The 71,260-nt window shown below is 35.1% G+C and overlaps 6 protein-coding genes across 7 annotated transcripts in view; 4 read left to right on the top strand and 2 right to left on the bottom strand.

Annotated features, from left to right (window-relative positions):
* Positions 1-7,666, top strand: part of LOC126712279 (cytochrome P450 85A1) — a 9,963-nt gene extending 2,297 nt beyond the window's left edge. The window contains exons 3-10 of the mRNA XM_050411547.1: positions 4,198-4,347; positions 5,650-5,830; positions 6,048-6,127; positions 6,319-6,405; positions 6,511-6,589; positions 6,754-6,860; positions 7,003-7,121; positions 7,436-7,666. Of these exons, the coding sequence (XP_050267504.1) occupies positions 4,198-4,347; positions 5,650-5,830; positions 6,048-6,127; positions 6,319-6,405; positions 6,511-6,589; positions 6,754-6,860; positions 7,003-7,121; positions 7,436-7,550 (918 nt within the window). The 3' untranslated portion in view covers positions 7,551-7,666. The remainder of the gene's footprint in view (positions 1-4,197; positions 4,348-5,649; positions 5,831-6,047; positions 6,128-6,318; positions 6,406-6,510; positions 6,590-6,753; positions 6,861-7,002; positions 7,122-7,435) is intronic.
* A 2,509-nt stretch (positions 7,667-10,175) lies between these two features.
* LOC126712286 (gamma carbonic anhydrase 1, mitochondrial) lies at positions 10,176-14,939 on the top strand. The gene is made up of 5 exons (XM_050411553.1): positions 10,176-10,439; positions 11,821-11,964; positions 13,371-13,496; positions 13,598-13,749; positions 14,306-14,939. The coding sequence occupies exons 1-5, from the start codon at positions 10,325-10,327 to the stop codon at positions 14,588-14,590; spliced, it is 822 nt and encodes a 273-aa protein (XP_050267510.1). The 5' UTR covers positions 10,176-10,324; the 3' UTR covers positions 14,591-14,939.
* Positions 14,940-22,071: 7,132 nt separating this feature from the next.
* On the top strand, positions 22,072-25,916 carry LOC126712281 (uncharacterized). Its single transcript, XM_050411549.1, has 8 exons — positions 22,072-22,317; positions 22,588-22,905; positions 23,012-23,083; positions 23,520-23,558; positions 24,239-24,346; positions 24,703-24,800; positions 24,956-25,067; positions 25,478-25,916. Exons 1-8 carry the CDS (start codon positions 22,162-22,164, stop codon positions 25,724-25,726), a joined length of 1,152 nt encoding a protein of 383 aa, XP_050267506.1. The 5' UTR covers positions 22,072-22,161; the 3' UTR covers positions 25,727-25,916.
* Positions 25,917-28,823: 2,907 nt separating this feature from the next.
* Positions 28,824-36,046, bottom strand: LOC126712285 (proteasome subunit alpha type-1-B-like). The gene is made up of 2 exons (XM_050411552.1): positions 35,537-36,046; positions 28,824-29,583 (listed from the first exon to the last, which is right to left on the bottom strand). The coding sequence occupies exons 1-2, from the start codon at positions 35,885-35,887 to the stop codon at positions 29,089-29,091; spliced, it is 846 nt and encodes a 281-aa protein (XP_050267509.1). The 5' UTR covers positions 35,888-36,046; the 3' UTR covers positions 28,824-29,088.
* A 14,074-nt stretch (positions 36,047-50,120) lies between these two features.
* Positions 50,121-59,012, top strand: LOC126712278 (auxilin-like protein 1). Of its 2 annotated transcripts, none has more exons than XM_050411546.1 (8): positions 50,121-50,638; positions 51,877-56,746; positions 56,833-56,911; positions 57,029-57,138; positions 57,227-57,292; positions 57,386-57,475; positions 58,092-58,268; positions 58,816-59,012. In XM_050411546.1, the coding sequence occupies exons 1-8, from the start codon at positions 50,256-50,258 to the stop codon at positions 58,849-58,851; spliced, it is 5,811 nt and encodes a 1,936-aa protein (XP_050267503.1). In that variant the 5' UTR covers positions 50,121-50,255; the 3' UTR covers positions 58,852-59,012. The 2 variants fall into 2 exon arrangements, with proteins under 2 accessions (XP_050267503.1, XP_050267502.1); XM_050411545.1 differs by having other exon boundaries at positions 51,874-56,746.
* A 162-nt stretch (positions 59,013-59,174) lies between these two features.
* Positions 59,175-63,367, bottom strand: LOC126712280 (ornithine carbamoyltransferase, chloroplastic). The gene is made up of 5 exons (XM_050411548.1): positions 63,027-63,367; positions 61,812-62,146; positions 61,355-61,486; positions 60,954-61,229; positions 59,175-59,662 (listed from the first exon to the last, which is right to left on the bottom strand). Exons 1-5 carry the CDS (start codon positions 63,259-63,261, stop codon positions 59,480-59,482), a joined length of 1,161 nt encoding a protein of 386 aa, XP_050267505.1. The 5' UTR covers positions 63,262-63,367; the 3' UTR covers positions 59,175-59,479.
* Between the last annotated feature and the right edge of the window lie 7,893 nt (positions 63,368-71,260).

The following is a 71,260-nucleotide window of genomic DNA, read 5'->3' as shown; positions in this document are numbered from 1 at the left end:
CTTATAGACAAGGCTTGAGCTGAGTCTGATAGGCCGAGCTTCCGGATATCCCATTAATAACTCATGTCAAATGACTCAAACCGCGTTTATTGTTTACACTTCTGATAAAAATTAAAAAAAAAAAGATCTTTGCTTACACTTTTGGAGTTCATTGAAAAAAAAATGAAATGTAATGGATGAATCATGAAAGTATAAAATGGAATGGATCTCTAGTGTGTTTGGAAGTTTATAATTTACTAATTATATAATAAGTGCCTATTTGGGATTGGATTATAAGCCAATTTATTGCTTATTTTTTAATCTTATTTGTAAGTTTCATGTGAGTTACCTATTTATTTTATTTTATTTTTGTTTATTTTTTCTAATATTTGCGAGTCTCACATGAGTCTTTTACTTATTTTATTTAACTTTTACTTTTTAACTACAATACTGTCATTAAATAGTTGTAAGGACACAATTATTCAGCGACTCAAGAATGACATTGGACTCGTATATAAAAGGCCCGAACAATATAATTCATAGAGAGTGGGCTAGAAAGGCTGGACCTTGGTCGTTGGACGGCGGTTTAGTCGTGATTTTCATGGAAGCTCATACGAAGGTAGGTTTGGCTAGAATAGCTAGGCTTCACATCGGTGTAGTTCGGAGGGTTTGAGTCCTCGGACTTAGTCTGAGGAGCATCACATTCTTCCCATTATTCTTTTTATAGGATCCCCCCCCCCTCCTCCCCTGGCTCTCTTCCCCTTTTATACCAGTGTTTTCTTCCCCTTTCTCGTCTACGTGTCAGTTTTGCATTTTTGGGGTATTGACTCGTCCTATCAATCCATACGTCAGAGTGGTTGGGGGTGGTTGGGAAAAGTTAAATAGTATGGTCTGGAGTATGGGCTTGTCAGACGCAGGGCTCCACATTACGGTGTTAGCAGCTTTCTCCCTTGTACTATTCTTATACTGAGTTTGTCCTTTTCTTCAGGCGTTTTGTGAGGTGTTGAGCGTGAGATCGTCCTCGGCCACATCCTTGGGCCTTTTGTGGGGCTTTCATTATACGTCCTCGGCAGTAAGGCTCCTCGGCCTGGGCTTTGGGTCCTGAATACAAAGTGGGCTGGGACCTCAGATTTCGGGCCCCACAATAGCCCCTCAAAATCCTACTGCCCGGCCTTGTTGTTGGGGAGGAGGGTTTTGGTAATGTTAGGCCCAAACCATGACTTGCCCAGCTCAACATTTCTTTAATGCCGGGGATTCTTCGTTTGCATAGGGGGTGCGCCAAATTGTGAGACATCCCTCTGGATTTTCTCACGCGGCGCCTTTGACGTTTCAGTGTTCGAAGCGTGCCATTAATATGTCTCCTTCACGAGGCTATCCAAACTTTATGGTTGCAGGCGGCGTAGGGAGCTAAGCAAAGACTGTCTCGTCCGTAGCATTTCTTGGGAACATGCGTAGATTAAATGCTACCGGTTTGCCCTCTGTATAAGTAGGATAGGGGGTTTCTCCTCCTACATACAAACCCTTCGGCCCCATCCCAATTCATAATCCTACCGCCATACTCACAATCTCCATCTCCAGTGCCATCCACCATTAGGGCAATATGTTTGAGGCATGGGTGGGGATGAAGGATCTATACCCTCTTCAGAGGCACCGAATCCTTCCAAGACTCAAGGTGTTGCGGTCTGAACAGGGAAGACATAGACTCAAGATGATCTTTCGCTCTGATAAGGTGGGGATGGTATCTCTACCTCTTTTAGTCAAAATTCGAAGCAGGCACTGGTCGCATCAAATTCTTGGTGCGTTAGAAGTAAGGTTTTCCATCATCAGCGCCGTCTGCTTTATCGCAGGCGTGGCTAACATGGAGGCTCATCAACTTCTGGCTCCCTGCACCTTTTCTTCAACAGTGCTAGCCCCAAGTTGGGTTCTTTTGCTGCCTGAGTTATAGGCATGTAAAAGTATTGAAGAATGGTCTCCTTAGACAACATTTTGGAACGGCAGCATCCCTCTTCTCTGCACCTCTTCTTCGGCTTTTTCTTCACTTTCTTGTATCTTTTCTTTCTGCTTATGTAAGCTTTTAGTACAAGCTTATTCAAGCTTTTTCATTGTACGTTGTACTATTTCTTTGTGCTAATAAAAGATGAATTTGTTTCCCTCAAAATACTTTTCTTTTCTGCGGCAATTACTTTGTGAATGGATATGCTACATGTGTATTTTCCTTTAATAATACTTAGGACAGGAAGCCTTGTAACAAAAAGCCATTAATTTGAACCTATTGAAACTATCAAATATAATAATATCAATCAATAGCAGATTAAACTTATGAGACTAACCGAGGTAACAGCTGAGTGTACCGTGACGCGTGTGAGGCAGTTGCCCGAGAATGAGAAACCCAAAATAAACCATTCGAAACGGTTGCCGAGTAGTGTGGAATTTTGGCCGTGTTTTCGATAACATCTGGCCTCTGATCCGAGGACCGAGGTATGATTGTACCGGATTGTGTTCAAAACTTGTATTTTTTCTTTTAAGTAGTTGGTTTCCCCATAGGCTTGAGTCCGAGGACCATACAAGGCCTTGGTTCTGTCCAAAACTTGTATTTTTTCATTTAAGTAGTTGGTTTCCCCATAGGCTTGAGTCCGAGGACCATATAAGGCCTTGATTCTGTCCAAAACTTGTATTTTTCCTTTTAAGTAGTTGGTTTCCCCATAGGCTTGAGTCCAAGGACCATAGAAGGCCTTAGTTCTGTCCAAAACTTGTATTTTTCCTTTTAAATAGTTGGTTTCCCCATAGGCTTGAGTCCAAGGACCATAGAAGGCCTTGGTTCTGTCCAAAACTTGTATTTTTCCTTTTAAGTAGTTGGTTTCCCCATAGACTTGAGTCCGAGGACCATACAAGGCCTTGGTTCTGTCCAAAACTTGTATTTTTCTTTTTAAGTAGTTGGTTTCCCCATAGGCTTGAGTCCGAGGACCATACAAGGCCTTGATTCTGTCGAAAACTTGTATTTATTTACTTATTTATTTACTTTTCGAAGGCTAACCCCTCGACCAAGGTGGGGAGAGTTAGCTTGATGTTGGAAGCCCCTAGAGCTGCCCGTGCCATCGGCACTCCGAGACGTAGCCCCTAGCGGAAATTTATGTCGGAGCAACAACTACATGTCGCTGGAAATGGAGGGACCTTTGCAGACCTCTACTTGATAGAGGTTTGACTCCACCGCCACCTGCGCCAACGCGCAAGCCTTCCCACAAACGGCGTCAATTGTAAGGACACAATTATTCAACGACCCAAGAATGACATTGGGCTCGTATGTAAAAGGCCCGAACAATATAATTCATAAAGAGTGGGCTAAAAAGGCTGGACCTTGGTCGTTGGATGGCGGTTTAGTCGTGATTTTCATGGAAGCTCATACGAAAGTAGGTTTGGCCAGAATAGCTAGGCTTCACATCGGTGTAGCTCGGAGGGTTTGAGTCCTCGGACTTAGTCCGAGGAGCATCACATTCTTCCCATTATTCTTTTTGTAGGATCCCCCCCCTCCTCCCCTGGCTCTCTTCCCCTTTTATACCAGTGTTTTCTTCCCGTTTCTCGTCTACGTGTCAGTTTTGCCTTTTTGGGGTATTGACTCGTCTTATCAATCCATACGTCAGAGTGGTTGGAGGTGGTTGGGAAAAGTTAAATAGCATGGTCTGGAGTATGGGCTTATCAGACGCAGGGCTCCACATTACGGTGTTGGCAGCTTTCTCCCTTGTACTGTTCTTGTACTGAGTTTGTCATTTTCTTCAGGCGTTTTGTGAGGTGTTGAGTGTGAGATCGTCCTCGGCCACATCCTTGGGCCTTTGTGGGGCTTTCATCATACGTCCTCGGCAGTAGGGCTCCTCAGCCTGGGTTTTGGGCCCTGAATACAAAGTGGGCTGGGACCTCAGATTTCGGGCCCCACAATAGTCTTTAGCAAAAAACAAGATAAACTATTTTTAAATGGAATTGATGAAATATTTCTTAAAAAAAAAAATTTTCCATTCTATTCCATTCCAATATGATGAATTTAATTTTACATAATTGGACACTCTCCACCAATCCCAAAAACCTCGTTGCTCAAGTAGGTGAACCACGATTTCCATATTTTCAAAGTAGATTTCCATATTGGCAATGGAAGCCAGAATTTGTTAGATTTTTACCTAGTGATTCAATGTTTAATGCATACTGATTTTGGAATTATATTTGGTCCAGATAACTTGCAAAGCAATGTGCAAAATGCTGATGAGTTTAGAGAGCGGGCATGAACTAGAGACGTTGCAGAATGAGGTCGCTCAAGTTTGTGAAGCAATGCTTGCATTTCCTTTGCGGTTACCTTGGACAAGATTCTATAAAGGCCTTCAGGTAAAAGTTCCTCCAAAGCCCATCAATCAGAAAAAAATGGGTCTCCTAGTTATTTGACAAATATTGCCTTGTTGACCATTTTATCAACGAAAAATGGTCACAATAAATTATACAACTTTTGCTATAATTTATGCACATGATGAGTTGTAAATCGTGGCCAAAATTGTGTATTTTTTTATGGTATTAAGAAATTTTTTTTTTATCAACCCGAATAGAGATTTGACGGTGGGCCACAAGTCCACAATAGACTTTTCCTTTTCTTTTCTTTTTTTCTCCAAAAAAGAAAGGAAAATTAAATAATTTCAACCATTGTCAAAACGAAGCTAAATACGTTATAAATTTCAGGTCACTGAGTTGTTGGTTCATCCCAATTACTAGTTGAACTGTAAATTAAATTAAAAATTAAGAATACGATATTAAAAAAGGTTGATAAAAATTTTACATATGAATTTTGAAAATGAAAAATAATTATATAAAATATTTTCAATGAAAGATATAAGCGTACAATGACAATATTAATTATTGAGCCCATTGTGCTAGATAAACACAAATAGAGCATTTTTTATTTTTTGATCTACAAAAGTGTTAATCATCAAATCCTTAACATTATAGAAATGTATGTAGTGAATGTTCAAACAAATGCATTCATTATAACCCATAAAGAATATTAAGGTTAGCTTATTACAAAAATAAATCAAAAGATACAATTAATAGAAAATTCGGTTTCAAAAAAAAAAAAAAAATTCAAGTGTATATATATAAAGAAAGCCAATAGAAATAGAAACTAAAAGAATTCATTCAGAGAAATTTTGATTAAAAATGAAATGAAAATAATTTAGAAAATTTGTAGTTTTTTCTCTTTCACAATTTCATATATAGATTAAGAATTAAGAGATACAGTCATAGAAATAGCAGCAAATACATCATGTAAGACATTCTATTTTTTTTGTTTCTATCTTAATATATATTTTTTCTTTTCAGAAGACTACAATTACAAACTATTTATAAAATAATCATCTTAAAAATTAGGTACATAAATAGTTTAAATTACATGAAAAAAAAAAAAAAAAAAAAAAAAACCTTGATTCTACAAAAACAGTCAGATTGAACAAGTTAACAAGAATCCAGTAAGTTTGACTAGATTTAGAAAGATTACATGCTAAAATGATCTACTAAAAGGCTTAAACAAGTCCAAGCACTGGTTCATGATTCACCAGTTCGACTGTCCTAGTCGGTTCAATTCAATTACTATGATTTCAACAACTTGTTTTATGAAATTGTTTTGCTTTATTGACAATTCAGGCCAGAAAAAGAATAATTAGCATTCTGGAGAAGGAAATTAGTGAAAGAAGAGGCATACAAACTTTTCACGAAGATTTTCTACGACATATGTTGAGCGAGAATGATAAAGCATCTAGTGATGAATCTCCTAGGCTAACAGATGCAGAGATTATAGATAACATATTAACCATGATAATTGCAGGTTAGAAAAAGTTGCTATACATATATTGTACTTCAAAATGTGGATAAGAATTTCCCATTTTATTTCTCAATCCTAAATGCCATTAGCATTCTTTCAATTTCTTTAGAAATGTCACTGCCTTATAAGTTCATGGTAAAAATTCTTGAAAATTTTGCCATGAACATAATTTTCCTGAATGCAACAACAAGTGCAGTCACATTTGGAAGAAAATGTGCAGGTCAGGATACAACAGCAAGTGCAATCACATGGATGATCAAATTCCTGGATGAAAACCAAGATGTCCTTGAAAAACTCAGAGTAAGTGAAAACAATTGTAGGTGAAGGGTGAGCTTTTGAGTTCAATTAAACCCCATGCAATGTAACTTACCAAAAAAAAATTGTGGGTGAATACACTTGTACTAGTAACACAAAGAGGGCTATTCATATCCATCTATGATTTTTTTTTCCCTTTTTGACTCTGCTGATTGCTAACTTGTTGGTTGGTACAGAATGAACAACAGCATTTAGCAAAGAAAGCTTCACCAAAGTCATGTCTTACATTAGAGGATCTTAGTGAGATGCCCTATGCTTCTAAGGTAATTATTTCAGTTTCAGTTTATGTTGTTTAGTTAAACAATTGTTTTCATGATCCACCACTAAAGTTGAAATGAAAGTAATTAATCAACAAAAATCATTGACAGGTAGTAAAAGAATCCTTAAGAATGGCTTCCGTAGTACCATGGTTCCCAAGACAAGCACTCCAAGATTGTGAGATTGAAGGTTTGTTTTTTAAAACCTAATAGATCGTATATTTCCTGCAGAACACTATTATTAATGTTAAATATTTTTATCTTCTTATGTTTATTTTACAACTCTTAGTACAAATTTGGTGCAATACACTTTGCTGCAACTGTTTATTTCATGCAATGTATTGATCATCGTAGGATTTAAGATCAAGAGAGGGTGGAACATAAACATTGATGCTAGATCAATACACCTTGATCCTATGGTGTACAATGACCCCAATAAATTTAGTCCACAAAGGTTTGATGTAAGTTTCTGTGTGGTAAAATCAATCTTTTTCTCAATCTTTTCCATTCGAGTAAAAAGAGGATTAAGAATTTTTCAAAATGCAATGTTATAAAGAAGACACAATTTTATGAAGTGTTTTTTTCTCTTTTGCCATTCAACAGGACGAGTCAAAACCATACAGGTTCTTAGCTTTTGGAATGGGAGGGAGGACTTGTCTGGGGATGAACATGGCCAAAGCGATGATGCTAGTCTTCCTCCACCGTTTAATCACCACATACAGGTGATTTTCCTTTTATTATCAAACCAGTTTGTACCTCTTGATTGAAAGCTAAAATTATTATAATTTTATCATAAGTGATTTACAAACTGATATGACAATTTTATAATAAAAAGTTTATATACTGATAATTAGTGTTGGTTTCACAATATAATAAACAAATATAAAATTATTTTGTATGATTAGTAATACATCTATTTACGAGATTTTATATAATAAAATTTATAATCCCTAATATCACTCTTAATTGTATGGTTGCTCTAGAAACAAAACTATGATAATTACAACTGTCAGGTGGTGAATTTGAACATTTTCAGGTGGAAGGTGACTGATTCTGACTCAAGCACCGAGAAGTGGGCTCTCTTTTCAAAATTAAGAAGTGGTTGCCCAGTGCATGTGACTCGCATCCCAAATGATGCATATTGTCATTGATCATTATGTAAAGGGTATAATTCACACCCATTTCTTATTGTATATTGTCCATACATATTACCTATTTCACATTTTAAATATATATATATCAGTAAAAAATAAAAATTAATAGATGTCACATGTGAAATTATGGACGTTGTGTATACGGAGTGTACATGAAAAAGTGTGAAAATACAATTACCTATTTCTCCACGAGTACTAAGAGAATTACCTAAATCTCTATAAGACTACAAAAATGGCTTTTTTTATATAGATATTAGATTAGTGGTTAATTAAGACTGTTTTCATAGATTGGTGGTTAGTTTGGTAATTAAGTATCTTTTCTTTTTACTAAGTGGAAATTGAACGACATGGTTGTATGTCAAAGTGTTGTATTATGTATGTATAAGACGTCACATATATTTTTATAATGTAAATAATTAAAATAAAAATGTTTGATATTTAAGGGTAAGGTTATCTATCAGTCATCTTTTTCAGATCCTATAAAATGTGAGAACTTTGTGTATTAATAAGACCCTTTTTAAAAAACAAAAAATTTTATTTGCGGAATAATGTACAATGGTCTTCATTAGAGAAGGACCTTCAAAATATTATGGACTGCAAAGAAATTTCAAACATTATCATGTAGTGTCTACAAGTTCTTCGCTTTTATTTTTTTATTTTTTAATTTGGCACATATAAGCATAAAAGCAATTCCCAATTCACAGATTGGTGGTTGTCCAATTGCCACAGTTTTTCTTTTCTTTTTTTTTAACCAACAAAAAATATTCCCACTAATTCTCAAAAAAAAAAAAAAATCTTCCCACTTGCCCACAGTGAGCAGTCCTCCCTATTAGATGGTCGCTACAAGCATATGTAGCATGGTTACTTATATGCTATAGTGGACCTCTCCTTTATTTCCAAAAAAAAAATGCAGGTCTTAATATGCATGAATATATCCTTTCAAAAATATATATATATATATATATATATATATATATATATATATATATATATATTTATATGCATGTATATATATGTTTTCAATGTACAAATCTAAATAGTAAATACAATCGCTCACAACACCTAACGCAAGTTAGCAATCAACTTGTGTTATCTTGCAGGTTTTAGTTAACTTAACTGGTAAAGTCTATTGTTATTGAATGAGAGATTTGAGGTTCGATCAGCACTTACATCAAAACCAATTAGTGTCTTGATCTAATGATAAAAAACAATTCAAGAGCGGACGTTATAAGTTTAAACTCTATTTCAAATTTATATATATATATCAAGAGAGAGAAAGAGAGATGATTGGGTTCAAGTTACACCTGATGTAACTTTAAGTAATATTACACCACTCAATAACTTATTATTAAATTCATATTTTGAAAATTCAATAGTTGAATTACATATTCTATATATTCTTAACATGCATGCCAATTTTCATGCCAATCAGATGTAATTTACTATTCAATTCATAAACTCATCTTTTATGCATTATTTAAAACTACAAAAACTTGAATTTAAACAATTGATTAATGACATAGCTATTGACATTTGATCACCTTGAAATTATGTAAGAATGGAGAATATATAAAAATAATATAATCTAACGGTAAATTTGTCAAAATTCGCATCCAATTAAAAAATATTGGGTGGTATAACATTACTTAAAGTTACACCTAGATGTAACTTTAACCCAACTCATGTATATATATATATATATATAGACACACACTTGCTATCCCCAGGCATTTAAGAAATCCCATATCTGAATACTCTAGACTACATGATCATGAAAGAAATCATACACATACTCATTTCCAAGATATATACAAAATCTCTATTGAGCTGGAGGAAAATAAATTGGTGTATTCATCTTCTCACTCTAAAAGTACCAACGTTTCATGAATGCCAAAGAATACTACATCTCATATCTACTTGATATCCAAAAGCTAGAAGTGATCGCTTATGGTTTCTCAAAAAAAAAAGTGATCGTTTATGTGAGTGAGTAAACCTAAGCTTGACAACGTACCTTTACACTATGGCTCCTAGCCACATGGTGTGTGTACTATCGAATTGTTCACTAACATTGAACAATTGGGTTTAAATTTTCACTTTAATACAAGCTTAAGCAGGTAGAAATGTACTAGCAAATAAAAAGTTTATCGAACTAAATTATAATACCCTTAAATCACAAAGGGATAAATAATTTATCCAAAAAATGTAAAATTTATTAATTTGAATGAGTTCCTAATAATTTCATTTTAATCCAAAAATTAAGAATCGAATGTAGCAATTAAAAATTAAGTTATTCTAGGATTATAAACTTAGCCACACTATTTTTTATAACTATCTTACAGGGTAAATTATAACTAATTGTCAATAATTTTCACATAAACTTATTAATTTTTATCCATCACTCACACTCAGCTACGTAAAATAATTGTGGCAAAGTTGTGGCTAATTTTTGTTAAAAGTTTTTGACTAAAAAATTGTGATTGGGGGATAAATTTAAACTGTGTTGCTCGTAAAAAGATATCTAAAATACTGGAACGACAACGTTTTTCTTGTTGCGAATTACCTGGGGGACCATTTAAAAAATAAATAAAAAACCAAAATTGCCCTGCCTCCCAAGTCCTCTGGATATTCTACCCTACGAGTGTGCTGTGTGCTACAGTATCATTTCCTCTCTCCCCAATCACACACACACACACACAGAGCTGAAACCTTAACCTTATAAAGGCCCCAAAACCCAGTGAGTTCAACCTCTCAGTCACTGAAAAGGCCGAGACATGGGGACCCTGGGCAAAGCCATATACACCGTCGGATTCTGGATTCGCGAGACCGGCCAAGCCATTGATCGTCTCGGCTCTCGCCTCCAAGGCAACTACTACTTCCAAGAGCAACGTAATTCTTTTTTATTTTTTTATGCCCTAACTGCTTCCAAGATCTCCTCTCATTTCTTTCATTTTCATTATTTTCTCTCTCTTTAATTAGATCGCATTTCTCTCTCATAAATTTACTATTTCCCAGCTTAGATCACTGTGGGTTTGAGTTTTAGCTTTTGATTGGATTTGGCTGCTGTATAAATTGTGTTACATGGTAATATTTGAAATTTATGATCTTTCAATTAGGTGTGTGAGCTATATTGTGTGGTTCAAATCTTAAGGGAGTGATTTTTTTTTTTTTTTTTTTTTTTTAATAACCAAATTAACGCTTTGGATTCACTGTGTGTACGAATGTGCATTTATTTCACGCATATAAATACGGATTGATGTGATATTTGTAATTGGGGGTTTACATTTTCATAACAAGTTATGGAACTTTCGAAATTTCATTCAAATAATATGTAGAGACGAATTTCAAAGAGCTATCATTGTTTGAATTTCTTGGCATGTGCATGCCTTGGAAGTTGGAACAAATGATCTTAGATTGATTGATGCTTAGGCGCTAGGAAGCACATACACTTCATTTGGGGTGCCGTACCGGTGTTATGCCAGTGTCATACCCACCGTGTCTTACTATAATTTTTTAGAAATTGCTCATGTCACCGTGTCGTACCCGTATCCGTATCCATGCTTTCTAGCTTAGGCGTGACAGTGAGCTCTGGCTGAACTGGGACTTTGTCCCCCTATAAGTTCTAGGTGGAGGGTGAGGTCTTGGGTTCACAACCATTGGGTGCATGTGTAACTTACAATTAATAATAGAGAAAAAGATGATGCTAGGTGTGTTCGAATTAAGAGGAGCTGTGTTGAGAATACTTATGGATTTTTTTTTTTTTAAATTATTGAAGGAACTTAGAGATTTCAATGTCCTTGAAATCTGATTCCATCAAAATTCTGCAGTTAAGTGTGTTCATTTATTAAAAAAAAATTCCTTGAAATAGAATTGTCAATTAGGCTTTGATTTAAGTAGTGAAGGGGTGTGGTGGCTTAAGTCCTCAGTTCCAATCTAATCAACCTGGAGGAGGGTGAGGTCGTGGGTTCAAACCCCATTGGGTGTGTTTGTAACTTACCAATAATCAAAAAAAATTTAAATTAGTTGAAGCATGTTATTATAACACAGGTGATCACTTGTGTTCTTGTGTGCTTTAAAGTTGCATAGGGTGATTGCTGTTTTCATTTGCATTGCAGAGATTTGTGCACATGCGTTGTACCAGTTTGCTCTCCATTGATATTTTAATTTTACATGTTTTATGTCACAGCTTTGATGTGAGCTACATATTTGCTGTACTGGTTTTGCTTGCTTTCTACCATACAACAAATTATTGACTATAAATTTTCGGTAGTGTCTAGGCATCGAACTCTGATGAACATATTTGATAAAGCACCTGTGGTTGATAAGGATGCATTTGTGGCCCCAAGTGCCTCTGTCATTGGGGATGTTCAAGTGGGAAGAGGATCGTCTATTTGGTATGGATGTGTCTTGAGAGGTAAGACCCTTTATGCATGAATTTTGTTATGTCTGCAAAATCTTAAACTATGACTTTGACCTTTCATTCTTTTAATCTTTTATAATAATAAAAAAGATACATTTTTATGCTGTTTTATTTTATTTTATTTTTATTACTGAGATAATACATTTAAGTTTGATGACGCACTTTTCTGGAATCTCTCTCCCTTTTTTCTTTTTCTTTTTTTGGGCGGGGTGCTTCAATTTAATTGTATGAATGGAAGGATGACATGTTTCATTAACATAAAGCATCACGCAAGTATGAGGCACCTCACTATTGTTTAAATGATAGTGGAAATATTATGTGCATATAATTAGAGCTATTGTATATGAATAGATTGGGCTCGGTCTTGTTTATTTATATTTTACGAGTCAGCCCAACTTTAGACTCAACTGTTAAATGAGCCAAACTAAAATATGATAACATGTTCATCAACAAGGTTGTGGGTATGAGGCTTGATTGGAGTATATGTATGCATGTAAGATTAGATTGTGTTAGTTTTTAAATAAGTTTATAATAATAATTAAAAAAAAGTTGTACCCATTGCACAAGGCTCCTACTTTTGTGGAGTCTAGGAGAGGTCATATAATAAATTACTTTGTAATTTATTGATAAAATAATTTTATAAGGTATTGAATTATTTTGTGTAAGTTATTGATAATATAATTAGTCATTTTCCTAGTAAAAATTACATATAATTTTTCAAAATACAAGGTTGATGAATGTAATTTTATTAGTTCTTAAAAATCATTTTATCAAATTAACTCAGATAATATTATATTACTTATAATTTAGTTATTAATTATTAGCTTGGATTTGTTAAGGGGTAAAATTTTTTAGCTTAGTAATAAGTTTGAGCTTGGCTCATGTTCGAAATAAAATTAAATAAACCAATCCTGAACCTTTAATACTTGGTTCGGCTTGACTCAGATTGTTTATAGCACTATGCATATTGCCACCTAGTATGACAAAGTGTAACTTATTTTTGCTACTTAATTGTTCTGCAAACAATATTTTATTTTCGAGAAATATTACAACCTCATTGTGCCTATCTGGTTGGGCTTGGTTAGCTTTCAAATATGTACTATATGTTGTCCTAATGTTTTGTATGGTGAGTACATCCATTAGAATAAGTTGTGGACAAGTTCATAATCAGATTATCTACCTGTTCAGTATTAGATGGAATTATCTGGATGTTTTTAGTCTTATTGTAAAGTTATCTCTCCTTATCGACGTTGAGGGCTGTCCAAATCAGCAGCCTTCCTCCACTCCCCCAAACCCAATGGATTGGAAGATGCAAGTTTCTTCTTGAAGGCTCATTCTTTTAGCTGGATGTGACTGCAGTTATTTCTAAATTGATCCTGTGAAAATATTTTGTTGCATAGGTGATGTGAACAGCATCAGTGTTGGATCTGGAACTAACATACAAGATAACTCCCTTGTGCATGTGGCAAAGTCTAACCTAAGCGGGAAGGTCCTCCCTACTATTATTGGAGACAATGTTACTGTAGGTGAGTGGTATGCGGGCCATGATATGCATGATTTGAAAATTATTTAACTGGATTTTGTTTGCATTCTTTTCTGGGTTAACTTGGAAATTTGAACTGGGCAGGTCATAGTGCTGTTTTACATGGCTGTACCGTTGAGGGTGAGGCCTTTGTTGGCATGGGAGCAACACTCCTTGATGGTGTCTTTGTAGAGAAAAATGCTATGGTTGCTGCTGGAGCCCTTGTGAGACAGAATACAAGGATCCCTGCTGGCGAGGTATGTTTGCAGATACTCTATCCTGTGAGTCTATCAATTAATTTGAAAGGGAGTTTTTCTGTCCTATGCAAGCATACATGAAGTAACTGAGAAGGATTTAAAAATTTAATGCTGAAGTGTCAAAAATGGTCCCATTCTTGATCAATTGTAAAAGAATAAATAGGATGGTGAGTCCATGCTTAGACTGTTCAGAATGTAACAGCAACTAATCAGTAAATTTTTGAATGATGAGCAGGTATGGTATTTGTACTAGCAAGTGACTATGGAATAATAACCCAAATAATATTATAGTTTTAATATCTTTTGTTGCTCTCTCTCTCTCTCTCTCTCTCTCTCTCAGAGAGATGAGAGAGAGACTTCTGTCTTGTGCCTTCAGTCCCAAAATTCTTCCTTAAGGATTCCCTAGTTGGGATGTTGGATTTGATATATAATGTAAGGCCAATTTAGTCCATTCTGATGTGTGAACAGCTCTCAAATGTTAGATTAGGAACCGATGCTTAGCTTTGACAGATGATTAGTGAATGCTTATTTGATATATATAAAATACAAATCACAGGTATGGGGAGGCAATCCAGCAAAGTTCCTGAGAAAGCTCACTGATGAAGAGATAGCCTTCATTTCCCAGTCAGCCACCAATTATACAAACCTTGCACAGGTCCATGCAGCTGAGAATGCAAAGCCTTTTGATGAGATCGAGCTTGAGAAGCTTCTCCGCAAGAAGTTTGCTCGTCGGGATGAGGACTATGACTCTATGCTGGGTGTTGTTCGTGAAACTCCCCCTGAACTTATTCTCCCAGATAATATCCTACCAGATAAAGCACCAAAGCCTTCGCAAAATTGAGATTTTAGTAAGTTTTTCTTCAGTTCAGATATTGAAATTCAACATCAAGGAACATCTGTTGTTATGAGAAAATACCTGGAAAAGAGATTAATTTCTTTCCCAATAATACCAGACACATCTTAGGGTAGAATTATGGCTCTAGTCCTCCCGCAGATTTTTGGAATCTCTATTTTCTGTTTCTAGTGATACTGATGCCATAAGCAGCAAGTATGTTGATGCTTTGTTTTCCTTGTGTTTAAGGTACCTGTTTTTGAGTTGATTTATTGGATCTGTAGTTATAAATGTCCAATCATTCTAGAACATGATGTGAGAATATTTTCTCCTTGCAGTCAACATATTTTTGCCAGTACTCTTTTGATAGTAGTCATAATTTTCAATTACATGCAGCCTTAGCATTGGTTGTTACCCTGAGTAGTTTTCCAAGTGCGGGCTTGCAGACTCTAATTATAAGTAATGCTAGATTGTGTTTTGAAAGGCTAAATTATATACAGTTAAAGTAGAGAGTGGTTCAAACTTTGCCAATCATAATGACTGGTTAGGTTTTGGGGACTAATCTTTAGTTTGATTGTCTGAAAAGATGAATCCATATTCTGCTTAAGATGGAGAAGCAGCGAAGTGGGTTTACAGTAGGTCTTAGGTTTGAATTTTTAACTTACAAAAAAGAATAGTTTGAATAGATGAACATTAGATACTGTCAAATTGACTTATCAAAAAAAAAATGTCAAATTGGAAATGGGTTACGTATAGAACAATTGAGTAAAGGTGAGTAAACTATTCTAGGGATGACAAAAACATCTTTGGTGACAATTGTAGCCTTATATTGTTGTCTGATAGAAATGGGAAGAATGAAATGATGGTGCAGAATGGGGACAGGCTCCCCTCCCGTTTATAACTCTCCCGTTTTCTCCCATTTTAATTTAGATGACTGACATGTAGCACACATAAAATCCAAGGGTTAAAAAACGTTCACCTCATATTAAGCTTTTTCTCTCACTTTTTTTTTTTTTTTTCTTCTTCATTGCCTCTTTCTCTAACCTAGATCATCATCCTCAACATCTCTTGCTCGCTCTCTCATTTTCCAAACCTCTTATTATCAGAAAGAGAGTTCTCAGAGATCATCATCCTCAACATACGGTGGACTTCTGGACGGTGGCAATTTGGACTGAAGCGGGATTCACTTCCTTTCCTCAAAAAATAGAACATGAATTTTATATTTTATCTCATCAATTTTCGATGTCATGAGTTCCCATTGTTATGACTTCTTATTTTCCCAGAAAATAAAAAGATCAATTAGCCTATGATAGTGTTTGCAATGAAGTAAAAATTTGTTAATAGACAAATCCAAATATGCCTTTTTCTCCGACCAACATCGTTACTGACACCTACGTCTAGATCAAAGCAAATCACTTATGAGACTCTAAGTAACAATCTCAACACAGTTTCTCTCTTTGTATCACCGTGCCACAACAATAGCAAATTAGCAATGGCCTAACCCCAGCTCATACCAAATTCGCTACCCATCAAAAGTCCCACTCCAAAAATCCATATCACCTCTGATCTAATTTTCTGCAACCACTGGCTGAAAAAAAAAAAAAAAAAAAAAAAAAAAAAAAAAAAAGTCACCTGTAAGCCATTAATCATACACAGCACCCAACCCATATTCATTCAATCAGTATCTGCAAATGCCAAAGAAACCAACTCATACCCATCTACCCAGCTGGAGGACCTCCTTGTTTAGTTTCGCACTGCCACCAAGCCGAGTCTTGATGCTCTCAGCCATTAATGTCACCACCGCTTCAATCCAAACTGCCACCATCCACCAAAGGATGAGGGCGATGTTGCTGATTGGCGAAATAGGCAGATAAGAGAGAGTAAAAAAAAAAAAAAAAAACAAAACAAAGAGAGAGAGAAAACTTAATATGTCATGGACGTTTTTTAACCCTTGAATTTTATGTGTGCTACGTGTCAATCATCTAAATTAAAACCGGAGAAAACAGGAGAGTTATAAACGGGAGGGGAGCCTATCCCGACAGAATGATGGTCTTTTCTTATCTATGTGAAGTTTAAGATTTTGAAACTGGATTAGGCTCAGGAGTCGGCTGAAAGAAACATTCTGTTTGTTACCTCAAATTTTTCTGGAATACATCTAATCTTTTGTCTTTACTTTCGTGTTCTTCTTGTCGTTAATTAGCGGTTTGTTCTGCTATCTGTTTGTTTCTTTGCAACGATGTCAATGTCAGTGTTTATCTCGGAATGGCATCAAATGATTCTAGTAAACTATTCCTTAAGAAATATCCTTTATGAAGGAAGATGGACAAATTTCACGTGTCATATGTGAAATAAATTAAAAATAAAATACAGTCATCTTTTGGCCCATATCATTGAACCAGATTAAACCTCTGGTATCAGTTGCTTGTCCGTTTGTAGTTTCTTGCAATGTGAGAAAATGGTTGGATGGTGCCTTTGGGGATAAGTAAATTGCACTGACAATGGGATCCAGATCAGATCAGGTGCAATAGCTAGCTAGGACTATTGCACTATGCAATTGTGAGAGGAAAAAGTTGAGAAGGTAAAATCATAAAATGGTTTGAAAATTTTAAAAAGTTTTTAACTTTCAATCTTAGGCATCAAAAGTGCTATTGCATCAGATCTCAATCCCTAGTGACGCTAATGAACATTTTGGACTTTTCTTCCAAGTGGGCAAATGACCCAAGTTTATTATATATAAAACAAAATGGTCATGCATGCTTGGGGCTAGAAGTTAAACAAGTTCTGCATGCTAAGATCTTAAGAGTTCATGTACCCAAAAAAATGATCCTTAAGAGTTCTTTCAACACAGGAAAAATAAAAGGGTTGCTACTTGAAATTTATGCAAACTAATCCAACAGGAGAATTCGTGCTTTCACAGGAGACCATGTCTAAGCTCTATCTGATTTGAATTTTATCTCTACAGGCATGTCCAATGAGGATCCACAAAATTATGCACAGTATCTACTTCCCCATGTTTTCACTTTTCATTGTATATATATATTTAATGCACACTTGCTTGTTTTTTTAGATTTATCCAGTGGAAGAGAGCTGCACTGAATACAGAAAAGTGCTGTAGACTCAATGTAGCGTGAGTACAAGTTATTCCAACCAACAAGGACCTAAAATAAATAATACTGGCGTAGCTTAGAAATAGTATAAATAAACTCCATTATCAGAACTTTTGTGCAATAATTGCAGAGAGATCGGAATCTTAGAAAGCTAAAAACATAATACTCCGTGATTTCAGCTGGGGTTCTTGTTGAAAGAAACAAAAACTTGTCCCACCAATCATCCATATCTAAAAAAATCCATAACCGAAAGTCTGGTGTCTTTTGGGTTTTTGTACATTCTCTCTCGTATATCTATATCCTCTCTTTTTTGTTTTTTGGCCCAAGCTGTCTTCGTTAATTAGTTGTACTTTTTCTATGTTTTAATTTGATGAAATTGATGCTTTCTGAATTCTGATGATCATTCCAATCTCATTTTGGAAATACTTTTGGATCCAGCTATACAAGGCATAGAATCTCAATGGTTACTAGGGTACACTTGGTTAGGCGTTTCGAGAGATTAAATGAGCGCCTTTAAAATCCTCATTTTGTTTTGCAATCACAAACTTTTCGTAACTATTTTACAAACGTTCATTTTATACTCAAAATTCAATTTTTCAACCGTTTATACAAACACACACTCAATCGTTTTTGGGTCAACCACCATTTAAAAAAAAAAAATGAGCATGAACTTTCTATTTATATTTATTATAATAATCTCTTTGTATTATAATATGGAATAATGCCTGCATTTAAAATCATGGGTTGCATGTTACTTGCCATTTATATATAAACAATAGATAGGGACCATAGGGTAGTGGTTGAAGCTTTAAGCTATAAATCACGTGAGAAGATGTGGTAACTGGTAAATGCCTGAGCTATGCAGTAGCAAAAAACTCAATAAATTGTGATCTACTAATAATATTTTAGAGAAATTGGAAAACTTTAGTGCTAAAGCTAATGATGCCCTTAACGTTCCCGAGACAATGAGTGAATGCACAAAAATTATTTTGCATAAAGGCTAAAAGAAATCAAAGAATAGCAAAGCAATCCTACGCCGAAAATTTTTCTATCTTGTCGGGTTCGCAAATGTTTGGAGCGTCTCCTTGGAAGTATACGGCTATAGTCTAAAATCACCATTCCACTTTAATTTTCGGCATATATATATAGATATTTTTTGCTATAATTATCATGGAGAAAAAAATAGTGAGTTCATACGAAAGTGGTAGACAATTAATTACAGTCTACCACGTAAGATAATTATGACAAAAATTGTGATATTTTATGTGGTACTAGAATTAATCTTTTAACATATGGCATTAGCTTCTAATTATTACTCTTTATTATTATATCAAAACACCAATTATTTTTTGTGTAGATAGGAATTGAACCTCAAATTTCTTATTCGAAAACAAGAGTCTTTACTAGTAGAGTTAATTGGAACCCATAATTCTATTCTATACTTAAACCATCATAGTATGTTAATCAAAACTTGTCACATATTTTTTTTACTTTTCTTATAAATTACTCAAAGTTTAAAAGGTGGGAGAAAAATCACACATGACACACCAATATATATATATATATATATATATATATATATATATAGGTAAAACTCAGAGAAAATTCAATTAGAATTTGAAATTAGAATCTAATTTTACGCTGTAAGTCTAAATTTATGTGAAGACCACATCATAATTATCCACTTAAATTTGTGTCATGTGTCTACTTAAATTTTTTAATATTTGTACCAAGTGAGTTATTGCCAAAATACTAAGAATCTAATATTAATGAACTATAAAATAAATAAATAAATAAAACAAATCACATATACTCAATAAAAATCACCACATAACAAAAATCATTACACGTTCTATCTTATTAAAAATTAGAAAGAAAAATGATCATAAGTAGTATTAAATTTAGGTAAGAATTTTAATATGTGACTAATTACGTTTACTTTTTTTTTTATAAATAATTTGACTAATTATTTTATATTTTTATGATAAAAATTGTGTTTAATTTTAAATATATATGTATATGTCGTGTTACATGCTATTTTAAAAAAAAAATTGACTAATTATTTATATTTTTTAATAATTTTTTTAAAAAAAAATTAAATGCATCCATGTGTTTACATGAGTTACATGCTAATATACCATAATTGATGGAACATAAAATGAAATACAAAAAATGAGATAACTTATTTCTATTCATAGAATACATATTTTCATATACAATCACAATTATCATTGTGGGGAATGGAAAGAGTTTTCACCTGGCCTGAGGCCCAAATACCTACTAGAACCCGTGGAGTTGAATGGGCTAGACCCATCTGCTTAAGGTAAGACTCAATAGCTTAGAAGACCTTGTGGAGTGGAATAAGACCAACCAGTACATCTAGGAGGAAAAGGGAATCCTTATAGACCATTCCCGTGAAGTTGACAATAAACTACATTGAGCAAAATCTCATTCGAGGTAACAAACATGGATAATCCATGGCATGCCCACAATTGGTACATTTAACCCCAGGAAACCCTCCAGACAGATAATAATGGCAACGATCTCTGCCTCTGCATTAATGAGGAGCCCTCCACCTAACCTTTGCTGCATTGAATACATATGGGACAACCTAAACAATAGAAACACCCCCAAAAATCATGTTCCAAAATAAGGAAGGGAGGAAACCCAATAAAGAATATGAAAAATATTCCTGAGAATCCGATTGGAGACAGGACAGCTAGGAGGATAAGGGTAGAGGGGAACTAGCAAATAGAGGGGGATTAGAAAAAAGAGATAGAAAGGAATAAAGAGAAATAAAGAGAGAAATTTCAATCTGTCACAGAGGAATACCACGGGAAAGAGAATTTTCCCTATTGTAATGTGCAATTTTCAATTGAAATATAAGTTGTGTTAGTTAAATCAATTGTTTGAGCTTCCTATTATGGAGTTTTTCCCCTACATATTTTAGATAAATAAATTGTGATTGTCATCTCAACACTACCCCTTAGATAGTTCCTATACACTTAGAATAGTGGTTTTTAACCCCCACAATAATAAATATCTACTAATAATTACTATAATTATATATTAGTAAATATCATAATAAATACTAAATCTATTAATTATTATGACATATATCTATTAAAAATAATTATCATAATAAATACCTATAATTATAATTACCATTATCAATTATCAAATTTCATATTTAAGAATTTTTTTCTAAAAATTAGAGTATGCGCAGATTTATGTAGCCAATTGAGGCACAGGGGTTTTCATAAAAATCAGATGAGGAATAATATTATAATAAGCATCCTATTACGTAATACTGTAAAAAATACACTAACCTTCTAAACTAAAGCCGATGCTGCCGTGCAACACCATCGGACCAAAATCCCTCATAGCCTTACAACGTGCTCTCTTGGGCCAGGGGGATAAAATATAAAAAAGGCGTTATTCACAATCAATTTGTCTTCTTTCTTATCTTCTTTAGTTTATTTTATGTGGGTCATGTTGTCAGAGACTAATTCTTAGTACACCGGGCTGGAGAAGACCGCTCCTCGCTCACATTCATGGAGGGTTTATTTATTAAATTCATGATAGTGTTTTATCAAAAATATGAGAGGAGAAAGTACCATGACTTCATGTTTCGAGCGTATTTAAGAATTTTTCGTTAACAAATGTCCTTAGGGCAATTGTTAATAAATCATATTAAGAAAGTTTTAAAACCAATTTTATGAGAAATATAAAAAACTGTCAATAAAATTAATTGTTTTATTATTTTGTCATAAAATATTTTAAAAAATAGTTCTTAAACAAATGTCTTTAGAGTATATGTTAATATTTCCCATTTTATTTTAAACTAAATCTTATCAAAATAATAATACTACCCCCACAACATATTTTTAGTACTCTGAATTTTATAATCAATGGGGGCCCATATTAGAATTAGTAACAAAATGCTATGGTTATTGGTTAGAGTTTAGTTTACCTCCGGTACTTTTTAAAAATGAATCTTCTTTTGTTTTAATGAGGAATTGCCACATCATCCACTAATAAAATATGGAGATTAAAACTTACTACCACTTTATTGTATAATATATATTTAAAACAAAAAAACATGTTTATATCTAGTTAAAAAAGTACTGGAGATAAGCTAAATTCTACCGTTACATGTAAAGATAGTAATTTATTAATTAATAAAACACCTAAGTTTTAAGAAATATAAAATTACAGTTTGACTAAAATTCTATTATAAAAAGTTTTTTTTTTTTTTTTGGTGATTTATCAATTATTAATATAATTTAATTAAAGAAATTTAAAATTCTACTTTAATTAAAATGAGAGAGAAGCATAAGTTTCGTGCCGCTGCAAGTAACAACAAACAAGTCTCTCTATATAATAGAAGCAATGTGAGAGTGAAAGAGGACGAGGTGGGGCGACAACAACACTAAGAGAACTCCAACACTTTTGGTTTGGTCGGTCTAAAAAATGGGAGCAGAACCCTTCCTCAGCAATAACGAGGCCACCGCTCCTCCTCCTCCTCTCATCCTCGGCCTCCAACCCGCCGCCCTCATTGACCACGTGGCTCGCGTCGATTGGTCTTTGCTCGATCAAGTCCCCGGCGACCGCGGTGGCTCTTTTCCCGTACTTTCTCTCTTTATCTAAATATTTCTTCGCTTTAATTTGCTCAATTTTCAAGTTTTCTGTGCTAATTTGCAGGCTCTGAAATATCAGGATTATTGGGTCCCAGTTGTCACTCTATGTAATTATGTTTTTAATGCTTTGTTTATATGGTTTTAATTTAGTTGATTAATACCATGACAACTTGGGTAAAACTGTGGTTTTTGTGTACAAGGTTTTGATCAATTGTTTGTACTTTAAAGCTTTATATTTATCTAATTATTATGTCTTTAGGTTGCAATTGATGAGCTTGAGCTGATATGGAGTAAGGTGAAAACCCATATTAACGGGTCGCCTAACGAACAATTGGCCATAAAGAGTGATGTGAAAAGCCATTTTCAAATGTCCCCGGATGATCAGTTGGTGATGAAGATGTTGGCTGGGGGCAGTATTGCCAATACTGTTAGGGGACTAAGTGCGGGCTTTGGAGTGTCGTGTGGAATAATTGGGGCATATGGGGATAACGAGCAAGGTCAATTGTTTGTGAGTAACATGAGCTCTAATGGTGTGAACCTCTCGAGGTTGAGGATGAAGAATGGACCCACAGGTCAGGTAAGCTTCGAGTTTCTAATTCCGTGAATTTGAATGTTTATTTTTTTTCGTTGATTTCTTAATGTTAGATGCTGAAACTTTCGTTATGTATATTTGTATGGCGCAGTGTGTTTGCTTGGTTGATGATTTGGGTAACCGTACCATGCGGCCGTGTCTCTCCAATGCTGTGAAAGTTCAGGTGCCGTGCTTTTTTTTCTTTTTCTTTTTTTGGTGCGTGTGTACATGTTACACTATGTTATGTCCCAAAATTTAAGGATGCTTCTTAATGAGATAAGCTACAAGCATTCATGTGAATGCTTCTTTACATCTCTCTGTATGCATATGTCTCAGGGTGTGCAGGGTGTGTCGATATGTCTTTTTCCATTTTAAGATAAAACAGTTTCTCACAAATCTGAAGGACTTCCTAATATTTAAGCTAATAGTTAAGTTGTAAATATGAGGTATTGGAGTTAAAAAGAGAGAGAGAGAGAGATTTGAGAAAAAGGTTTAGGAATTTATCAGTCGGTCCCTCGCCTTTTAGTGAATATATATATATTAAAGTTATATGAAAAATTACAAGAATATCCCTATGCTAATATAAAATAATAACACTTGTGATCTTTATTGTCTTTCAGGCGGATGACTTGACCAGAGACGATTTCAAGGGCTCCAAGGTCCTCTAGAATAAGAACCAGATTCCAATAGCATTTTTCTCTTTCTTTTTGCTTTTTTCCTACATTATTGCTGTTATTCTTCGTATAATAATAGTTCATATACTTCATTCACTCATAGAATAGTTGACTAAATTTATACCCCAGCTATAGTGTATAACAATACAGATACTATTGTTTCTTATCTGAAAATAACTCCTTGTAATATAGATAATGTCATTCCTTCCACAAACTAGCTCTGTTTAGGGGCGGCCCCACCTTAAGGCCAGGGTGGTCCCAGGACCACCCTGACCTGAAATTTTTTTTTTTAATATATAATAATTTAAAAATTTTATTTGTCTACCCTTAAAAAAAAAATTTTGAGAACACCCTCTGTTTTTTTTATGCCAATAAAATTAAATTTTGCTCCATAATTTGTTCTACATTCAGTATATGAATGATTGTTTGGTTGTGTACATTGAAAGAGATGTAACTTGTAGCATTGATAATGAATTTTTCTTTTTATTAGATTGTATAATTTATACTTCTTAAGGAACACCCTAAGAAAAATTCCTAGAGCCACCACTGGCTTTGTTGGTTCTTTTGTCCTGTTCCTTAGATAATATGTTGGTGATATGTTGAGACTTCCTATAAATTTTATTGCTAATGCTTTTTTTCTTTTTCTCTTTTTTTTGGGGGGGCAGTGGTTGTTGTTGAGATTTGGGATATTCAATGTGGAAGTTATTCAAGCAGCTATAAAGATTGCCAAACAGGAAGGTCTGTTTGTGTCAATGGATTTGGCCAGTTTTGAGGTATATTTTATACATCTAATTTCAAATTATTTTAGTTTGGTTTTCAATATCTGAGTTCCAACATCACGAAAGGCAATGTTTTAAGTGGATTATTTTGTGACTGAAAATGATGTATCACCAGTAGGAATAATTGAAACAAATTTTTATAACACTAAATATTCATTGCAAGAATCACTTTGTGCATGGAATTGACTAAGTTCATATCTCAAGTATGATTGATGCATGCAGTGATATACATTCTGAAATTCTTTTCTCCCTTTTCTTCCCCACCCCCCTGCCCTCTCTTATTGTGTTTTTCTATGCCAAAAATTTTCAGGACAATTGTATTATCTTATACAGTCTTTAAATGTGGACAGATGATTCGGAACTTTAAAAAACCTCTTCTAGAGTTACTTGAGTCAGGGGACATAGACCTCTGCTTTGCCAATGAGGATGAAGCAACAGAGCTGCTAAGGTGACTGTAATCTCTTTATAAAGTTAGCATGTTAAGATAGTTTTTGATAAAATAGTCGATCTTCCAGACTCTTCATTTGTTAACTATTTTTTCTTCTCTTAGAATATTTACAATTCTCTAGTAGGTGGTGTAAATTTCTCCTACAATTTTTGTAGGGGTGAACAAAATGCTAATCCTGAAGTTGCGCTTGAATTTCTGGCCAAACACTGCCAATGGGCTGTGGTGACATTAGGCCCTAATGGATGCATTGCTAAGCATGGCAAAGAGGTTAGTAAGATGCTGCATTAGAAATTTGAGGATTTGAGTACTCTATTAAAATGGCATTTTTTCCTTCTGGAGAAGCTTGATAATCTCTGGAAATGTACACTACATAGCTTAATTTTCAAATAACCCCCCATCAAATTGTTCTAAGACTTATGGCTTGATGGATGCCTGTCCTTGAAAATTTCAACATCCCCATATATACAATCACTCGTATGATTTCCTTTTCTTTATTTATTTTTTATTCGTTTGCGCATCCGTACATTGGAGGACACTTTAAGCTTTTAAAAGCTTTGTTAAAGCGTGCCTCATAAAAAATATAAGACTTAGCACCAATACTAATGATAAAAAAGGTGTACTCTAAATACAAAGTTTCATATGGATGATTAATATTATGTATAAAATTTTACTGTCAGATTGTACAAGTTCCAGCCATCGGGGAGTCAAAGGCAATTGATGCCACTGGAGCAGGTGATCTATTTGCAAGTGGGTTTATATATGGATTGGTAAAAGGGTTATCTCTGGAGGAATGCTGCAAAGTTGGCTCATGTAGTGGTGGATCTGTTATCCGCTCTCTCGGAGGTGAAGTGACCCCGGAGAACTTGCAATGGATGTACAAGCAGATGCAGATCAAGGGCCTCCCTGTGCCTGATATCCACAAATGATCTCTCCCCAAATTACATTAGTGGTTGTTCTTTTTTCTAATTGTTATTTAATTTATCCTTTCTAAGTAAGCTGCAGCTTCTTCTTTCTTTTCTTTTCTTTTTTTGGTTGCTTTTTGAGGGTGGCTTGACTAATGCTTACACGATTATTTTCCCACGGAAATACTGATGATTAAAATGTTGAGTCACTAAATTAGTTTACTACCGGAAAAAAAAATCTTTAAATTTAATTTTAACCCCTTTTCTTGAGGCTTTTAAATCTGTGTGGCCTATTATCTCATGTGAATTAATAGCAAGGAGCAATGTATGTGATAATCAGTTGATTAAGTTTATAAAATCCAGCCCAGGCCCCAGATATTAGTGTTTGGATTGTGATACTTTAACAATGATGAACGATTTGTGGGATTTGGGAATCATGTGGCAATGAGTTCTAAACAAGCTTAGATGTGAGTCTGTGCGAGCATTTTTCTAACTGCATTGAGTTCAGCAGCTCATGGAGATGTGATCGCCATTAAATTGCTTCTCTTGCTCCCCAAAAAAGTCAAAAGTCAATTGCATAGCCCAGAGATCTTAGATCCTGATTTCCATTTTTAGGGAATGTAACTCTTATAATTGGTTTAATCCAATCCTCTGGAGTTTAACTCTCCGATGGGTAAACCCTCCAATTGAAAACACAACACACACCCAAGAAGCAAACAAAAGCAAATACGGTGATAGATTGTAAATGAAACAAGCAAATTTGAAAACACAACTAACACCCAAGAACCAAACAAAAGAGAATACGGTGATAGGTTATAAATGAACCAAGCAAATTTGAATTCCGTGATAGGTTGTAAATGAACCAAGCAAATTTGAATTTGACTCGAGAAAATATTTGTTTATATTTATTTAACAAATAAAGTCAAACAAGATGTAAATAAACCAAGTAAATTTGAATTCAACTCAAGAAAATATTTGTTTATGTTTATTTAACAAATATGGTCAAACGCATCTTCAAGTTTAGACTTAACTATTAAATGAGTTAAACTCAAACAGAGTAAAGAAAATATGGTGATAGGTTGCAAATGAATCAAACAAATTTGAATTCAACTCAAGAAAATATTTGTTTATGCTTATTTAACAAATAAAGTCAAACACAACTTCAAGTTTAGACTTGACTATTAAATAAGTTAAGCTTAAATAAAGTAATATTTTTATAAATAATCTCATAAACAAGTGACTCAATTTGAGTTTATATATATTCTTCAGTCAAAAAGAAGTTTATATAATACTAGATGTTTATATGTATGAAAATATGTGCATAAGAGATTCAGTTATTATTGGTGATACACACACACACACACACACACACACACACACACATATATATATATATATATATATATATAATTTTAATTTCTAGTGTAAGGACCAGATTTGAGTTCCTAGTCCAAAAAGTGAATGGACTTAGGCCCAAAAAGCCCAAAACAATAAATTTGTAGAAAGTGGGTTAGAAAACTTGGTTTTAATGAATCAGATAATTACTAAAGTGGATTCAGATGACAAGAAAATGAAGGTGAACAAGTTTGAACTAAAGAAAATCGCCTTCGACACAGTCCAAGGAGATCAATTCTTATATATTTCTCTCAAGTTTAATTACAAATATAATTTTGAATTGCTACAATGTTTTTCTCTTAGTTTCTCGATCTCCTTTTCTAATTCCGTCCTTCTTCTTTTATACTCTCTTCTCCTTTTCATCTTTTCCCTCCATATGCAGGCCAGATGGTTGGTGTTGATACTTATCTCATTAGCACCTTCCTGAAGTCTTTATGTAGTAGCTGAAAAGCTAAAAACTACTGTTCAGGTATCACTTCCACATTAATGCGGCCAGAAGGTTAGCTGTAGACCATTCAATACGATGGCAGCAACTTTCTTTTTAGATATTTTATGACTCCCTTCTGTCCTATGTTTCTGTAATGCTTATTTGTATCAACAGAATTTCCTGGAACGTTCCCCTAAACGGCAGACCACCCCTTCGGACCTCGGCTTTGGTTAGCAAAGGAGACATTCATCCTCAACCCACCCTCCTGGGCCCTTATGACCAAAACTAACCTCTTCACTTAGTAACATGGACTCCCCTGACAATGTTTACTTCTCCTCGGACGACTTCATGTCCTCGGATTGGGTCTCAGGCCTAATATATATAGAGATAATGAACTTTTGGACCCAATACCCCTACATCTAGTATAATTTTTAACTATATAAGATTAGTTAATCCAATTTTTTATAAGTACATAAACAAAAATATTTATATTTTGTTTACTCAAATAATATAATTTTATCTATAGTTTAATTATTTATTATTAACATATTTTTTTGAGAAAGAAAAATAATTTTAATCATGGTCCACTGTTTACTATATATATAAAAAAGTAATGAATTAATCAAGCCAATGACAAACAATATAAAATAAATTACATATAAACATATAGTTTAATTTGGTGATATAAGCTTGAGTTAAGATGATGAGCTTGAGTTTAACTCGTGTTAAAAATAAAAATAAAATGAATAATACTAAACTTCTTGTTCAAGTCTATATGGTGACAAATTGTGGAAGGCAAGGAAAAGGTAAGAGTTTAGGTGATGAGTTTGAGTTTAACTCATGTTAAAAATAAAAATAAAATAAAATAAAATGAATAATTCTAAACTTATTGTTCAAGTCTATATGGTGACAAATTGTGGAAGGAAAAGGAAAAAGTAAGAGTTAAGGTGATGAGCTTGAGTTTACCTCGTGTTAAAAATAAAAATAAAATGAATAATTCTAAACTTCTTGTTCCAGTCTATATGGTGACAAATTGTGGAAGGCAAAGGAAAAAGTAAGAGATAAGACCAACTAAAACGAAAAAAAGAAAAGAAAAAAAAGTGAAACTATTCCATACAGTACACTGCACCTCTGTTTCACATAAATGTAGGTCTCATATGAAGAATGCAGAATCCACAAATGAAACCCACCTTTATACATTCGAGAAGAGGGTGTAGTACACAAAGTATTCTGAATACTTTCAACCCACCGCCTGGAGAGGGGCAGGGTTAAAAATAAACATAGCCAAGCCTCCTGACGTGCTGAATACCTGAATATCATGATACTTAACAGTAGAAACATAACCACAAAGTTCATAATTTATCTCAAGTATAAACGTCAAATGTAAATCTAGGTTCACCAGTGCCAGTCATTTGCACTAATGAGGTAATAGCAAGCATGCCAAAAAGAAAAAAAAAATGAGGAAGAAACTGAGGTCTTCATTGGTGCCGTACTCTTTTCTGCAAACACATGGCAGAAAACATCTGCAGACACCAATACAGAGACCATGGCTAGTCCTTGCATCCTAAATATCCATTGGAGCCACGCCTTCATCAGGTGCGGCACCCTGCTCAGCACCTGCACCCTGTTCTGCCCCACCCTGATCAGCAGCAGCTGGTTCAGAAGCAGGTTCAGGAGCAGGAGGCTCTTCCTCCGTCACAAGCTCAAATGTATCTATCAATTGTTGTACAGTTTCTTGATCCAATATATGGAACGGCTCTCCAACTCCCACCACAGAAACTGTGCATATGGAGCTCTTGAGCTTCTCTCCTTGCAAGGTTTCCCTTGTTGCAATAAGTGCATCCTTGATCAGATCTTCCCGTGAAGAATTCGTGAAGTTCTCAAACCTGCGTTCCAAATATGTCTTTGCAGCTTGTGAACGAGATCCAATGGCAAAGGCCTGGTACTCAAAGTAGTTTCCACTAGGGCAGTTGTAATAAAGATGAGCACCAGATTCATCTAAGCCACCTACCAGAAGACCGACACCATAGGGCCGTTTCCATGAACGTTGTGTGCAAACCTGCCACCCCAAAGCATGTTATAGTTACAAAGAGGAATAGCTTCTCTTGCAGAAGGCATGGAAGCATGAATTTTCTTTTTCATGCCATTACACACAGAGAACATGTAATGCATACAATCACTTCTTTTCTTTTCTTTTCTTTTCTTTTTCTCCCCTTTTTTAAAATTCTAAGTTGGCCTAAAAATGACCAAAGCATGTTATCAAGTTTTTATTTATAATAACAACAATATATAGTTCATTTATGAGGTAAATACATGAGGAGACCCCATAAAGATCGCTTTCCCTTAAAACAAGTAAAACCCATAAGTAGTTTGGGTTTTGCGAGACTAAACAGAACATTAAAATTCACTTGAAAACAAAATATAGCCCTTAGGCCCAGATTCCAAACCCCAAACCAACTGAAATATATGTCAATATCTGAAAGAATTTTAGTAATAATGTTAACCTGATATTTATAACATCAGATTAAAATTTGTTGCCAATAACTTCAACTCAGTTCAAAAAGCTCAGTAACATGCATGTGAAGATAATTTAGATTATGAGGGATCAAATCATTAGGCAAAGAATCACCTTGAACATTACCATCATTGAGAAGCAAAATATGCCAACTATTTCAATTTTCCCCATCAATTTGAAGCCATCCACTCTTAAAATGGTGGAATTAGTCCATATAGAATATGAGCTCTAAAGCGTAATAAATTATAAGTAGTTCTTAAGTTTGAACATTCCACAAATTTTCTTGTATTTGCTGAAAATCTATCATGCTGAATAAAAGCTGATCTTAATATGCAATCAAAAGATATCTTTGTAAACACATGAAGGTGTATGTGTTTTCACATGTGCATGTATGTGAGTCTAGAGATCTCATCAAATACTGATAGTCTGATACCATAAGCATCCACACATATAGTATTTGCAATAGAAGTACCATACTTCCAGCAAAACAAATTAAGACATAAGACAAGACATGGTGTTTAATACCAAGAATTATCAAAATCACCAAAAGAAAATCAAGATCGCATAATATTCTTTAAGCTATATGAACACATCCCCCTACTCTAAGAACAAAGATGCTGTACCCAGGACATGAAATAGAAGCATAAGTAATCAGCTAAGACACTAGAGAGGGGAAAAAAAATACAGAAGCTTCCACAAATGAATAAGAGGAAAGAGATGGGCATTTCCAAAATGGAGCCATAAAAGGAAAGACAGAAATGAAAATTCACATACTACCAATAAAGAGAAACGAAACCTTACAATGCCTGCTTCATGATGTTCACCTAAAGTTATTCTTTAAATCCCATTTATATTGTTACTCAGAACATGCCTGGAACATTATTACTGGCTATTACCTTTTCAGATTATTCTAGTTTGATTAGAATTTAACAATTAAAAGCTGAACAGAACCTAAATCACTCTAAAAGTGTATGATGATCAAATCTTTTTCAGTCCTCAATCATTCACTTACAGGAAAAATTGTTAAGGTATGGTCATTTCAATAGAGCTCTTGCCTTCAATAGCTAACGTGCCCAAATTCTAAAAATTAAAAATTAGGGAAAAAAAAAACCCTTACAAACAACTTTTCACAGGTCAGCTTGTAGTTATTCATTCTTTAACCCCATCAGCATCACATCCTATATGAAGTACAAACTAAATAAATAAATACAATACAAAAGCCTCATAGTTAGTAGCTGTATTTATCTACCTGTTAAAGATCATATATAAATTTGATTCTTCCCAAATGTGAGCAAATAATCCTTGCAAAAACAATGATAGGGGTTTTTTGTCAATTTTTTTTTTGATAAGTAAGAAAGATATATATTAAAAACTACCTCATGAAAACACAAGGCAGAACAGAGAATACAGAGAAGGAAACAAACAAAAAGAGAGAAGAAAAAGAAAAAAAAAATAAGAAAACAAACAGAGACAACAAATAGCAAATTAATTACAGAGAAGAGAACTAAGGAACATAGGGATAGAATCACTAGAGGTGAGTCCCCAAGCCCTAGACCAATCAAAAAGAGAGCCACTAAAGTAAGCGAGCAACTGGTCATCAGACTTGTCCCTATCCTCAAAAGTACGCCAATTACGCTCCCTCCAAATACACCACATTAGGCACAACGGAGCTAGATTCCAAACGCTAGAAGAGTGCTTTCCAAACCAATTCCACCAACCGAAAAGCATATCTGCAACCGATCTTGGCAAAACCCAAGAAATACCAAAGGATCTAAAAACCATGCTCCACAACAGATAAGCTTTGTCACAATGGAGAAGCAAATGATTCACCGACTCCCCATTACAACGGCACAAAATGCACCAATCAACAAAATCGAATCCTCTACACCGCAAAATATCCCCTGTAAGAATCTTCTCCCAAGCCGTAATCCAAACAAAGAAGGAGGCGTGAGTAGGAGCCTTAGCCTTCCAAATACCTTTCCAAGGAAAGGTAATAGGCAGGGAGCTTCGGAGATTATTGTAGAACGAGCGGATGTCAAAAACCCCTTTCTTCGACAATTTCCAAACCATGCAGTCTCCTTGCTCAGATTGAGGTATGTTAGAACCCAGGGTTTGAAGGAAATCATCCACCACACCCGTCTCCCAATCATTTGGATTTCTAAGTAAAAGAACCTTCCAACTTCTCCGAGCCTCGGTCCCCAAACGTTCAAGAGACGAGGCCACCGAAGCCTCTCTATTAGAAGCAATCCCGTACACTACCGGGAAAGATAGATGGAGTGGTGAGTCCCCACACCACTGGTCCGTCCAAAGCTTCACTCTATCCCCCACCCCTACCTCAAACCGGATGTGTTTGCTAAACACCTCCCAACCTTTTCGGATACTTCTCCATAAACCACACCCATGAACACCCCTGCCCAGTTTGGAAGACCAACCCCCCCCACTCTTCCCCAAACTTCAGAGCCACCACCCTCCTCCAAAGACGAGTCTCCTCAACCCCAAACCGCCATAGCCATTTTCCTAGTAAAGCTTTGTTAAACGTAGTTAACTTCCTTATTCCCAAACCACCATTAGCCTTAGGAGCACACACCTTATCCCACCCCACCAAATGAAGCTTGGAATCCCCCCACAAGAAGTCCCTCTGAATCTTCTCAATCTTATTAGCCACATGCGAAGGGATGGTAAAAAGGGATACTTCTCAATCTTATTTGTCAATCACGACAAGAAGAAAATACTTCATCCAAAAAGAACTCCCCTTTATTAGTTAAAAACATATAACATGATTAATTCGGATTTGGAACCTCTCCATTTCACTGTAAAATGGAGAAGGTCAATTTTATGGCTAAAATCAACTTAAAATGAATCCCTCGCTTGGAATGTGCCACCTCATTTAAAACTAAACAAGCAGATGTTTTACCCCACTCTGGTCTATGGTGATTTGGGCTTCCAACTTAATTTCAGATTATCCATTAAGACCAAAGCTGATAAAAAAGGCCACGGAGGTTGTTCACACTTCACACAAGATTGAATCTCGTGGTGTATGAGTACAAAAGATGAAACACTTGCATGGTGGAAGAATAGGTTTGAATTTGAGCACAAAGTGATTATTCATTTGCAGGAGGTGAAATCCCTAAGGAGTCCAATTTGGGCGTTTTTCAGGTGGATGAACTGGGACAAGATTAAGAACCAATTTGGGGTTTTGTTCGTTGATCGCCTGGCAGCAGCTGTGGTCAGCTCAATGGTGGTCTTAAACCATCCCTTCTTCTTCTTATTTACTTCAAATGAAAATTGTTCAGCCAATCTGGGTCTTTGTCTTCCTGTAGCACCATCCCTTCTTCTGCTGCTACTCCTCTCTCTCTCTCTCTCTCTCTCTCTCTCTAGTCAACAATATTTAGTTTTAACACTGTTAGTTTTAGCCTTTTAGGCAAGATGGCATATACTACACATTTTAAATGATGTGGCATGTTCTGATCCATGGAATCATTTTAAATAGACCCTAGCCATGACGGACCCTCTCCATTGCAATTTAAGACTTCTTTTGGAGAGGGTCCAAATCTGATTAATTCATCATAAAGAAGCAGAAATAATTCAAAATTTGAGAAAGGCGTAGATGTAGAGAATTTGGAATCCCCAAAAAGAAGTCTTAAATCCCACTATCATATTCTTTGACCATCGGGATTCACAAATCATTATAATGACATCCTTAAATTTCAAGCCTATTCTCTTATGTATCTCTTGTTGTTTTAGACTTGGTAATTTTAAAAAACACACAGCATTACGAAATCAAGAATAAAATTAACAGTTAAAATCAGAACTGAGGAAATTTTAACCTGGTTTGGTCAATCTGAATAACTGAGAGCCCAAAATCCACTAAGACCCAATGTAGTTTCAAAGAGATTAAATTCTTTAAAAATGTGTCGTAAAACCAAGTTTTACACCCTCCAATCCCAACATGCCACGTCATCATATTATATATTAAAGAATAGGCACAACCACACCCAATCATTTGTAATACCTATCTAAAAATCCAACCCAACTGGGAGTTTGTTGAGATGTTATTAGGTGCGGTAGGATGTATTAAGATTTAAATAAAAGCTAATGTGAAAATCTCTTATGGAATGGGGACTGTAACAAGGAGGTACTCGTGAAATTTACTCATATTTCAAAAATATAATAAAATAATTACTTATAAAAATTCAGTCAATTCATTTCCATAAAATGGGTTGGCCCCTTGTAGAATATGTTCACCAGCTTATGAATATGTCAAAATTAAGTATATGTATGTGAGAAATGAAAATATTACACCAAATCCAGCCAGCCTAGGCATTTTCAATACATTTGAGTCTGACCCTTAGAACTAACAAAGAAAAATAAGTCCAGCCTGTTTAGCACTTTTAAGCATTCAAAATTATTAAATTCTAGGATACCATACATTTTTTATGAGTACAGTCAACAAGTCTTAGATTAAAACCAGTTTCGGATACTGGTTGAAAGTGGCTAAATCAATAATATCAAATATATGACTCACCTACATCTTTAATTCAAATAGAATGTGAGTTACTCATAAGGTAAGACAAACTTAAACCCATGCTTGAAGGTAGGATTTTAAATGCCAAGCAGCAGATGATATTTAACCGCTCAAGATTTTCACAAACCAATGTATTTCAATGTCACTACAGCAATCAAGAGGGAAAAAAAAAAGCATCCCTATAAATGGGGTCTTAACTATTTAGCATAACACGCTTGGCATCAAAAACATACCCACGTCCCCAGAAAAGGACTGATTTCATTAGGAGGCACAAAAAGAGAGTTATACAATCAAATGAATAAAGTATTGGCTTCACCAAACCTCAAGTGCAGTTTAATACAAACACAGCTAACCAGCAAAAAGATAGATTAAATTCCTCTTGGGGTTAAGAAATACCAATCAAGACATGTCTATGTATCACTACATTTAAAATGAATGTTGCAAAACTAATTTGTAACATGAAGTATAAAAAGAACCAAAAATTAACATCACAGGGACACTAACAAAAATTGTTATATAGGAAAATTACTCAAAATCGCACAATGCAGTTGATGTAAGCTTTTTACTAAGCAGTCACAACATTGAGCCTTGTTGAATTCCAAGGGATATCAAAAGGGCTTCCCACAATGATGATTACCAGCCATTTTCCACACACAGAAAACTAAGTTTAACCATAAATTTTCAATATGAAAATATAAAGAAATTAACAAAAACTCAATCTAAATCCCCAATATCACTCAAATTCAAGATCTTAAGCATTCCCTCAGTAACCAAATTCACTCCTAACTCCAAATCCAAAACCCTAAAGCTTCCATAATCCAATCGCTCATAAACAACAACTCAAAATCGCTAAAACCCTAGCTTCCACGATCTTACACGAGCAACATTCAAAAAATTACCACAGTGAAAACACACAAAGAAAGCGAAAAAAAAAAAAGGCAGCATTAGGGTTAGGGTTAGAGAAATGAGGACCTGAGCCTTATCGGCGAGCTGAACGACGAGTCGGCCAACGGGGAGAGGAGACTCGTAAGTGAAGGAGTGATTAATGGCCTCAGATCGCATGTACCGGGAGAGAACACGGCCGTCGGCAGTGAGTCCGGCAATGGCGACGCCGATGTGGTCGTCGACCTTGAAGATCTTCTTCTGGTGAGAGGAGAGCTCGGAATTGGTCTTGTTGACACAGGCCAAGACCACGTGAGTCTTCGATCGCAGCCCTATCGCCGCCGAGCCCTGCTTCACTGCCTCCATCGAATACTCCACCTGGAATAGCCTCCCAGTCGGACTCCATGTCGTCACGTCCGTGTCGTATTGATTCCTAAACATCTTCTTCTTCTTGCTTCTACGACGTCGTTTTTTTTGCTTTTTCACAGCGAAACCTTTCTCTTTCTCTGTGTCTTTATAGAGGTTTTTCTTTTTCTTTTCTTCTTCTTCAAGTAGGCTCAAAAGAGAGGAAGCTCTAGCAGTGAATAGTTTAAAACAGCTGGGACTATTTTTTAGTTTGATAGTATTACTGTCTTCTAAATGTTATAATGGACCGGGCCGAATTTTTTATCCGAGGTCAAGTCCAGGAGGCCCAAATTTGAAACTCGGTTGTGGGCCCAAGTTTGTTTTCTTTGCTGAAATTTGGGCTCACACGAGTCCAAATTCTTGAAAACTGGATTGTTGCCAGTCCATTGTATCTTTAACTCTTTTCCCATGTGAATTTCTATCATTTGTTTTATTTGGGTTTTGGAAAAAATTTATCTTTGTGCATTGCTGTTAAAGAGAAAAGAGATGGGTTTATGTAATAGCTAAGGGTGTAAACTGAAAGGGGTTGATAATGCCATAATTGTTCAAGAGCTGGTTCACACCATCAGCAAGAAGAAAGGGAAAGTGGGATTTATGGCTATCAAGATTGACTTAGAAAAGGCCTACGATAAGTTGGAATGGAGTTTTATAAGAAGGATGCTGATCATAATTAATCTTCCTGCCAGCCTTATTGAGCTTATTATGAGCTGTGTGTCTTCGGTTACTACCTCAATTCTCTTCAATGGCAGCTCTCTTGATCCGATTCTTCCTTCCCGGAGAATAAGACAAGGGGACCCCTTATCCCCGTACATCTTCATTTTGTGTGTGGACTATCTTAGTCAACTGATTGAAGAGAAGTGTAATCAAAAGCTGTGGAATCCGGTGAAGGCATCCAGAAATGGCCCGGCTTTTTCGCACCTTATGTTTGCCGATGATCTTGTTCTATTCGCAAAAGCGGATCTCTCAAATTGTTCTACAATAAGAGATGTCCTGGATGATTTATGTGTTGTGTCAGGTCAAACCATTAGTGATTCCAAGTCTAAAGTTTACTTCTCGCCAAATATGGATCAAGACACTAGGGAATCCTTGAGCGATATCCTAGGCTTTACGTCTACCCCTAATTTGGGGAAATACCTTGGAATTCCCATCAAGCATCCTAATTTATCTTCTCAAGATTTCAATTTTGTCTTGGATAGGGTGAAGCAGAAATTAGCGAGTTGGAAGGCTAATCTTCTGTCGTTGGCTGGGAGAGCTGTGTTGGTTCAAACTTCTACCTCAACTATCCCAGCTTATACCATGCAGTGTTCATTTCTTCCAAATCGGATCTTGCAAGGAGTGGATCGTGTGAACAGAAATTTTCTTTGGGGGTCGACTGATTCAGTGAAGAAGATGCATTGGGTGGGTTGGCACAAAGTTACTAAACCAAGATCTGAAGGTGGGCTGGGTTAGCAGACTGCTAAGGGCAGGAATATTGCCTTACTTTCTAAACTTAATTGACGGTTTCACACGGAGAGTAATTCCCCCTGGACTCGGGTACTTAAAAAAAAAAAAGGGTGTAAATATATTCCATGTAGCGTTAACCGTAAGTCTTATATAGGGCATGTTTAGACACTAAATAAAGATCATGTTAAGAATAATAATTTATTTTACTAAAAATAAAAGATGTTGTAATGGAATAAAGATTTTTATTTATTAGTTTGGTTGCTACATATGGAAAGTTTGCATTTTTTTTTTTAAATATATTGACTTTAAAAGTTGTTACATAAAATTGAAATTTAAGATATAGGGTTTTTTTTTAGGGTTTAAAAGTATATATGGTCTTTAATTTTAAGTGATAACAGATATAGAATACAATCATATTTATTTTCTAATAGGAATTTTGTTAATTAAGAACAGTCTCCCCATAATTCTAAAAATAATCAAGAAAAAATATTTCTCTAACTACTCATTAAACTTTTTTGACTAATAACTACTCATTAAACTTGAGTGACGGATTTGCGAAATGTTGGTCTTGGTAACATGTTTAAATAATTAATTCCTTGAAATCTTTAGCATATTTCGAATGAGTTTTGTGGTAAGAAATTTGTCAATTTTTATGAAAAGCTTGGCTACAGCACTACAGCTATGTACTTCTTGTTGAGGCGACCTACGTCGCCTTAATAAACAATAACTTTCTTTATTAATTTATGTGTAATTGTAATTTTGAGATGAATTTTCTTTCCATATAACTACTCAAGATATATGCATAAAAAAAATAGAAAATAGGAATTCATGGGAGAATAAGAGGGGCGAACATTTTTTTTTTTTTTTTGGAGAAAGAAGAGGGGAACATTTAAGTGAAATGGATTAACTATATTAAGATATTTTAAATATCAAGATCTTGTGCATGTTTGTCCATTCAAAATTATTTTTTCCCTATATTTTACTTAATTAACTTTCTTGATCTACACAATGCATATGCCAAAGGCGGTTTGCACATTATCCAAGTTTTAACCTTGTATTTAATCAAGTTATATATATATATATATATATATATATATTGGTTATATTGTAACCTCTTGTAAGGAAAAAATAGCTTTTTATATACTTCTTGTCCATTTGGTATTAGTTTATTAGCCAGCTTTTTTACTTTTAATTAACTTATTTATACAATTTTTTAAAATCTTATTTTTTTCACTTCTTATTTTTGTACAAGTAAACTTTAATTAGTACATTTTCAGCAAAAAAAAATTAAAAATAAAATATAACAAAAAGCTAAATAAGTTGCTCTCAACCGACATTAATTAGTGAATACTTAATTCTAATGTGTGCTCTCTCTCTCTTTCTCGGAGACACATCACACATGCAAAAGGGTAAACATAAAAGATAAATCCATCTGCCTATAAGGCTGAATTGTCCAAGTTGGTAGTCACTAATTAAGTTAAAGCAATAGCCTAGTGATAAAGCAAAGACAAAAAAGCGGAAACACCAATAGACTTCTACTTTATACTTTAGATCTTAAATTCTTCACGTTATCATTGATCTACATGTCCATAAAATTTTCCTAAAAGGTATTGACCTCAACTTTAATTTGTTATACAGTGATTAACAGTCATCAAGTTACAAAGATTGCCATTCTTTCCTAGAAGCTAATGATTCAAGTTCTGGGTCCTACGCGTGGAAGAGTCTTTTACAAGGCCGTGGTGTCATCCTAGATGGGGCGTGCTGGAGGGTGGGGGATGGAAAATCAATAAAAATTTGGCAACACCATTGGCTGCCCCGAAAACACTCAACTAAGGTTCTCTCCCCAATGGTGGAAACAATGAATGAAGCCACAGTAGATTGCTTAATTGACAAAAACACTAGAACGTGGAATGCGACAATGGTGGATGGTATTTTTGCTCCACAAGAAGCGGAGGTAATAAAAAATATTCCGTTGGCCAAAAAAGAAACAAAGGACAAGCTATATTGGCCAGGGGAGCAAGATGGGAGATATAGTTGCAAAACAGGCTATCGGTTCTTGAAGGAAGATGAAGTGGGTTTTCAAGTAGCAGAGCGTCAAGACCATGAGAAAGAGTTGTGAAAGAAAATTTGGGCTCTTGAATGTCCTAATAAGGTTAGAAATCTAATTTGGAGGGCTTGCCGGAATTCACTCCCTTCAAAGTGCAATCTCATGCGTCGAACAATTATTACCGACCAAAAGTGTGATCAGTGTAAGGAAGAAAACGAAGACATCATACATGCGATGTGGGGCTGTAAGGGGCTGGACGAAGTGTGGGGAGCAGAGAATATTTGGAGCTTTAGGAACCAAAGAAGATTTTCTAGCTTCGGTGAACTATTGAGCTGGGTTTTTGAGCTCCATAAGAATCCGGTTCTGTTTGCCTTCACTGTGTGGGCCGTTTGGCAGCAAAGGAACCAGATACGAACCCAGAATTCTCACCGTCCTTTAAATCTTCTCTCCCAATGGGCTCATGACTGCTATTTGGAATACAAAGCTCTAAAAATAGCTCCGACTCCCTGCAGGACAGTGAGGAGAACACGTTGGAAACCACCTGATCCGGGTACATTCAAAGTTAATTTCGATGGAGCCACGTTCGCTGATGAAAACTGCTTCGGCCTGGGTGTTGTAGTCCGTGATGAGGCAGGTTTGGTGATCGCAGCCATGGCTACCCGTGTTCCCCAACTTCTCCAGGCGATTGAAATTGAAGCTTTGGCTACCAACAAAGCTCTAGAGTTTGCACAAGAATTGGACTTAACAAATGTTGTCCTGGAAGGTGACTCCCTACTGGTGATGGCAGCTTTGAATTCCAAGAATCCTGTTTTGGCTCCTTATGGGTTAATGATTCAGGACTCTCCGTCTCTTTCTTCAGCTTTTTCAAAATTGTCTTACTCTCACACTAAGAGAGAGGGCAACACAGTTGCACACAATTTGGCACAATTAGCAGTTAATTTATCAAATTGTGTAATTTGGATGGAAGATGTTCCTCCGATTGTATTGTCTTGTTACCAAGCTAATTTAGCTGGTATTTCCTAATTAAATGCATTGCAATGTTGATTCTCAAAAAAAAAAAAAAAAGGGTTACAAAGATTGCCATCAGATACTATAATTACAAGGTGTTAACACTGTAACTTAAAGAAATGGAAAAGGAATCTAAAAACCCTTTATAACATTTTATGCTCCTCACGAGCCATGGCTTTTAAATGAAATCCAATTTTATTGTTGTTTATTTTAATGATCAACGGTAGGTAAGTTGTAAGCAATAGAACTGCTAACAAGTTGTTATACTTGTAAGTGAGAATCTCTCAACTCATATCTCGACATAATGTTTCTCTTATTTGTTGTTTCCCTCATTTTAGTGATAATATTTGGTGGTTCAAGTTTTGGACTCCAAACATGTTTAGAGTCCAACTCTATCCATATTTGAACAAATTTGCTCGAATAAGTAACCATGGAGTACAAGGTAGGGCTACAAGTGCCTATTTCTTTTCTTTTTTTTGATGTGAAGGGGTCTATTATTTGAGCACTTCCTTGTATTTTATTATTCTGCTTTCATTATATTTGAACACTTCAATGTCGTTGAGTCTTTGAATGGAAAACAAAACAAACTTTATAATCATGCTTTGTTCTCTAGAAACTTAACATGTCATGTGGCTATATATCCTAATTATTCAGCTTATCTCAGTGTTGCCTAAGGTATGAGACCCACACGTATCTGTCGTCCAAAAAGAATAAGAAGAAGAATGGTTTTGACTAGTTGGTTGTACACATCGCTTCAACAGACATTCTACTCTAGCAAAGAACTCATGCTCTATTATAAGACATTTAATTTACACGTACTTGGCTTGTACAAAATGGATTAATTTATTTATTTGTCCCAACTCATCCTAATACAACACAACTGTATGTATCTGGGAAAAAAGTTAGCACATTATTTGCAGCAATAACTTGTGACAGAATCTGATGGTGCCGAAGTAAATTGAAATATATATATATATATATAGAGAGAGAGAGAGAGAGAGAATAAAATTGAAATATATTTGAAGATTATCAATTCCACAATATTAATCATTCTATATGCTAACGTTGAGCGAATCAATAAAGTTTCACCCTTCTGTGGATTGGGTGGAACTTAAGTTTTTTTTGTAAGGGATGAAGCCTAATTTGGATGCCACAGTTCCTTCATAAGTTATTTATAGAGGCTGTAATTTGCGAAATTGACAAATGTGTTTCGGTCTTGTGGCCTACATTCATGGGAAAAATAGTCCAAAAGGCTAATGGCATATTGATTGCTTTAATCTCAATAATTTTTCTAGCAATTAATCCCTTGATTTATTATTCAATAATCTCATATTTTCTCTTTAAATAATGTCTTCATTTGGTCTTTAATGACGTAGAAGGTGAATTATACTTTCCAACGCCTCTTATTCTTTTCATGAACCTATGACCAATTACCATCTATCTTGCCTAAGCTTAGGAATTAGAGCCAAAGGACCGAGATTTTCATTAATATAATTATATTTATTCAGCAATTAAAAAAAAAAAAACCTAAAATGATGATGAAAGAATCAAGAGAAATAGTATATAATTGAGGTTGGGGATAACTTTAAGATAATATATCTACTAAGATTGCGTTTGTTTCGGGTGAAAATAGAATTGAGAAAATATTTTACATCCTTGTGTGTATTTGGGTGCACATGTAAAATAAAGTTAAACTAAAAAAAAAAATTTTGACTGTAAAATATGCCCCTTGACCCGTAAAATAGATTACACATCTATCTTACCTTTAAACAATTTCTAGACTCACACAAGCTCATGCCAAGCCCATGCCGAGAAGGAAGAAGAGGGTATTGCCAATGAAGCCCAAAACCAACCCCTGACCCACGGTCCCCCCATCGTGCTTGAAGCTCGTCGTCATTCGAAGCTCTAGATCGTCGTTGCCTAAAGCTCGTCGTCGTCGCCACCCTATAGCTCGTCTCCTCCACCTCTCGATCTTGTCGCTACCGCCTCTAGATCGACCCCCCTTGATCGGATCTCTATTCCTTTCTTGATCTACCTTTTTCTTTCCCTTAGTCTCTCACTCTTTCTTCCTCCCTCTCAATTTCACTGAGTTTGAGAGTTTAACAATTGGTTTTATTTTGATTTTTGTTTCTTTAAGTTTATATATTGAAATTTTCTATTATAAAATCTGTTTGAAAGATGAGAAAATGGCTGAGAAAAATGTAGAAAAATAGCATTTTCAGAATGTTACAAACACCTGAAAATATTTTCCAATACAATTTTCAGGATGCAACCAAACACTTGATAATATTTTCTTTTCCTGTGAAAATATTTTACACTTAGAAAATAATTTACATATTGCCAAACACAACCTAAAATAAAAATACTCTAACTAAAAAGCTGTGTCCAATGTATAAAATACCCTCTTCTACTAATACTACTAATACAACCATGTAAAAGAGATAGTTGGTAGGTAACCTTAACAACAAAGTCAAGAAGTTGTCATTGATTGATGCCTTGGTTGATTCTAGTTAGCTCAACTAGTAAAGTCTCTAATGTTTAAATAAGAGATTTGAGGTTCAATCCCGCCTACATCGAAAACCAATTAGTATTTTGGTTTGATGATAAAGAGCTGTTATTAAGAGCTGTTATTAAGAGCGGACGTCATAGATTGAAATTCTCTAAAAAAAAAAAAAAAAAAAAAAAGTTAAGAAGTTGTCCTTGATGAGGCTGAATAAAAATGTGGTGATTAAGTATTTATTTTCTTTATATATATAACTACCACAATGTATACAAAATTTTTTTTTTAAGTAATATAAACAAAATTAAAAAATATATTTTAAACTTGACAAACTATGCCAATATTGACAACAAAATGTGATATCTTAAACATTATTTTAATCAACAATCATCTAAGCATTACACGACTACAAAAATAGACAATAATAAAAAGTAATTGGTATATATGTTAATTATAATTTTATGAATGTGCCATTAAGGGTGTGTTTAAATACCGTTTATTTTGCTGAAATTGAAAAATTATTGTTAACAGTATTGTAAATAAAGGTAAAAGTTAGTTAAAATATATGATGAGACCCATAAATAGTGTCAAAAAGTGAGTGTGACCCATAAATAGTAGAAAAAATAAGTTGAATAGTGAAATAATTTTAATTTTTCATTTCAATCCAAACACACTCTAATTAAAGTAATTGGTATATACAAATTATTGGTAATGAGATTGTAACTCTATTTAAATGAATACAAGTAACCTTAGACTTTAAAAACAATAATTTTATTAATTTATAGATATGTAAACTTTGATTGGGATTTAGGATGTCGTAAGTTCAACAACTCTTACATATGTATAAGCATAAATACTTTAAAGTATTTTAAATTAAGCATCTTTAATTTTTTTTTTTTTTTTTTAAGACTTGAATCCATGGAACATTGTTTGGAGAGAAGACAATTGTTGTTACAGTAAAAGGTCCTATCAATAATTAGTCCTACTCCTTCGTGATACGGAGATAGGGATTAACTTACGACTTCAATAATTAGTTGCTAAGAGAGGGATAACGTGGCCAACAAGACTGCCAACTTAGATTCTTAGGTGCATCCCTACTTTTTTTTTTTTTAGTTTCATTTATCTTTATGGAAAAGGAGGTGAAAAAAAAGACATTAACAGTAGAAATCATGCTTGGTTTTTTTGGTTTATATTTTACACATTTTTTATGAATAAAATATAAGTAGAAGACGTCGTAACAACGGATCTGGATAAGTTTTACACGCTTTTTATAATATTTTGACGGCTTTTAAACATAAGAAAGTGATCAGCCTGGTAATGAAAGGAAAAGACGCCATTATTTGCGCGGGTCCTATCACTTAGTGCAAAATTTGAATCGTGGAACACGAATAACTTTTCAAGAAATCAGAGTACAACCCCCTCACCAAAAAAAGAAAAGAAAAGAAATACTAATAGTACAAAATAATGACAATATAAAGCAAATAATAATTGAACCAAACATTAATGATTAGAAGGCAAATCCAGTCCAAGAGTTCATTAGGGCAAGACTTAAAAGCCACGGCACAGTCCCCACTCCCCAGCTCCCTAAAATATAGCTTCTATTGGAAAAGGAGAAAAAAGAAAAAGGAGATTAAAGCAACAGCATCATTGCTAGACATTCGTGTGAAGGAAGGAGGGACTTAGTACTTAGAATTAAGAAGGCAAAAGTATATATATAAAAAAAATCATTATGAAACTTCGTATAGGTATAATTTAATATTAACAAATCATCAATAAAGACACAAAATTGTTGTACGTTGATACATTATAATGCAATCAATTATAAGAAAGAGAATTCAACATTTTTTTTTTTAAGTTTTCAAAGTCATTTATGATTGAATACGTACAATTGTCACAGTGATGTATTTTTCAATAAATAACATCATAGCGTCTATCAAAAACTCATTTTACATTTAGTTGCAAGGGTCAATTTTGATGATATTCATAATTGAAAAGTTTGCTCCGTAGCGGTGATAGAAACTGAAAATGTAAGCACAAGCCTTTGATGCATGCATTTGCAGCTAAGCAAAAGCAAAATTATTTTGTTTAAAATTTTTAAAGGCTTAGGTTGTTTGTGTTGGGTAAAATGGGTTGATTGAGTTTAATATTTTTTAATTTTGTTATTAGTAATTTTTGCTGTTGGGTTTAAATTTTAGATCAATAAATTTATTTATGACCTTTAATAGTATTAATGATATTGTTAAAGAAACAAGTGTCATTTTATTGAACCAAATTACTAAAATTAGTAATTGTGGGGCCCAACAATATATGGGCCAGGCCCACTTGTTCGCGGGAAGCTTTAAGGCCCAAGCCGAAGAAGGTGGTAGTCCAAGCTCATTAGCGCAAAGCACAAATGGGCCCGAAAAAGCGGCCGAGGACGGTGCAGCCCTCGGCTGGCCCAAAGCTCCACCAAGAAAAGGGGCAAAAGCGGCATAAGGACAATCTTGAAAGAAAATCTGAAATATCTAGGAAAGGCTGTCCTTACTACTTTTCCCCGACAGAACTTTACACCTAACAGAGCCATGTCCTTTAGCTTTATCAACTACTCCCAACGACTTGGGTCTGGGACTGATGGGACAAGTATCAGTCTTGGAAAGGTCGACCCTACACGTGGACGAAGGAAATTGAACGCATGCGAGTATAAAAGAAAAAATATGTAACCTAAAGGGGGGGCCTCCCTAGTCCCACGGAAAGAAAAAAGGGCTTCAGAGGTGAATACACCTGAACCATGCATAAATACCTTAACAAAATCACCGCCGAGTAACCACGGCTTGGCCTTTTGAACCCACTCTCTACAAATGATATTGTATGGGCCCATTCACGTCCTGACCCAACTACCATTTTAGTTCGTTCCGGAACGTGACCCTACAGTAATATATTAATATTTATTAAAAAAGGGGGGGGGGGGCCATTGCCCAAAACTCAAGAATATCTCTGTTCATTTATTCTGCTTTTATTATTATATTTTTTTCGAGAAACATTTATTCTGCTTTTAATGTGACCAAAAAAAAAAAAAAAATCGAAGTTTCGTAATTTTTCACCTATAGAACGTGGAGTCAATAATTACTGCCTTGGAAGATTTTATGGTTATTGAGATGACATATAAGAATATGTACGTACTGTAACGACCATCTTTGCCCAACAATTTATCGTGCTACCCAACGGCCTTTCCACGTAATGACACTTTCAATTTTTGTGGAGTTGTGGTTCTTTTTGATGCAAAAAAAAAAAAGAACCACAACTCCACAAAAAAATAAAATGAGTTAAACTTATTACAGACATTATTTTATACATTTTCAACACGCAAAAAAGCAACAAATCATAGTTTCAATTACTGTTTCAGTTTTCTGTTTTACCGTGAATAAAATTTAATAAAAGAATTTGTGTGATACTGCACAAAAGAATAATAATAATGTTATAACTGTGTAAAACAGGTCGGTGGGCAAGTAAAAATATATATTTTGTACCATATGGCATGTTGTATTTGGTGGGTGTGACCACACTTCATGGTCCCAATTCCCCACCATTATTACCCTGTGAGTATGTCTAATGTGTCTAGTCCCCATCCATGCATGTGTAGGTATTGGGATTTGAAATTTTTCGAACGTTTGAGAATCTCATATAATTGCCAATTTGCCATACTAGAATCTGTAGCTTCGTTTATCCGAAACGACAAAGAATCCTCAACTTTATTAAAAAAAAAAGAAAAAAACAGGTGACCAATGGGATATACCAAAGGTTTTCTTAAGTCTTAGGGTGTATTTGAATATTGTTTATTTTACTAAAAATTTAAAATTTATTATTAAAAATACTATAGTAAAATAATTTTTAAACTATAAATAATGTCGTGGGATCCATGACTAACATGCTTATGTGCGTTTTTTAAAGTTTGGTTGGGTTATGAACAGTGCCATAGGACCCAGCCAAAAAATGCAAAAAGCCTAATAATCCTTAGGCAACGCACGCTAGCGTGCGTTTGCGTATAGAGTTTTCCGCATTTTGCGTTTTTTTAATGGGTCCTATGGGTACTGTTCACGAATTATCAAGAACTGAAAAACGCAGCCATAGGTTTTGCTATAGTGTTTTTGCCTTTAAAAAATTATTTTTGCTACAGTGTTTTTAGTAATAAGTTTTCAGTTTTCAGCTTTCAGCAAATAAATAGTATCTAAACAGACTCTTAAAAAAATTAAAAAATCACGAGTTTAAAAGGGAAAAAGTTCGAATTGCAAAATTAACATCATATTGTAATTGTTTCTTATGTAATTGTAGAATTTTTTGTACAAAATATGTAAAATTTACCTTTATGTGAAATTAAATTGTAATTAACTTGGTGTTAGGAGTGGATCTAGCTGATGGAAATTTAAAATTTGAAAACATTATAATGATTATAAAGAGATAATAATTCTTTAGGAAGTTTTTTAGGTGAGTGATTTTAATTGAATCTTATTATTTCAAATAATGAATGATAATTGATCTAAACTACAAGTAAACGGTTAATTTTTTCTTATAAGCCAACTTGTTTAAACTCAAAGTTAAGTTTTATTTAATTCAATCTTAAACCAAATAAATGCAAGACAAACTGAGATAGCAAATTCCCACCACAAAATTTTTTTCTTTTATTTGGTTGGTGGTTTTTGGATTCACCCCTTGATTAAACACACAACAAAGAAACAAAAAGAACTGTTCAATAAATAGTAATCATAACTTTTCTCAAAAAAAAAAAAAAAATAGTAATCATAACAACGGGAAAAACGATGACTTGTCCAAAATCACAATCACAACGGTAAAACTAAAAGCCAATTAAAAAAAGAAAAGAAAAAAAGAAAGCATCTATCACCGGTTGAACATCTTTGGTCGATGAAATTTATGAAAACAACAACAATATAAAATTAAAACTACAAAAACAAACAAAACAAGGAGAATATATAGTATATAATATATCATCAAATTAAAATATCAATCATTTTTTAGTGTAGACAAAAATTGAAGTCCAAAATATTTTATCAAAAACTTTATCAATTGAACTTATTAGAACCCATTAATTAATATACACACACGAAGGAAACAATCAGCTCGCCACGTCACAAGAGAATCCACAGCTGTAGCGCTCAAGTTTAAGCGTTTGAGCGCTACAGCTAAAGTTTAAGTGTTTGACGTAATGACTAAAATACCCATAGTCTGTATCTCGTGTTTGATTGACAGGTTGGACGTGTGAAGAAGCAAACTTAGCGAAGCCGAAACGAAACAACAGTCCATGCAACACGACAACAGCTAATACTACAATGAGCGTCAAAAATCACTTCTGTCTCTCACTCTCAAAAAAAAAAAGAAGGGCTCTACCGGTCACGGGTCACACACCATGAAATAAGAAGAAAAAAAAAAAAAAACGCCGATTCAGCCAATATGTAACAGTTTTTATTTTTTGGGAAAATACAAAAAAAACTAACATTTTTTTTTTTGGGAAAACACAAAAAAAAAAAAAAAAAGTTTTAGGCTAATACTAAATACAACCAAGACCACCAGTGAGTATGGTACAGCGGTAATTTTTTTTTTGAAAAAACCTATTATTTTGAACCAAGTATCAAGAGGTAATTTAGTAATAGTACGTCTCCTTGTGTGCTGATAATATCCAAACGTTACCAAAAAACTTAAGCAGCAATGTATCTTGAAGCATGGGGCCAATGATTACACACTTGAGCCCCCATTTTAGGATTCTTGCGAAAATTTAGATTCCCACTCAACTTTTTTTTTTTTTTTTTTTTTTTTTGTAGAAATGTGAATTAAAAAAAAAAGTTACTATTTTTATAAACTAAAATTTTACCCATTTCCTTTTACCATTTAATCAATAGAAATAAAATTAAATAACAATAATTATTATTATAAATTGACAATTTAAATAATTTTTTGGGTTATACTTGGCATTTAATGTTGTACAATAATTTTAATAATTTATGGTTTATGTTTTTTTTTTATTTATTTTTTTTTTATTTTTTTTTACTTTAAGGAAGATTAAAAAAAGGACTTAATATGAATTAAAAGAGATTTTGAAAAAAAGAAATAAATCTTAAAAATTTTAAAACATAAATCAAATATAAACATCTCATACTCTCATGATTCTTATTAGAATTCTAATAAAACCAAACATATAAATAGTTATATTTTCAAATATTTAAATTACCAAACATCATATTTCTTGTAATTTAGATGTTGAGAGTAATATAAAATCCCTTAAACCAAATAAGGGGTGTGTAGATAGTTAGAAATGAAAAAAATTATATATATATATTGTAGGGACACGATTTTTAACGACCCAAGGTTGATGTTGGGCTCGTGTGTAAAGGGCCCGAACAATATGATTTGTAGAGAGTGGGTTTGGAAAGGCCTGCCTTTGGGCGCTGGGTTTCGGTCTGGTCCCGGTTTCATGAGTGGTCATACAAAGATGAGTTTGGACTGTATAGCTGAGCCTTGCATCAATGTAGTTTGGAAGGTTTGACTCATCGGAATTAGTCCGAGGAGCATCACATTCTCACCATTCCTCCTCCTTCTTTCTTCTTTTTTCGGGGCCTCTCCCCCCCCCCCCCCTTTTTCCTCATTTTTTCCCTTTTATACTAATATTCGATTTCCCTTCTTCATCTACGTGTCAGTTTCTCCTTGTTTGGGGCAGTTACTCGTCCTATCAATCTTCACGTCAGAATGGTTGGGAAAAGCTGGATAGCATGGTATAGGGTATGGGCTTGTCAGGTGCTGGGCTCCACGTTATGGTGTTGGCAGCTTTCTAGCTTGTACTGCTCTTGTACTGAGTTTGTCCTTTTCTTCAGGCGTTTTTATGAGGTGTTGAGCGTGAGATTGTCCTCAGCCACATCCTTCGGCCTTCAAGGAGCTTTCATTGCGCGTCCTCGGCAGTAGAGCTCCTCGACCTGGGCTTTGGGCCCTTAATACAAAGTGGGCTGGGACCTCAGACTTCGGGCCCCACATATATATATATATATATATATATATAAAGAAATTATCAAACATTATTAAGTGATATTTGTACTTTGAGACAAAATTGATTTTTTTGAAAAAAAAAAAAAATTGAATAGTATAATGACATTAACTCAAACCAAGGGGTAATTTTTTGCTTAGTTTTACACGTGACGGTTAAAACCGCAATTTTTTTAACCCTCAATTTCTCGGCAAAATCTCCCCTCTTGTTTTTTCATTTTAGCTCTGACATTTTCTCGGTCCTCTTTCTTCTTCTCCGTGTCTGACTCTGCTTTCAGCAGAGAAAGCACACAGAGAGAAGAAGAAGAAGAAGACCAAGAAGAGGAACGAAACGAAACGAAACGAAACGAAACGCATGAACAAACCCTAAACGCTCGCTAACAATGGAGTACCAAGCGTCCTCTGCTACTATCTCCAAGAAACTCTCCAGCGGCCATAGCTTCAGCTCAAAATCCATATACGACGGCGTTTTCTCCGCAACTTCGTCGAAGTTCGGGGCTCCGAACATCTCGTCTCGGATTCAGGACTACAGCGAGATATTCGGCGAAGCTTCTCGAGCCTGCTCGATTCCGATTCTTGATATCCCAGCGCTGAATGAAAGAAACGTTTCGGCTGATGATGCTGATGCTGATGCTGCTCGGAGCTCGAAACTCGATTACTCAAATGTTTTCGGTGGCTTTGAAGAGTTCGATTATGCTGTTTCGTATGAGGAACTCATCTCTGAGCCAAAGAAGAAGAAGAAGAATAGCTCTTCTCAGAAAGCGCGGTAAGCTCAAAATCTTTGCCTCAGATCACATCTTTGTCTCTGTATCTTTGTATTTCTTCTTGAAAATGGCGAATATTGTGCATTCACAGCTATGTTCTCGTTTTTGGGAACAGATACTGTGCTTTTTTCTTTTTTTGAGCTTGTAAGCTCTGTTTGGTTTCTGAGAAATTATTGGAAAAGAAAGTTTTGGGGGAAATAAGTTTTGTAAGGTTGGAACTCAGTAGTGAAAACGTGTTACATTTGTCCGTTTGGTCCAATTGATGTTAGTTAAAAAAAGTTTTTTTTTTTTTTTCTTCATATAAAATTTTCTTGTGTGTTATTTCTTTAAATGGGTTTTTGAGTTATGTATTTGCAAAATGGGGATTTGAGTTACAACGAAGTTGGATTTTCGCTTCGTTTTGATATTTGCGTTTTAGAAACTATTTATTCAGTTAATGCAATTTCAAGAAGTTTAGGAATAGTTTGTGAAAGAGTTGGGATAATCCGAATCGTGTTCTTGTTTTGTTGATGTAAATTTCAAGAATTTTCGGAATAGTTTGTGAAAGAGTGAGGATAATCCGAACCGTGTTCTTGTTTTGTTGATGCAATATCAAGAAAGTTTCGGAATAGTTTGTCAATTTCATATTCTATGATTTATTCACAGAATATGAATCGGGAAGGGAACACAAAGAAGGGGGGGGGGGGGAGAGAGAGAGAGAGAGAGAGAGAGAGAGAGAGAGAGAGTTTATTATTTGTTAACTTGTTATTTTTTATGAAGAATCTGAAAGAAGAAAACACACTTTCATTCTGGAGCATATGCTTACTTTTGGAACCAAAACATACTATGACAGCAATTCTGCTTTGAAATATTAATGGATGCGTAGGAGAATTGTTATCTGTCATTCTCGGAGTGTCACTCTTTTGATTTAAAAAAAAAAAAAAAAAATTATTTTCTATGCTGGATTTTTTGTTTGATGTGGTCCTTTGTTTCTAACTTGAAGAAATTGACATAGATTTGATTCTTATAAGCTTGTATTGTTAGATGTTTATCATAAATTTTCACAAATATCTTATAGTGCACCGTTTAGTAGAGTATTCTACCTCATTTTCTTTTCCCTTACTATGTTATTGCATTTTCTTATTTCTTCATGTCTGCAATGACATTGAGAGGGATGAACTAGTTTTCTTCAGAATTGGTCCACTTGTATAGGTAGAGAATTGACCATATGTTGTTATTTCTATTTGTTATCATGTAGGAGGACTCCAGCTGAAAGAGGACCACCTTCGAAAGTGGAGGATCATTTGGATTCCACAAAAGTTGTGACAGATCTTCCTGCTAGTGGTGACAGATCTTCCCATGAGGCATCTTATCAGTCATTTGATAGTGTGAAGAAGTACAACATGTCATACAATAAAGTCAATCAAGGAGGAAAAAATGGGACAAATGTAACAACCCACATAGCTCAGCTTCATGCTGTTCCTGGTTATACACATTTAATTGAAGAAAGCACTCCTTTGCAAATGGCTGACGGAAATAAGCCAGTGACCTCTGCAGTAAATGATGTGTATCTTAACAAAAAAGTCAGCGATGGGATTACTGAGGGCATGCATTCCAGAAAAGTTGTGACAGATCTTCCTGCTAGTGGTGCTGGCAAACAGAAATCTAGAGGTGGTGTTGCACTTCAAAATAAGTCTGATCGGCGTAGGTCCAATTCAATTGATATGCATGAATATCACCATGGAGCACATTCTGTGAAAGTTTCACGATTTTCAGGCCCACTGCCTAACTTGTGTGATATGCGTTTGATTGATGAAAGCACTCCCTTGCAGAAGACTGACAGCAATAAGCCAGCAACCTCTGCCATAAATGATGTGTATCTTAACAAAAATTTCAGTGATAAGATAACTGAAGGCATTCATTCCACAAAAGTTGTGACAGATCTTCCTGCTAGTGGTGCTAGCAAACAAAAGGCCAGAGGTGGTGTTGCACTTCAAAATGACTCTGATCAGCGTAGGTCCAATTCAATTGATATGTTGTTTGGTGCAAATGAATATGGCCATGGAGTACATTCTTTGAAAAAAGTTTCAAAATTTTCAGGCCCACTGCCTAACTCATGTGATACACATTTAATTGATGAAAGCAGTCCCTTGCAGATGAATGACAGCAATAAGGCAGTAACCTCTGCTGAAAATGATGTGCATCTTAACAAAAATTTCAGTGACAGGATAACTGAAGGCATTCATTCCACAAAAGTTGTGACAGATCTTCCTGCTAGTGGTGGTAGCAAACAGAAGTCCAGAGGTGGTGCTGCACTTCAAAATAAGTCTGATCAGCGCAGGTCCAATTCAATCGATATGTTGTTTGGTGTAAATGAACATGTTCATGGAGCACATTCTTTGAAAGTTTCACCATTTTCAGGCCCACTGCCTAACTCATGTGATCCACGTTTAATTGATGAAAGAAGCCCCTTGCAGATGAATGACAGCAATAAGCCAGTAACCTCTGCGGTAAATGATGTGTTTCTTAACAAAAATTTCAGTGACAGGATAACAACTGAAGGCATTCATTCCACAAAAGCTGTGACAGATCTTCCTGCTAGTGGTGCTAGCAAACAGAGGTCCAGAGGTGGTGCTGCACTTCAAAATAACTCTAATCGGAGTAGGTCCAATTCAATCGATATGTTGTTTAGTGCATATGAATATGGCCATGGAGCACATTCTTCGAAAGTCTCCCCATCTTCAAGCACACTGCCTGACTCATGTGATAGCAAGGGTGCTTCTAAGAGACCAATGGCTTCTAAGTCTGGTTTTTCCAGAACTGACTTTGAAAGTGCTGGACATGTTTCTTCACCACCATGCTTTGATGAGGAAGTAGATGTAAATTCAGTTGCTGCTGCATCTGTGGCTGCTTTGAAAAAGGCAATAGAGGAGGCTCAAGCAAGAATGAAGATTGCAAAAGAATCAATGGCAAGAAAGAAGGAAGGCTTTCAAAGTCATGTGAAACTGAGCTCTAATGATGGTCTGAAAGCTGAGCAGAGAAGGGAGGGCAAAATTGCAGACAAGGCAAACCGATCCAAAAAGAAGGATTTATATGAAAAAGAGGATGCTCCAGTGCAAGATTCTGCTGGTATGAGAAAGCAAAACATGGAGAGAGCAGGTCATGTAACTCCAGACTTCAGAGTCAGGGAAAAAACTCTTGGCACTGAAGCAGCTGTAGGAGAAACTTGTGAGAGGGAATTGAAACCAACTCAAGCAGATCATATGCAGGAAGCAGCAGAAGTTTGGGATGCAGAAGAACAGTTTTATGAATTTGAGACGGTAGTTAAACACAAAGAAACAATGTTGGAGTTTGAGCAGGCAGATAAGACAAAGAAAGAGTGCTTTGAGAAGCCAGAAGAATGTAGCCAGAGAGCAAATACATTTGAGGAGGCTTGTAAGCAAGAGAAGATAGAACATGTAGGCGAATTAAAATCAGTTCAACAGGTTTTTGATCTGGAAGAAAATGAGAAGAGATTAAGAGTAGTACAGGAGCAAAATAAATCTGAGAAGAAAGTTGAAGTATCTCATGAGCAGGAAAAATGGGAAGAGACACTAACTTATTTTCACGAACCAATGAATTATGTGGAAACTATTGAGACCCAAGAGCTTGAGAAAAATGAAAACGTGAAGAGGCAGATAGAGGGTCAAGAGTGGGTACAAAATGTGAAGAAAGTAGAAGCATCCCATGAACAGGAAATTTTTGAAGAGACGCTTACAGATTTTCAAGAACCAATGAATTTTGTGGAAAATATTGAGACCCAAGAGTTTGAGGAAAATGAAAACATGAAGAGGCAGACAGAGGCTCAAGAGTGGGTAGAAAATGTGAAGAAAGTAAAAGCATGCCATGAACAGGAAACTTTTGAAGAAAAACCAGGAGATCTTCAGGAACCAATAAATTTTGTGAAAAACATTGAGACCCAAAAGTATGAGGAAAATGAAATCATGAAGTGGCAAATTGAGGCTCAGGAGTTGTTAGGAAATGAAAAGAAAGGAAAACTGGTTTGTGAGGAGGAAGACATTGAGAAGGAAAACATCGAGACCCAAGAGTTTGAGGATAATGAAAACATGAAGAGGCAAATAGAGTCTCAGGAGTATATAAAAACTGAAAAAAATGCAAAAGAGGCTTTTGAGGGGGAAGACATTGAGAAGGAACCAGAGGATGCCCACAAGCGAGAAGACACTGAGGAGGCTTGCAAACTGGAAATTGGCAAGGAGCAGAAAGATGCCCTCAGGGAGGAAGAAACTGAAAAGTGTATAGACAAAATTCATGAACAGTCAATAACTAAGATAAGATTTAATGACTTCCCCAATGAAGAAGAAACTAGGAATAGTCTTCAAGATACTGATGAGTTGGAAGGGAACGAGAAGCTTCAAGAAGCTGGAGAAAATGAGGAGTTATTTAAAGGTGATACTGATCAGATTGAAGAAAAAGTGGAGAGACAAAATGAGATTTACAAATGGATAGAAGAGAAGAGATTGAAAGTGGCCCAAGAAACTCTTAATTATGAGGAGATCAATCTTGAGGCAACTGATAATAAATGTAAGCAGGATGGAAGTGAAAACCTAAGCAAAAGTCAGGAAGCCAGTAGGCATATAGAAAATGATGGAGATGTGGAATTAATTTTAGAGGTACCAGCACAAGAAGAAGATGGGAGTACAATTGAAGTAAATAAGGCTTTCATTAAACAGGAGGAGAATGGAAGACAGACAGAAGCAGTTAAAGATGAAAAGGTCGTGAAAGAGGCCGAACTAGCTCTTCATCAGGAGAAAAGTCTTGAGGCGACTGATGGTGGGTGCGAGCAGGATGAAAGCGAGAACAAAAGCAAAGATCAGGAAGTGAGCAGACATATAGAAAATGAACAAGCAGTCAAAGATGAAAGGGTGGTGAAAGAGGCCGAACAAGCTCTTCATTATGAGAAAAATGTTGAGGGATGTAAGCAGGATGAAAGAGAGAACCTAAGCAAAAATCAGGAAGCAAGCAGACATATTGAAAACAAGAAAGATGTGGAATTAAATCCAGAGGTGCCTGTACATGAAGAGAACAGGAGTACAGTAGAGGTAAATACAGCTTCCTTTGAACACAAAGAGAATGGAAAAGAGACAGAAGTAGTTAAAGAAGAAAATGACATTGAGGATAAGGAGATACTTGAAACAGATGGTTTTCCTCAAGATGCCTTTATACACTCTGAGATGAAGCAGCAAATGGAAGATACAATAAAGACCATTGTTTTTTACTTGAATGGGGTAGATTTTGTTAAAACTGACATGAGCTTTGGGCAAAAACAACCTGACCAAAATGCGGAAGAACAAAAAATAGTCTGCAATCTGGGAAGGAACATTGAAGAAATGGATCCTGAACTGGGGGAAATTTATGAGAATGTCAAGGAAGTTGAATTTTCTGCAGATCAGGAAGAAGAAGTGAATATTTCTACCTCTTCTCATGAGGATAGATGGGATGATGATAAGAACAAACTGAACCAAACTGAGCAACCCAGCTTGATTGAAGGCGAAAGAAAAAGTAAGGAAACAACTGAGGAGATCAAAATAACCCAGATTACCAACAAATGTGAGCAGAATCATCAATCAACCCTGACAATGGAAGAGAAGGAAAGTAATGATACTTTGCAAAAGGAAGTGGAATTGGAAAAGGAGCACCTTAAAAAAATAGATGAAGCAAAAGAGAGGGAGAAGGAAAGAGAAAGAGAGAAGATGGCTGTTGAAAGAGCCATCCGTGAAGCTCGTGAAAGGGCATTTGCTGAAGCCCGAGAAAGAGCAGAAAAGGCTGCTGCGGAGAGAGCAGCTGCTGAAACTCGTCGAAGGGTAATGGCAGAGGCCCGAGAAAAGTTGGGGAAGACTTCTGCTGAGGTTAATGAAAAGTCGGCAGCTGAGAAGGCTGCTATGGAAGCCAAACTTAAAGCTGAACGTGCTGCTGTAGAGAGAGCAACTTTAGAGGCTCGAGAGCGTGCCCTAGAAAAAGCACTGTCTGAGAAGGCTGCATTCAAGGCAAGAAACCAGGCTGAAAAGTTTGTTGGTGAGAAACTTTCTGGTGCTTCCAGAGATAATGGAATGAGGCAGAGCTTTTCGGCCAATGTGAGTCTCTCTGCTAAATCTTGTATCACTCCTTTCCCATGAAACTTGTGACATGACAAATTAATAGTTGATAGAAATTCCTGCAGGATCTACAACAAAGAAACTCATGTCCTACCAGCAATTCAAGATACCCCAATTCTTCAAGTCATGGTGGCGGGTCATATTGTGAGTCCCACCACCCCTATAATAGCATTTGATATATGCCTCGGTTATTGATTAATGTGAAGATTTAACTAATTCCTGCTTTCCCACTTCTGAACAATTTATATTTTCTTGATGAAGCTTCCCACTCTACTGAGAGATTTGATGGATCTAATGGTGAATCTAATGGTGAATCAGTTCAGAGGTGTAGAGCCAGGTCTGAGAGGCATCAAAGAATAGTAGAACGCGCAGTATGCTTCCTGCTTTTGCTTAGATTCAGATATACAGATATTTTAGCATGTAACATGCTTGCTTAATGCATTTTCTGGTTTCCTTCAGGCAAAAGCTCTTGCAGAGAAGAATATGCGTGATCTTCTTGCACAGAAGGAGCAAGCTGAGAGAAATGTAATGATTTTTTCTATTAAGGACAAGAAATTCTTGCGCTTACAGCTAAGACCTGAAGTGTTGTCTAACTGTCTGAATCTCATTTTATGGCAGAGATTAGCAGAAGCACTTGATTCTGATGTCAAAAGGTGGTCGAATGGGAAGGAAGGGAACTTGAGGGCATTGCTTTCAACCCTACAATATGTATGTGCAAGACCCCTACTAACTTTTTATTACAAACTTGTATCCCCATGCTTGGTACTTCTTAACCTTGATTTTTTATAGGATAGCATAACAATTGGATTCTTAGGACTTATTGACTGTCTCTGCCATTGATTTAATATTTTACCAGTCTAATTGATGTATATAATATCCTTTTCTCTGTTGAAATACTATCTCTCTTTGTTTTTTATTTTCCTAATCTCATGCGATTTTTTTTTTCTGCTGGTGAATGCTGATAAAATGGCAAAGGTAACACTCCCGTGTGTAGACATCACCAGCATTTTATCTATTTATTTTTTTTGGGGGGTGGGGCGGGCGCGCAAGGCTGGCATTTTCATTGTAAATGCTTTCACAACCAACAAAAAGAATTGCTTCTGTGCTTGTACAAATCATATCTGGTTGCAATAGATAAAAGTTGCTATATTGCTATTAAAGAAATGTTTAATTTCTCATGGTGAAAATTGACTCTTTATGTTCTAAATTATTTATATGCGCTGATAATGAGTATTTGATTGGCATTAATCCAAGCTACCTTCCATTGGCATTAATTCAAGCATTTCAATCAGTATTTGATTTAACGAGATGTTTTTACTGGCAGATACTTGGGCCTGATAGTAGTTGGCAGCCAATTCCTCTAACAGATATTATTACGACTAATGCTGTAAAGAAAGCTTACCGTAAAGCAACTCTTTTTGTTCACCCTGACAAGCTGCAGCAGAGGGGTGCAAGCATTCAGCAAAAGTACACTTGTGAAAAGGTTTTTGATCTTCTAAAGGTGTGTTTCTGATGCTGATCTTTTGCATTATTATCAAGTGGAAGATCTGGATTAGGTTTTGCATAAGCATTAAATTTAAGTATAAGAAACTGCACGGAACAATGCAATATGTGTAGGTTGTCATTTGCATTCATTCACTGATACTCAACAGCCAGTCAAAAACTAAAGTGATACCCCAAAGTTGATTGTAATTAGTTCCTGGATTTCTTTTGCTGCTTCTCACTAAGGATGGTGCAATTGATATTCTATTGTTCTGCAAATCCCTCGGTCATGTAAAAAAGGGCTTCAGCAGTCTGAGGTGTGAACTGTGAGAAGATATAGATGTCTCAAGATATCTGCCTTTTCTCTTCTGGTTTGCATTTTTTAACTGTTTGGCTAGATCATGAGAGACTCTAGGATAGAAACTTTAAAGAAACAATCTGGGCTTTGGTATTTAGGCTTTTAAGTAAGAGTCCTGAATTATTATTATTATTATTTTGGCTGTCTTATCTACCAAATCTTTTAAAGTTCGCTAACCTATATTCTTTTTTTGGTTTATTACATCCAGGAGGCTTGGAATAGATTCAATGTGGAAGAACGGTAGATAGTTTTAGTATTATATCTCCTAAACTAAGTAATACAATTCATAAACAAGTTGTAGGCAGTTTTTTTTCCTCACTTGTACAAATTCTGGACACAAGTTGTAACCCTGCAAGTTGTAACCCCATGAAATAGCATAGAATGAGATGTCTTTTGGTAAAGAAACCAGACCTGTTGTATTTCTTTTTCTTCTTCAACATTCTCTCCCCTCCCCACCACAAATGGTCCCCTTGGTTGGGAAGATTTTAGAGAGGATGGAAAATGATGTTATTGAGATTCACAAAATTTAATCCAACAACATGCAACAGACTAGAATAGCCTTCAAAATAAGGAACAATTGAAGTTCAAAGTAAACCTCAATATATTGAGCTGTGATGTTCTAGCACTACATTGGGAAAAAGATACAGTAAAAACATACTAAACCCACAAAATCCAACAACATGCAACAGACTAGAATAGTCTTCAAAATAAGCATCAATTGAAGTTCAAAGTAAACCTCAATATATTGAGCTGTGATGTTCTAGCACTACATTGGGAAAAAGATACAGTAAAAACATACTTAACCCACAAAATCCTAGTAGACGGCTAAAGCTGAATACTGAGCAACTTCAACTTGTGGGGCTAATGTGCAATTACAAGCCAAACAGATGAAGCATTATGGCGTTCTGTGCATGCATGCGATTCTCAGCCTGTGGGAAGACAATGGAATTTGGAGCTTCGATAACATCATCAGTGACCTCAACTCCTCTTTCTGCGGGTAAGCAATGCATGAAGTAGGCTTTTGGGCCTGCTAACTTCATAAGATTTTCATCCACCTGCAAATAATATCAAGCAAAAATATCTCATTAGTGTTCAACCAATGATGCAATTTGCAGTACACCAATGTCATGGCACAGTACAGGAACTATATATGTCACCAGTAATGCAATATAACATGCACCATTTCATGCTTGAACACATTCAATAAATTGATGTCATCACCATATATATTTTTCAAGCTTCAAACAAGAAAAGATGAAAGATGCTGGTGAAACACATTTATATCATCTTACAGCAGAAAACCTGCACATGTTGCAAAACAAGAATAGAATAAAATAATATGGGTTTCCTCACTTAAAACAACTAACAAAGTACTTCTGCCACACTCAATTACTTTCAGGATTTCATCTGAGATCTGAAGTTCTTCAAAGCAAAAAAAAACCTATCTTACAGAAAGACTGCTAATAGCAGAAAAGTTCATTTCCATGGAAACTGAAAAGCTTTGTTTCTTTCCTGTTTTTGTGCTCAGAACAGCACGGGTGATTTCCTTGTCAAATTTAAGGCTTGTGTCACTAGTTTTTTTCTAAGGATAGGAGGTGCTAGTTGAGCTAGAGCTCATTGACTAAAGCTGGTGTCACTAGTGAAGAGAAGATAACTTGCATCCTCCTGAGCAAAAATATAAGTGGTAATAAAAAAAAATTTCTACATTGTTGATCCACCATTCCTACTGCTTGGCAAGTCCCCTCACCCCATCTTATCACAAACTTTACAATACATATAGAATGAAAAATATTGCTGCTGAAGTAACTAATAAGAAAACATTGATAGGAAAAATCATGTCTATGTTTTTAGCAACTATGACTCATTACATGGTGCACTTTAGGTCTTGTTATAAGACGAAAGTCTCTAATATCAACACAACAGAATTTCAACCTATGGCATTTGCTCCATGAAGATTTCTCTTTATAGTCAGGCTAAGACAGCAATTGGTTTTTGTATAGGCAAGATTCGAGTCCCAGATCTTTTAACAACAAGAGACTACACCTATTGAGCTTAACTAGAACTCACTCAACTTGTATTATTAATTATAATACACAACAAGGACATCTCTGTTCTCTGTTTGTCTTACATAATCTACTCGATTTTGTCTCCGTCTGAAATTTAAAAACATGCCTATTTTTTTGTACAAGAAAAACTACTAAACTTCAATTTAAACTACAAACATTAGTACCTAAAAATATTCTTCAAAAAGTTAACGATTTCATACGTCATAATCATGCATTAAAAAAGGTTTTTACTATTATATATTAATATAATTATTTATAAAATTATTATTACGACATATACCTGAAAGTCTTTAAACACTTGACGTCGATGGGCAGCCTCTTCCTTTTGTCCCATGCTGGCCCACACATCTGAGTAGACAACATCAGCTCCTCTAACGGCTTCCTTTGGATCATTTGTTATTTCAATCTTGCTGATTCCAGCCTTTCGTGCCTTCTCAACTGTTTGTTCATCTGGTTCAAAACCTTTAGGGCAGGCACAAACAAAATGGAAGGGAATAACTGATGCCAACAACAACCAAGAGTGTACAATGTTATTTCCATCTCCTACATAGACGACCTGAATGTTTCATTTTCATCAAATCAGATTAGAATGGAAAGACACACCAAGTCATTGTATGCAGAATGTGGCAAGATAAATAACAACCATATTTAAACATTAAACTAGCAGCACTATGGACTGACCTTGGTTCCTTCCAAATGACCGATATATTCAATTATAGTGAGGGCATCGGCCATTATTTGGCAGGGATGGTTATAGTCTGTCAGGCCATTAACAACAGGTACAGTTGCATATTTAGCTAGATCAAGAATGTCCTGCAAATAGAACAAGGAATTACATTTGTAAAACAATGTGCAAGATCAATTACTTTAAGAATGGTGTAAGTAACTTTGCAATGATAAAAGAATTTATATATATATATATATATGCCAATGACAACACCACCCAACCCACCCTCCCCCCCCCCCCCCCCCCCCCCCCCCCTCTTCTTCCCAAAAAAGAGAAGAGCCAAAACATAAACATAAAAAGAAAAAAGTTAAAACTAATAAGATCCAATAATTACCAAGTTTTGTTACTATTAATTACAAACAATTACATTAACCAGAAAAATCAATTTACGACCACAACTCACCAGCATACCTGATGAGCAAAGACCCGTGCCATAATAATGTCATTATAGCGACACAAAACACGAGCAACATCACGAGTTTCCTCCCGCTTACCCATCTGAATATCATCAGGTCCCAAGTATATAGCATGGCCTCCTAGCAAGGAAAACCCAGTCTCAAAAGAAACTCGGGTTCTCATGGATGGCTTTGCAAAGATCATCGCCATTGTTTTCCCCTTGAATGGAAGGAATGTCCTGTCTCCTGATTTTAGCAATGCTTTGACTTCTGCAGCCTGGTCTAAGATCTTTAAAATAGTAGCCTTGTCAAAATCACTAATGTGCAGAAAATCCTTCTGCCCTGATTTCGCTGTAACACAAGGAACCCAAATAAATTGTGTCAAAAGAGGACATTTTACAAGGAAAATTACACACCCTCTTAAATCAAACTCATGAGATTCAGCTTAGAAATAAGGGATATTTAACACTTCTAGACTATTTTCCAATTACCAACACTTTTTTAAAAGTCAAGCATATCAAACCAAATTTTAACAAACTGACCACCAAAGTCTTGAAAAGATCCTTTCTGATCGATAATAAGTTTCTCCCCCCAAAAATTCATATAAACTCAAACACCACATTGGATTTAAAAAAAAAATAATAATAATGAAACTAAGGATCCATTTGGTTAGGTGTTTTGGGAGCATAAAAGTGCACTTTTTAAAACCCAAAACTCTGTTTCACAACAGCAATTTCTCGTAGCTTTTTTACAAGCGCTCATATTAAACCCAAAATAACGTTTTGCAGCATCTTATCCAAACACACCCTTAAAATCAATAACCATTAAGAAGCACATTTTTACATTTTATTCCTCAAATAAAATGACAAAGACAACGACAATATGCGAAAACAAGGAACCTTAAACCCTAACAAAAACGAAATAAATTCAAAACCTTTTTGGTCCATTAATGTTCAATTTCAATCAGAAACCCCAATTATCACGACATGCATTACAAGGAGCCTAAATAACAGATACAGATAAACATGCATTGTCCAACGAACACAAAGATTCCTATACCTCTCTTAACTATTTTCCAATTCTTAAACCCAAATTCAAGTTTTTTTCTTCTTTCCTCTATAGCATATTAGCAAACACCATAAACCCTACATCAAATTGAATCGGCCCAAACAGATAGACTATAAACAAAAAGCTTCGTAATCAACGAAAGATTAAGAGACATGCGTTTGACCTTGGACATTGACGGAGGAAGAAAGTGGCGAAGTAGCGGCGGCGGAGGAGGAAATCTGGCAAGCGATCCATGATCGTAAAGCCGGAGAGCTCGCCGGAGAAGAGACCGAAATGGTCGAGCAGAACTTTCGGGGGAGTTGGGCCGATCGCCAGAGATCGTGACCGGAAAATGAGGAGGAGAGAGAGGCGGCTTTGTCTGAGGTGATAGGTGTACAGTGAGAAAATATCGCCGACATTGTTGTTTATCTCTGAGAAGCTTAGCAAAGAGAAAGAGCAAGAGCAATAGCAATAGCGAGAAACTGAGCTTTGAGTGTAGTGTTTGTTTGTTACTTCTTGTTGTGAACAGGCTTTTAAAAAAGCAAGAGAGGGTTTACACCTTTTTTTTTTCTTTTTGAGAGAAAAAAGAATTATTATTATTATTATTTTTTGGATGGTAAAAGTAGAAGAAAAAATTTACTAAAAACAATAATACAGTACCTAATGCTTAGGGAATAAATTCACTTGATCTGCCTTATTTTATTACTAAAATGGCAAAGCTGTGTGGCTATAAAACCTCCCTTGTTTTTTTTATGACATAAGGAAAAAGAAATGACAATAGAGACTAAGGGTCCGTTTGGATACAGCTGAAAACTGAAAACTGAAACTGAAAACTGAAAAACACTGTAGCAAAATAATTTTTAAATGTGTAAATAGTATCGTGGGACCCATTTTTAATGAAAAAGTTGTTGAAAAGTGTATTTTGTGGGACTCATGAACAGTACATAAAAGCACTATTCACACCAGAAAAGTCAAAAAGTTACTGCTTGACCAAAAAAAAAAAAAAAAAAAAAAAAATGGTGAAACGTAAACGTGCGTCAAACGCACTCTAAGTATGACAAAAATTGATTTACGCTTTCATTTTTTTGCTTTACCAAAAACTTATTGACGGAATCTCTACCTCCTATTCCCACTGTTTGCTGCCCAAACACCACCCCTACTAACGCCCACAGTCTCCTCCAGTGGCCAATCGTTGCCAATTCCCAATCACAATTTTTTTAATCTATTTTTTTTTTTAATTATATATATGCTTGAGATATGAGAAAATAGTAGAAAATATATTTCCATAACATTTTCAAGAATGTAATCAAATACTTGAAATATTTTTCGGGGTAGTTTTAGGAATGCAACCAAACACTTAAAAATATTTTTTTTTCTTGAAATATTTTCACTTAAAAATATTTTTCGTCGAACGAAACACAACCTTCATAATAATGAATAATGATTTGTGAATGATAGATACTAATATAATGGCAATGATGAGCCCACATAAAAACTTAAAAAAACATGTTGACTAAAAATAACTAATGTAGTGGTACTTTGGGTTAAGTAATGTGTTTGACCTTGGTGAAAGAGTGTAATTAAGTGTGTATGTGTGTTTAGCAGCTAGTTTGTTTCTCAATATATATATATATATATATTGTGAAAAAATGTTGTGTACTGTAACATTACTTCTAACCAAAAAGACATCTCTTTCCCCAAGAGTATTAATTAAGGGATCACTTACGCATTTTCCTCTCAAAAAAAGTTTTTACCATTTAATTTTTAATGTTTTTAATCTATTTAATTAAGTGGTTGAGATTGAAAGATTTTTTTTTTCATCTCTCAATCTCAGCCATTGAGAGCAATTGCACATGGTGCACCTTATCTCAATCCTTAATTAAACCACAAATTTTAACAAATAATTACAAAAGCTATTAGAACAAAGAAATTTTATGTTGGAACTAACCTTTCATATTCTTTATGGGAGTTTTAGATTGTAGAACTCATTAATCTGTCGTTCAAAGGAGTTGAAAAAACACATTCTCTCTCTCTCTCAATCAAACAATTGATATCAAGCTTATCCCAAAAAAAAAAAAAAAAAAAAAAACTGAAATCAAAAGACTATATATATATATATATATATATATATATATATATATATATATTCAATCTCAAACCTCAATTTTTCTTGTACTAATTGCTGAAAATTTTGCCCCACTTTCTATTTAAAGCATAAAAAGAGGTCTTTTTATAAAGCTTTGTTGTAACTGCCACACTTTGGACCTTCTTCTCCTCTCTGAGTATGTTCCTCAGGTTCAGTACTTCTCTAAAACCTTTGTTTCTTTCTTTAACTTTCTCATTATTCTAGCTATTTTGTTTTACTTTCTTCTTATTTTATTCTTGGTAATTGCTTTACATTCTGAGTCACATCGCATACCTAAACTTTTTCATTCATTCATTTAACAAATTTTGTTTTACTTTCTTCTTATTTTATTCTTGGTAATTGCTTTATATTCTGAGTCACATCGCATACCTAAACTTTTTCATTCATTCATTTAACAAATTGAGGTGGGGACTTGGGGTAGCATAGGACATTAGATTTTGTTTTTTTTTTTAAGAGAGTGATCATGAGACTACGTCTGTACTTATCTCTTCAGGTTTTTAATTCTTAAAATAAATTTCATCTTCATTTTGTGGGTATAATTTATTGAGAAATGCTACGTCTACAATATTTTTACAACAAATCACAAGTGGTTAGTTGTTATTGGTTCAAATTTGAAACTAACACTAAGATTACTTTTTTACCCCAACAATAACAATCAATAACAACCTGCCACTTAGAATTTGTTGTAAAAATATTATAGACATCTCATTTCTCTAATTTATTTGATTCTTTATATAAAATTTCACTAATATACTCTTGTTAGGTCCACGTTGACACTTTCTCAATTTATTTTGTTTCATTTCTTAGAGCATTTTTCCATTTTAATTACAGTATTGGTATAAATTTAAACAATTATTGTAACCATGTATATGTACTTTTACTTTTTTTATTTTTCATTTTTCGAAAATAAAAGAAGAGAATGGATAATGATTATGATATGTGAAGAGAGGTAAAAAATTAAAAAATCAAGAAAAATTGACATGTTAATGAAATAGACAATGTAATAAATAATATGGTAGGTGTATTTTTGAAAAATGGTTATTTAAAATATTTTTTAAAAAAAGGTTCTTGTGCTAAAATTTTTTTTTTTGAGAGGTTTGTGCTAAAATAGATATGAATTTTTGCACAAGTTAATAAATGTTCTAAATATTTAATATCTTAGTTGTTAACCAAAACAAAAATAGTCAATATGCTATTTCTAGTATTTGGTTGCTTAGATAATATATTTTTTAGCTGCATTGTATTGTGTTATCTAATTCATTGAATTAATAATTAATGAATTTGGTTTTATACTATTAGATACTTTTATACTTCTATAGCATTCGTTTCTCAAAAAAAAAAAAAAAAGTTCCATACCATGGTAGCAAACGTTATAAATATCCCAAATAGAGAGACTTAATTTCAAGTTTTCAACTTCAATGTGTATATGTGGGTTTTAGTTAGTTCAACCGTCATGGGTGGCGCTATAGCCAGCTCAGGGATTCATTTGAACCCCTTAACTTGGCCAAATTTATATATATATATATATATATATATATATATATATATATATATATATATATTACCCCTAAGGCGACCCATTGTCGCCTTATTTATTCATTTTGGGTCAGGAAGTTCAATCAAGAATGCTGGGTAAGGAGCTTAGAGATGGCAACATTAGTGGTGCTAAACCAAGCATAAGGGGACCTGCCATAACTCACATTATGTATGCGGATGACATAGTCCTTTTTTCCAAAGCAACAAGAAATGTTGCAAAAAGGCTTGCTGATTGCCTAGAAAAGTACTGCACATGGTCAAGGCAAAGCATTAATAGAGGCAAATCTGGGATTTTCTTCTCAAAGCATACTGGCCCTAATAGCAGAAGAGCAATAAGGCAGCAACTTAACATGAAAAGACTCAAAAAAGATGCAGTGTACCTTGGAACACCATTGTTTTGTCCAAATCACCCTCTAAGGATTTTAAATTTTTGCAAGACAAGTTGGAGGCAAAATTAACAGGTTGGAGGAGCAATTGCTTATCTTGGGCAGGTAGATGCACACTTATAAACTCGGTAACCCAAGCTATACCTATTTACCCTCTTTCTCCTTTGATGTACCTGTTAGGAATTGTGACAAATTGGACTTGCTCTCTAGAAGGTTTTGGTGGAAACCCAAAGAGAAGGAAGGTAGATACATTGCTTGGAAAGGGTGGAACAAGCTATGTCAACCAAGATGTGTAGGTGGTCTCGGCTTCAAAAAAACAAGAGAAGTTAATGAAGCACTTCTAGCCAAGTTTGCTTGGATTGTGGCTTCTGGCAAACAAAGCCTATGTATGGAAGTGTTGCGGTCGAAGTATAAAGTTAAGGAGGATTGGCTTAGATTAAAGCCAAGTAAATTTGCTTCTCCTACATGGCGTGTGATAGAGAGAGCAAAGAAGTTGATTGAAAAATGAGCTTGCTTCCTGTTAGGAGATGGGAAATCCATTAACATATGGGCTAATCCGTGGGTGCCTTGGATTGAGGATTTTAAGCCGAAGCCAGGGATAAATGACTACCTGCAGCTCCCCATCAAGGCACACCATCTCATTGACCACACCTTTAAAGCTTGGGATGAAGACATGGTAAAGGAAGTCTTTTCAGCTAAAGTTGCATAGGAAATCCTCTCAATCCCATTCCCACACCACCCAAGCAAGATAGGCTCATTTGGCTACCTGACCCCAAGGGAACTTTTAATGTAAAATCTGTTCATGGTGTGGCTTTTACCTAGGTCCATGATGGAAGCCCAGTTAACTCCCTTTGGAAGAATTTATGGAAAGCGAGGCTTTTGGAACGCCTGAAAATGTTTTTATGGAGGATCGGAGCCAATGTCATTCCCACAAGAGAGAATCTCCAACGAAGAATACAACATATAGACTTGGCTTGCACTTTTTGCAACAATGAAGTTGAGAGCAGCACCCACCTTTTTTTAGAATGTCAATTTGCCAGAGCCCTTTGGGCAGTTGTAGGGTGGGGCATCAGGATTGATACTGCACCACTTACCTCAAGTGAAGACATCTTAAAGTTCATCATTAACCCACTTGATGCACCAATTCCAGCAAATGAGCAATGGACTATAACTCTAAACATGGCACTCATCATGGATGAAATCTGGAATTCTAGAAACCACAAGCTTTTCAAACAAGAGCAAGCTAACCTGATTAATGCCAAGGTTCGTGTGCAAGCAAGGTTTCAAGAAATCTCTAAAGTTTTCGCCCCAACTAGCAACCCCATCTAGAGATCATGCTCTACCTCCTGATCACCTCCTCTGCCAGATCATATCAAAATTAATGTGGATGCGGCCTTAAACTCATCAAAGTCTGCTCTAGCTGTGGTTGCCCGAAATCACCTTGGAAAGGTGCTCTTCATTTGGGGAAAAGTTCATCAACTCGGTCCTTCTTTACAAGCAGAATCTCTAGCACTTCTTTGGGCTTTCCATCTCGCCATCCAAAACCGCTGGTACTCTATCATGTTCGAGGGAGACTCAAAAATATGCTTTGATGCTTTGAACCACCCTGATCAGACTCCTAGATGGTCTGTTGACACACCCATTCTCAATATCCGTAATTTATCTTCTTGTTTTTCTTCTTGTAGATTGGTTGGGTGCGTAGGAGTAGCAACTTTGCAGCCCATGTACCTGCAAGATTTACTTTGAACTATATGCAATCATTTTGTTTTTCTGAAGGTATGCTCCCCCCTGCCATTGAGGTAGTTTGTAAGGGAGATACCCCCTCTTGTTTTCCTTCGTAATTTCTTTGAATGAATATGCAGCTTATCAAAAAATATATATAAATAAAAAATTTGAACACCCTAAACCTAAATTTTGTTTGAACCTAGTTGAAATAAGCTTAAATAAAATTATCTTAGTGCTACTTTCACAATATTTTCACATTAATTTTACAATAAAAGTTAAGTGGTATGTTGTAATTGGTTTTTATCTAGACTCACAGCTGACATCACTTTTTTACATACCTTTAACAAGTTACCTATATTTTATTATGAAAGTGTTGCATTAGTAGCATTACTATTAAAATTGCTTCTTCGTTAAACAAAATAAAGTAATAAATTTTCTTTCCAGACTATTCATAGCTCTGACACTATTGACCCTCCTAAAAAAAATCTTGGAGTCGCCATTGTCAACCTGTAAAGTCTTTGATAGTTGTATAAGAGATCTAGGTTTAATTTCCGCTTACATCAAAAACTGATTGGTGTCTTATTTTGATGATAAAGAGACATGCATTGACTTGGGCCATTGACGGAGGAAGAAGGTGGTGAAGCAATGGAGAAGGAGGAGGTCTGGCATGCAATCCTTGATCGGAATGCTGGAGAGCTCTCCGGAGAAGACACCAAAATGCTCGAGAAGAACTTTCCATCTGGGAATTGAGAGGGTTGCTAAAGATTGTGACCGAAAAATGAGGAGGATGGAGACACAACTTTGTCTAAGGCAATTGGGGTACAATGAGAAAATATCGTCGACATTGTTGTTTATCTCTGAGAAGCTTAACAAGAGCAATAGCAAGAATGTGAAACTGAGCTTGAGTGTTGTTGTTGACTTGTTGTTACTTGTGAATAAATAGGCTTTGAAAAAGCAAAGAGGGTTTATACTTTATACTAAGGTGCGGTTTGGATCCGCGTTTCCTGCGTTGCGTTTTGCGCTTTCACTTTTTTTTTTTTTTTCGATAGCCGATTTTGTTGACTTTTCAGCATGAACAGTGCATCCGTGTACTGTTCACGGACCCACAAACTTCACTTTTCAACAACTTTTTCATTAAGTATGTGTTTGGATAGGACTTATTGTGCGTCTATGTTTTCTATTTCACGTTTCCTTCCTCTTTTTTTTTTTTTTTTTTTCAACGCATGAATAGTAAAATCACATGGATTTACTATGCAGGAGACAATTACCACTGTTCACGCACTGTAGCAGCACTGTTCATGCATTTAAAAATATTAAAAATGGGTCCCACGGTACTATTTACACATTTAAAAATTATTTTGCTACAGTGTTTTCAGTTTTCAGTTTCAGCAAAAATAAGTTGTATCCAAACGGACCCTAAAAATGGGTTCCACGGTACTATTCACACATTTAAAAATTATTTTGCTACAGTGTTTTCAGTTTCAGCAAAATAAGTTTTATCCAAATGGACCCTAAGTACTAGGGAAATAAATTTATTATTATTTTGCTTGAAACTTGGGAATAAATTATTAAATTTACTTAAACAGCTCATTTGATTTTATTTTATATTACTGAAATGACTTTCAAAGTTGTGTCATGTGTGGCAAAGGCCAATCCTCCCTTGTTTTATTTTTATTTTTATTTATGACACTGAGTAAAAAAACAATGGCAATAGGAGTACTACAATGACTAAATACCTTGAAATAATCGGTGATTTTTGTAAATCTCAACTGATGATGCCGAAAGTCGTCAATAAGCTGCACAGTCCTTACGTGCTTTAGACAAAATCTGCATAACATAGAAAAAGAATTAGACCTTACAAAGAGTACTGGTGCGATACTAGCCAAATACCCTCCAAAAGTTAAGTTAGAGAATTTTTTTCACAACCCTAGAGTGCTAGAGCTGGGGTAAATTATGCGTACCTTGTTTATGAGGGCTTGGGGTTTTTTATAGTAGTGTAGAACCGACTCCTATTTCTTGGGCAGAAAGATCTTTCCTTATAGAAAAAGATACTAATAAATGTACATATTTTGCGGGATTCTTCCCATATAGGGACTCCATTGACCAGGGGCTATCGTAGGGCACAAGACATTTCCATTTAGGATTCCTTGGAGCTTACTTAAGCCATGTGAATACCACGTGGCCTCAGTATTCTTCGGTCTCGGGCCCATGTACCTAGAATCCGTCCATATAGAAGGACGATCTGTCATGTGATCTCTCCGTCCAGTAGCTCAATTCGTCGTCTTATTTTTTATAACCCATTAATTTAGTATCATCAGGTTTATTTGGACGGAACCGTCAACCTTAATTTTTATCCTCTTCATCAATGAATCTTTTGAAGAAAGTTTAGCTCTAAATCGGTTTAAAGTTGTTTCCTTGATTTGAGATCATATGTAATATAATGAGAAAGTTTAGCTAAAAAAAAAAAAAAAAAAATTAATCTCAACCATTAAGTAAAAAAATTTTGTAAAAAAGTGAAAAATTAAAAAAAAAATTGTAAAAGAGAGTAATTGCACATGGTGCAATATCTAGGTCTCAATCCATTGAAAAAACTATTTGTGTCTAGTTTTAGTTACATAACTTCTT

Source organism: Quercus robur, chromosome 2 (assembly GCF_932294415.1).
Source record: "Quercus robur chromosome 2, dhQueRobu3.1, whole genome shotgun sequence".
NCBI lineage: Eukaryota > Viridiplantae > Streptophyta > Magnoliopsida > Fagales > Fagaceae > Quercus > Quercus robur.
This window is presented reverse-complemented; position numbering and strand designations above follow the sequence as displayed.

Coding starts and splice junctions, on each gene's coding strand:
- LOC126712286 (XM_050411553.1), top strand. CDS start 10,325: ATGGGGACCCTGGGCAAAGCCATATACACCGTCGGATTCTGGATTCGC. Junction 10,440..11,820: donor CTACTACTTCCAAGAGCAAC/GTAATTCTTTTT, acceptor AATTTTCGGTAG/TGTCTAGGCATCGAACTCTG. Junction 11,965..13,370: donor GTATGGATGTGTCTTGAGAG/GTAAGACCCTTT, acceptor TTTGTTGCATAG/GTGATGTGAACAGCATCAGT.
- LOC126712281 (XM_050411549.1), top strand. CDS start 22,162: ATGGGAGCAGAACCCTTCCTCAGCAATAACGAGGCCACCGCTCCTCCT. Junction 24,347..24,702: donor TGGATTTGGCCAGTTTTGAG/GTATATTTTATA, acceptor AAATGTGGACAG/ATGATTCGGAACTTTAAAAA. Junction 25,068..25,477: donor TTGCTAAGCATGGCAAAGAG/GTTAGTAAGATG, acceptor TTTTACTGTCAG/ATTGTACAAGTTCCAGCCAT.
- LOC126712285 (XM_050411552.1), bottom strand. CDS start 35,887: ATGTTTAGGAATCAATACGACACGGACGTGACGACATGGAGTCCGACT. Junction 29,584..35,536: donor AGCTCGCCGATAAGGCTCAG/GTCCTCATTTCT, acceptor TTGGGGTGGCAG/GTTTGCACACAACGTTCATG.
- LOC126712278 (XM_050411545.1), top strand. CDS start 50,256: ATGGAGTACCAAGCGTCCTCTGCTACTATCTCCAAGAAACTCTCCAGC. Junction 56,747..56,832: donor GGCAGAGCTTTTCGGCCAAT/GTGAGTCTCTCT, acceptor AAATTCCTGCAG/GATCTACAACAAAGAAACTC. Junction 58,269..58,815: donor AGGTTTTTGATCTTCTAAAG/GTGTGTTTCTGA, acceptor TATTACATCCAG/GAGGCTTGGAATAGATTCAA.
- LOC126712280 (XM_050411548.1), bottom strand. CDS start 63,261: ATGTCGGCGATATTTTCTCACTGTACACCTATCACCTCAGACAAAGCC. Junction 62,147..63,026: donor TTCCTCCGTCAATGTCCAAG/GTCAAACGCATG, acceptor CTTGTGTTACAG/CGAAATCAGGGCAGAAGGAT. Junction 61,487..61,811: donor CACGGGTCTTTGCTCATCAG/GTATGCTGGTGA, acceptor TTCTATTTGCAG/GACATTCTTGATCTAGCTAA.